Source organism: Chenopodium quinoa, unplaced genomic scaffold, assembly GCF_001683475.1.
Source record: "Chenopodium quinoa cultivar QQ74 unplaced genomic scaffold, ASM168347v1, whole genome shotgun sequence".
Classification (NCBI taxonomy): Eukaryota; Viridiplantae; Streptophyta; class Magnoliopsida; order Caryophyllales; family Amaranthaceae; genus Chenopodium; species Chenopodium quinoa.
This window is the reverse complement of record NW_018743122.1, coordinates 157,320-229,408: the sequence shown is the minus strand read 5'-3', so window position 1 is coordinate 229,408 and position 72,089 is coordinate 157,320.

The following is a 72,089-nucleotide window of genomic DNA, read 5'->3' as shown; positions in this document are numbered from 1 at the left end:
TGTTGAACACCTACATGATCCTAAGCAATGAGAAATTCAATGACATGTTAACTTACCATAAGGGGTTGGAGACTCAAATTTCTCAATTGTCTAGTGTGTTTAAGGAATTTACAAATCTTTCTTCTTTGACTTCACCAAGCTTAGATCCTAAGAACCCTATAAATGCGATTATGACTAGGAGTGGTAGGGTCCTTGAGAGTGAGGTTTCTAAGAAGCGTGATGCTAAAGAGAGTCCTAGAAAGAGTCAAATTGAGAATGAGGGAGATGAGAACCCTTTGGTTGAGGAAGTCAATAAGGAACAAGTTGAGAAGGTGAAAGAGGGAGAAAAAGAAGTCTACAAGCCTAAGCTCCCTTACCCCCAAAATTTTAAGAGGCACAAATTAGACGAGCAATTCGGGAAATATATAAAGATTCTTATACAACTACATCTGACTCTTCCTTTCACCGATGTGATAGAACAAATGCCAAATTATGTAAAGTTCCTAAAGGAGATCTTAACTGGAAAGAGGACATGTGATGTGACGAAAACGGTTAACTTGACCGAGAATTGTAGTGCAATCATAATGAACAAAATCCCACCCAAGTTGAAGGATTCCGGAAAATTTTCTACCCCTTGTGCTATTTATAAAATGCTAATTTATAATCCCTTGTGTGACTTAGGATCTAGTTTTAGCATTATGCCATACCCAGTTTATCAAAGACTAGAGAAGGAAGAACTTTTACCTACAAACATTACCTTAAAATTAGCCAATAGATCAATTAGGATTCCAATGGGCAATGTAGAGGATGTTCCCTTAAGGGTAGGAAAGTTCATCATTCCGGTAGATTTTGTGTTCCTTGAAGTAGATGAGGATTCTACAATTCCTATTATTCTTGGTAGACCATTTCTTGCTACTTCGGGCGCTTTGATTGATGTCAAAAGTACTAAGATTTCAGTTAAAATTTGAGATGAGGGAGTTGAATTTGATTTGAATGAAAGTATAAAATATCCTTCTTCATCTCTTTAGATTTACATGAGAGTTGAAAATTTAGACAATCTTGTACATTTAATGCATGAGCACTTGAAAACAACTAATGATCCTCTTGAGTGCGTTTTGTTAAACAAGGAAAAGATAGGTGCTCCGAGCAAGGAAATGACTTTGTATGAGAATTTGTTAGATTGGAGTGTTGAAGGAAGTGATGAGCAAATATGCATGAAAATCTCAAGCTAAGAGGCTTTGCAAGAGGCTTCTACCAAGGAAGGTAAAGGTGTTCCCATGGTAGAGCTCAAACCTCTACAATCACACCTTAGGTATGAGTTCTTAGGCCCAAATTCTACTTACCCCGTGATTGTTAGTACATCTTTGAGTGAAAGCCAAGCTCAAGCGTTATGCGGTGTTTTGAGAAGGCAGCAAGGTACTTTGGGTTATACCATTGATGACCTCAAGGGTATAAGCCCCTCTTTATGTACACACCACATAACCCTTGAGGAGCGTGCTCTTCCATCTATTAAACGATAACGGAAATCACATCCTGAAATGGGGGAGGTAGTGAAGAAAGAGATTACTAAGCTTTTAGATGTGAGAATCATGTTCCCCATCTCAAGCTCTGGGTGGGTCTCACTCATTCATGTCAATCTAAAGAAGGGAGGCATGACAGTCGTCAAGAATGAAAAAGGTGAGCTTAATCCGACGAGGACGGTCACCGGTTGGGGAATGTGTATAGACAATAGACGTCTAAACACATCCACCATGAAAGATCACTTCCCCCTTCCTTTCATTGATCAAATGCTTGAAAGACTAACGAGGCACAAGTACTATTGTTTCCTTGATTGTTACTCGGGATTTTTCAAATTCGTATTCATCCCGATGATCAAGAGAAAACTACTTTTACTTGTCCCTATGGTACCTTTTCTTATAGGAGAATGCCATTCGGCCTTTGCAATGCTCCTGCCACTTTTCAACGGTGTATGATGAGTATCTTTGGAGACATATTGGAGGAGAAGATGGAGGTGTATATGGATGACTTTTCCGTAGGTAGAGTTTCATTAGAGGAGTGCCTTGAAAATCTTGAAAATGCTTGTCAAGGTGTGAGAAAGTGAACTTGGTGTTGAATTGGGAAAAATGTCATTTTACGGTTGAAGAAGGCATAGTCCTTGGGCACAAAATTTCTCACAAGGGCATAGAGGTGGAGAAGGACAAGATTGAGGTTATTGAAAAGTTGCCACCTCCGGTTAATGTGAAGGGTGTGAGATCATTTTTAGGCCATGCCGGGTTCTATAGAAGATTCATCAAGGATTTTTCTTTCATTGCAAGGCCTCTCAATGATCTTCTTCAAAAGGATTTGGAGTTTGTGTTTGATGATAAGTGTTTGGAAGCTTTCAACAAATTGAAGAAAGCTTTGATTTCTACTCCCGTTGTCCAAGCCCCTAGATGGGATTTACCCTTTGAGTTGATGTGCGATGCAAGTGACACGGCCATTGGAGGTGTTTTAGGTCAAAGAGTTGATAAAAAGCTTCATGTCATTTATTATATGTAAAAAACTCTTAATGGCGCTCGACGAAATTACACTACAACGAAGAAAGAGTTCTTGGCTATTGTTAATTCCTTTGAAAAATTTTGTTGTTATTTGTTAGGATCCAAAATAATTGTGTTCACCGATCATGCAGCCCTAAAATATCTTTTTGGGAAGAAGGAATCAAAGCCAAGGCTAATTCGTTGGGTGTAGAGCTTCAAACTTTTGACCTTGAGATTAGATATAAGAAAGGAGCGGAGAATGTTGTAGCGGATCATATATCTAGACCTGAGGATTTTCAAGTTCAAGATGATGGGTCTCCCATTGAAGATAGAATGTTAGATGATTCTTGGTATGCTATAGATGTGAAGGAACTCTCATGGTTTGCCGATTTGGTGACTTATCTTATTTGTGGGGAGTTTCCTCCTTCATTTTCCAAGAATCGAAGAAAAATGCTCAAGAGGGAGGCTAGGCATTATGTATGGGATGAACTAATTTTGTATAAAAGGGGTGTTGATGGGTTATTGAGGTGATGTGTTCCAAATGAGGAGCTACCTAGTGTATTGAAGATGTGCCACTGGGATACGAGTGGTGGTCACATGGGTGTCTCAAAAACGGCTTCAAAGGTGCTCTAAAAAGAATTATGGTGGCCAAATCTCTTTAAGAATGTTTGGGAGATTGTCAAGAGTTGTGACCGATGCCAAAGGATAGGAGACATTCAAAGAGGAACGAGATGCCCCAACAACCTGTACTAGAGTTGGAAATTTTTGATGTATGGGGAATAGACTTCATGGGTCATTTTCCTACTTCATATGGGAATCAATATATTCTTGTTGCCGTTGATTATGTGTCAAAGTGGGTGGAAGCTATTGCTTCACCAACAAACGATCATAAGTTAGCAATGAAGATGTTTAAGAAGATAATTTTCCCACGATTTGGCATTCCAAAGGTGGTTATTAGTGATAATGGATCTCATTTTGTGCATAGCGCTTTCCGCAAGATGTTATAGAAGCATGGAGTTAATCAACATTTCGGACTCCCCTATCACCCTCAAACTAATGGGCAAATCGAGGTGTCTAACCGTCAAATTAAATTTATTCTTGAGAAGATGGTTGCAAGAAATAGGAAGGATTGGTTGGATATGCTAGATGATGCTTTGTGGGCGTATAGAACGGCCTTCAAGACTCCTATTGGCACTACTCCCTATCGCTTGGTTTATGGAAAGTCTTATCATCTTCCGATCGAACTTGAGCATCGTACTCATTGGGATATTATGAAAATTAATTTCAACTTGGCAAGTGCGGGTGAGCAACATTGGCTTGATCTCCATGAGTTAGAAGAACTTCGATTAGATGCATATGATTGTGCAAGCATGTATAAGACTCTCACCAAGGAAATGCATGATAAGCTTATTAAGAAGAAGGAGTTCAATGTTGGTGATAAGGTGCTCCTTTACAATTCTAGGATGAGATTATTTCCCGAGAAGCTAATGTCTCGTTAGAGTGGTGCTTTTGTTGTTCAAGAAGTTTTTCCTAATGGTGTTGTTGAAATATCTCCTTTGGATTTCTCAAGAACTTTCAAAGTCAATGGTCATAGGCTCAAGCGTTACTATGATGGAGTTTTTGTGGGAGTCGTTCATGATATGACTCTATATGATCGACCTTGAAGGGTGGAGAACGTCAAGCTAATGACGTTAAACAAGCGGTTTTCGGGAGGCAACCCGAATTTTTTAACCATTTTCTCTATTTTCCTTGATTTTTGTTTTTCTTTTGATGTTTCTATTCTTTATTGATTTTCTTTCTTGATTGTGTTTTAGGTGGTTTTGATTATATTTCTTACAATTTTGGTTGGTAGCTATTTTGAAGAGGAAGTGTTCGAGTTTATGAATTGGAAGCATGTGTTAGAATTGAAGATTGGTGGGTTCAAATGGTGTGTTCATGAAAATCTAGTAGCGAACCCATAATCATGGATTTTAGGGACTGCCTACTACAATGTTCATCAGGATCATCCCCCTTGTACTCACCGATGTGCGCACAAAAGGAGATTCAGAAGATCACATACCTAAAAGGGCGCGGGCGCGCGGCCTGATGGCACGGCCGCACCCCCTTGCTGATCGTCCCTTACATGCACCGACCTTCTTTCTTTTTCTCTTTCTTCCTCTCATTTTATTTTCTTTTGGTTTTTGTTGAAGCATCATCACCATCTTCATCATTATTTTACTACTGCAATTTCACCAATTCTCACTTCATCTAGTTGACTATTACTGTAAGTCCCCATTTTAACACTTTCATTGTGGTTTTATCTTTCCTAAAGTTGGGATTTTTGGGTACTCTTTGGATTAGGGTTTTGAAATTTGGATTGTTTGTGTGTGATAGTGCTATTTGTTCCACTTCTTTGTGATTTCTCATCAGTTCAAGGTATGATTTCTTCATTTTTATTAATTCTTATGATAAATTTTCTATCTTGGTTGTCCATGAGTTCTTAAATTGATTTGGTACTAGCCTTATTATTGTATCCATTTTGCTTACTACCTACCTCATTTGTTGTGTTAATGATGAATTTTGGATGATTGTATGAACTTGTGATTGAAAATTTTGTTTGAACATACTATTATTTTTGCACCAACAATGTTGTATTTGTTGTTTGATTATGATGACTTGGAAGTGTTGATGTGCATAGTTGATTTTAGATGATAGTTTGGAGTGTTGTTGCTCATGATGCATAATTGTGGTTCATGATTCTTACTAACTAGTGCATTTTTCAATTGAATGTGTAGATGGCTCTTCTCCGTCGAGCTAAAAGGGCAAGATGCTCAAATGATAGGGAGGTGGTTCTTCCTCCTCCCAACATCACGGAGACTTTTGGAATTGAGTTCACTAAAGAAGAGCATTGGGACAATTTTGCCAAGCATTCATCTCGGAAACTTTTGTCTACTAGATTCTATGATTCATTGGCAACTACTTTGTTTGGTATTGGTTATGATGTGCAATTTTTGGCCCGAAATTTGGGGCTAGAAGACTTCTTAAGCCTAAATGATCATACCTACACTCGGATAACTTTTGAATTCCTCTCTACACTCGGATAACTTTTGAATTCCTCTCTTAAGTATCTATGCCTTGATAAATGAACGATTTCTGGAGCGCAATACTAAAGACAACTTGTACATTTGGAAAGTTACAAAGATAACGGATTGGTGCCCCATCCCTCATCCCGAGGCTATGAGACCTAACAAATGGCCGATCGATCAAGCCCTCAAGAGAGCTCTGTTGCCTAATCTCCGCCATAATCCCTATCTCCCTCTTGCTTCCTCTTCATCCCGGAGAGGTACATCTTCCCGGGAAGGTACATCATTGATTCCTCCCCCTTCTTCTTCTATTTCTACTAGTGACTTGTCTATTTTGCATGCAAAGATCGATTCCATTGCAAATGTTTTAAATTGTTCACCTTTGGGGAATGACTTTATTTTAGGCTATGATTATCATGCTAGGAAAGTTTATGATATGCATTTCATGAGGGGGGATATCGAGCCTTATGTTAACTACCCGTACCTCCCGGTCCAACAAGGACCCGTGCCTCAATGGGAGCCATTTAATGAGTCCATTGGCCCTAGGTTGGGCTATCCCTATTAGGAGGGGCCCAATGTACCTCCCCATGCAATTAAGGTCACCTCCCCGACCTTCTACGATTATAAGAGGTCGGGAGGATGCAATTTTGCATATGATCCGGCTAACCCTAACCCTTTTCCCGAACCTGAGACTTTTGGCCGATGGGGGCTATCGGGCAAGCCGGTTCTTAATGATTGGTCCAACTATTTTTCTAGGGATAGAGCCAAGAGGGCAAGAAGGTTGTAGGGTAAGGGCCCTATGCATATGGATGATGTCGTTAGCCAGGTTTCTTCTGATGTTGGTGAGGGGAGTACTCATTTTATCCCTTACCACAGTGCCGAGTGATGCCATTTTAGCTACACTCCCTTTTATGCTTGTTTGCTTTTCTTTTGTTTCATTTCCATCTTGTAGCTTGGTTTTAGCTTGGGGGTTAGCTCATTTTAAGATTGGGGGAATATTCTTATGTCTGATTTGCTTCTTTTGCTTCCCCCTTGCTTTTACGGTTCACTATGGCTTTGTCTTAAACTTGGTGTCTTTCTCTGCTGATGATTTATGATGATGTATGTTCCTTGCGATTGTTTTCTGCTGATGTTGCATGATAATGTTCTCTGTCTGATGATTTCTGATGATGATGATATGCTGTCGGTCTAGTTCTTTACATATGTTTTCATGATGATTGATTGTTTCTTGATTGGATGATATTTCTCTCTGCTATATGATTCTCTCTCTCTGCTTCTCTGATCATTTCTTCCAACTCTAATACTGTTTGATTTTGTTTGGAAGTTACTAACATTTTCCTTTTTGTATATAGCTTTATTTTTTCTCTCTTGGTATGTTATCCTTGCTTTTGCTTTTGGAACATCCTAACGGTTTGCGTTTCCTTTCTTCTATACTCATTAGCATTACTTGGAGTACCTGGTGAGATCTTTCTTTTTCTTTTCTACCTTTATCTTTCTTGATTCCATAGAATAGGTTTAGATTAGGATGAGTTGATTGTTCGAGGATGGTTGCCTTGTAACACCTAGCGTGTTTTGGGTCATTGGCGTTGTTGCCGAATGACCGCTTGTTTGATGATTGGGTATTACTTGAGATTTCTCTCATTCTTGTTTTACTCTCTAAATTTCCTTTTCTTTCTTTGATAAAAAAATATTAAAAAAATAATAAAATAAATAAATAATATATATATATAATATTAATAATAATAATGCATTTTTTGAGGCTATATTTTTCTTTTTTCTCGTTTAGCTCTTATCTTTGGACATTCAAAAATTCGGAATATTTCCTTTGAATGTGTGCTTTCCTATGTTTTATTGGTGTGCATTCCTTGAGAATATTCACGGTTGACTCTAGGATAGGGTATGCTAAGGTAGCGGTTTAGACCTTTTGGGGCCTTGAAGCTGGATTCTTTTGGTTTGTGGTAAGACAGAGTTGCTTCCTTTGGTGGATTTGACAACTTTCGTAAGTTTTTGCTAGAACCGTGTGAGGATTCTTCTTTTTCAAGCCTTCATCATATTTTGATTGTGCAGCGTGGATCCTTAACCTATGCATACCTAATCTTGAATCTTGACTCATAATTCTCAAACACGAGACAAAACCAACTAGGAAGGACAAAGGCAACTTTTCGGGGTGGTAATTTTTCATTTCTAGGATTTTCTTCTTTCTTTTTAGTTCATTGGGTTTACATTTGCCTTCTTGCTAACCATTTAAGTCTTTCCCTTTCTTTTTAAGCCACATCTTTAGAACTTTAAGCCTTTCGTTTCTTTGTGTACCATTTTTGGTTTTTGTGAAGCAAATGGTCATGTTTTTGGAGCTTGTGGTATATATTGGTCCTATTTGTAACCAAGCTTGTCTTTTGTATATATTGTAAATAATGGCAAATGAATAATGAAAAAAAGGGCCGTCCAAAATTAAAAGAGACAAGGACATTATAAATGCAAAATTGAAAAAGTCGTCCAAAGTTAAAAGAGGCAGGACATTTGCTTTGAATATATGAAAAAAATAATAAAAAAAAAGAATGGTGAAAAATGTGAAAATTCAAAATTATTTTGATGTGATTCTTTTCCCCTTTTCAAGCATTGAGGAAATTGCTTCCTTTAAGCTTGGGGGAGAAGCGGTTACGCTTTTTTGTATATATGCTAGTGGATATAGCTTTGAATAATTTAAGATTGGGGGTATTAGTTTGTTTTTGTTTGGTGACTTCTTGATTTTGGTGTCGAGATTTGGCCAATCTTTGCTTCATAATCTAGGTGTACCACCAAATTATAAATTTTAGGCCTACCCCTAACCTTTTTCCCTTACGTTACAACCTTTGAGAAAGTCCTTTCGACCTAGTGGTTGAGTCACATACCGAGGGAGGGCATTATGAGTTAAAGCGTAAGGAGAAGGGATGCAAGGTCATGATTTCGAGAACCCTAAAACTTTATTCTTTTCCGGTTCCTTCGAGGAACCATATAGTTGCTTACTAAGGGAAGATTTAAAGCCATTTGGAGAACATGGTTAGTTTGGTTGGGATGAAAGTGGATTGCGCCTCATAAGTTCTCTTCGCTTAGCATACCTTATGTTTCAATCAACCGTGGATATCTTGAAGCATGCATACCCTATCATATAGAAATATATATGTTCATTCACTTGCATTTAATCGTTTGTGTAGATCCTTATCAAGAGTTATTTGTTTGAATTTTTTATTTACCTTCTTTTCTTTTAATGATTTTGCCTCGTTTTATTTCAAAGGGTTATGGGTTAAGCTCTTAGGAAACCTTTACGAGACCTCACTCGTGCTCATAGGCAACTTTGGGGTTTAAAGTCTTGTTGTAGCTAAAAACAATCGTGATTCCTACGATAGTGAGTCTTAGTGTATATTCCCATCTCATGTCTTTCTTTTTCTTTTTGAATAAGTCTTTCATCCTTATTCTTTCTTGCTTTATTTTGCTCGAGGACGACCAAAAGTTTAGCTTGGGGAACGACACTCATTTGTTCTCTTTTAGGATGATTTTAGATTGCTTTTATAGCTCTTTTCTATCCTTTTTCTTTAGTTTTGCTCTTTATTTCTTTAGTTTGCTATTTACTTAGTTTTTTCATGCATTTCTTAGTTTTTCTTGTCTTTTTCCCGTTTCTTTTTTTTTTGTTTTCTATCATTTTTCAAGTTAAAGTCATTATCTAAGGATTCTCGAGGCCCCTTCCCAAGTTTGGCATTGATTAGGATGCCTAATGTTCTCCATTTGAAGCTCAAGCATAGAGAAGTGCAAGTTCCTTAAGACCTTATTAGGCCGTGCATTCAAGCCGTGCGGGCACAAATTCTCGTGTTGAGCCCACAATCATGGAGTTTTGAAACTGCCATGTCCCGTGTTTATTAAGAGTATTGAGTGGAACGCACGAGTAGCATTGAAATGATGCTGAAGCGGGGTTCCCTGCTCCCAGACGCAGGCACGCGAGACTACGGTGCGGCCGCGCGGCCAGGTGGCACGGTCGCGCCTCTTTAGATCTCTGTTCTGTACCAAGTTTTGCGTGGCCGTTCTCCCCCTTGTAGTTGGTCGCGCCTTTACTGGTCTATTTTTGATGATCTAACTAATTTCTCTTTGTTAATTTTACTATATTTAGATTTTCCCTCTATTCTTAGAGGGAGAAAGTTCTTTTTAAAATTAGAATAGAAATTGGGTTAGATTTCGCAGAGAGAGAAACTCTAGTTTGTACAGAGAAGTTCTTGATTGATGATTGAAGATTGAAGATTGATGATTCTAAGTGTTTTCTCAATTGATTTGAAGCACGTTTGTAAGGATTTCTTTTAATTTAATGCAATCTTTAGTTTTTTTTTTAATTGTTCAAGTTGATTGATTTTTGATTTATTTTATCTTGATTAATATGATGATGATGAATTTGTTGTTTAGCTCAGTTTTGGTATTGATTTCCATGAATTGTGAGTAGTTTTCTTGCTAGGGGAATCATGAAGCATATATGAATAATGGATTTATGCTAATTGGGGGAAATTGATGGAGTTGATGTTGTGATTAAATTGGTTGATTGATCATGTGCACGTGTGTGTTTAATTTAGGAGTGATCAACCTAGTTACTCGCACTAGATTGCATTGTAAGTTCACATTGATACGGACAATTGATTTGTGGCTTGCATTTGTCGATTGAGTTGGTTTGTGAAATTGCTAGCTAGAGTTACTCGTAGTTGAAGCAATTTTGACCTCTAGGAGATTAGCCTACCATAATCTCTTGATTGCATAATTGATTTTCCCCCGCAACACTCGACTTAGTCATTTCCAATCCTAATTAGTTGAATTCATTGCAAGTATATGTGGATCCTAAACCCTAGTGTTTGATATATTTGATTTCATTTCGATTGCTTGATTGATTTAGAATATACACACCTTACTTTACTACTTCAAAATAGCTTAACTTTAGCATTAGCATTCACCTCCCATTCCAAGTTGTTCAACCCTCGACTTACTCCTATGCTAGTTATAAGGGTGTGTTGAGTGATTACAAATTTTGTTTGGCCGAGAGAAGATTAGTCCAATGATCTAGTCTCAACCCTTGATCAATGATCAAGCCACTTGAACCTATAAACATTTTTTATATGCTAAATATGAGTTGTTTTATTGAAAAAATCTTATAATATAGCAAAAAACAAAAAAACAAAATGGGCAAGTCAAAAGATCATTTAAGCCATTTTAGCCTAATTATGACCTTATAACCTTGTATATGCATGAAAATGTGTATGATTCAGCACATTGAACCTATAAACATGTTTGATATGATAAATATGAGTTGTTTGAATAATAAAATTTTAGAATATAACAAAAACAAAGAAAATGGGTAAGTTAGAAGATTATTTAAGCCATTTTAGCCTAGTTATGACCCTATAACCTTGTGTATGCATGAAAATGTGTATGATTAAACCATTTGAACGTATCAAAATATTTAATATGCTAATTATGAGTTGTTTGATTGATAAAATCTTAGAATATAGTAAGAATAAACAAAATGGGTAAGTTAGAAGGTCATTAAAGCCATTTTAGCCTAATTATGACCCTATAGCCCTGTATATGCATGAATATCTGTATGATTATGCCATTTAAACCTATAAACATTTATAATATGCTAAATAGAGTTGTTTGAATGATAAAATCTTAGAATATAACAAAAAAAAGGTAAGTTAGAAGGTCATTTAAGCTATTTTAGCCTAATTATGACCCTATAGCCTTGTATATGCATGAAAATGTGTATGATTAAGCAATTTGAACCTATAAACATGTTTGATATGCTAAATATGAGTTTTTTGAAAATTAAAATTTTAAAATATAACAAAAACAAAGAAAACGGGCTTTTATGTGATTCTTTTCCCCTTTTCAAGCATTGAGGAAATTGCTTCCTTTAAGCTTGGGGACGAAGCGGTTACACTTTTTTATATATATGCTAGTGGAAATAGCTTTGAATAATTTAAGCTTGGGGTATTAGTTTGTTTTTGTTTGGTGACTTCTTGGTTTTAGTGTCGAGATTTGGCCAAGCTTTTCTTCATAACCTAGGTATACCACCAAATTCTAAATTTTAGGCCTACCCCTAACCTTTTGCCCTTACTTACAACCTTTGGGAAAGTCCTTTCGACCTAGTGCTTGAGTCACATATCGAGAGAGGGAATTACGAGTTAAAGCCTAAGGAGAAGGGATGCAAGGTCATGATTTCGAGAACCCCCAAACTTTATTCTTTTATGGTTCCTTCGAGGAACCGTATAAACGCTTACTAGGGTAATATTTAAAGCTATTGGGTGAATGTGGTTAGATTGGTTGGGATGAAAGTGGATTGCGCCTCAATAGCTCTCTTCACTTAGCATACCTTATGTTTCAATCAACCGTGGATATCTTGAAGCATGCATACCCTATCATATTGAAATGTGTTCATTCACTTGAATTTAACCATTTATGTAAATTCTTATCAAGAGCTATTTGTTTGAATTTTTTATTTACCTTCTTTCCTTTTAATGATTTTGCCTCGTTTTATTTCAAAGAGTTATAGGTTAAGCTCTTAGGAAACCTTTACGAGACCTCACTCGTCCTCATTGGCAACTTTGGGGTTTAAAGGGCTTGTTGTAGCTAAAAACATTCGTTATTCTGACGATAGTGAGTCTTAGTGTATATTCCCGTCTCATGTCTATCTTTTTAATTTTGAATAAGTCTTTCATCCTTATTCTTTCTTGCTTTGTTTTGCTCGAGGACGACCAAAAGTTTAGCTTGGCGGAGTTTGATGAGTGCCATTTATGGCACTCATTTGTTCTCTTTTAGGATGATTTTAGATTGCTTTTATAGCTCTTTTCTATCCTTTTTCTTTAGTTTTGCTCTTTATTTCTTTAGTTTGCTTTTTACATAGTTTTTTCATGCATTTCTTAGTTTTTCTTGTCTTTTTCCCTTTTATTTGTTTGTTTTCTTTCATTTTTCAGGTTAAAGTCATTATCTAAAGATTCCCGAGGCCCCTTCCCAAGTTTGGCATTAATTAGAATGCCTTATGTTCTCCATTTGATGCTCAAGCATGGAGAAGTCCAAGTTCCTTAAGACCTTAGGCCGTGCGTTCAAGTCGTGTGGGTATGAATTCTCGTGTTGAACCCACAATAATGGAGTTTTGAAACTGTCATGTCCCGTGTTTATCAAGAGCATTAAGTGAAACGCACGAGGAGGATTGAAATAATGGTGAAACGGGGTGCCCTGCTCCTAAGCGCGAGCGCGCAGCCTGGTGGCGCGGGCGCGCCTCTCTAGGTCTCTGTTCCGTATTAAGTTTTGCATGGTCGCGCTCCCCCTTGTAGTTGGCCGCGCCTTTACTTGTCTATTTTTGATGATCTAACTAATTTCTCTTTGTAAATTTACTACATTTAGATTTTCCCTCTATACTTAGAGGGAGAGAGTTCTTTTTAAAATTAGAATAGAATCGGGTTAGATTTTGCAGAGAGAGAAATTAAACTCTAGATTGTACAGAGAAGTTCTTGATTGATGATTGAAGATTGATGATTCTAAGTGTTTTCTCCATTGATTTGAAGCATGTTTGTAAGGGTTTCTTTTAATTTTATGCAATCTTTAGTTTTTTTTTTTTCAATTACTTTGTTAATTGTTCAAGTTGATTTATTTTTGTTTTATTTTATCTTGAAAAATATGATGATGATGATGAATTCGTTGTTTAGCTTAGTTTTGATATTGATTTCCATGAATTGTGAGTAGTTTTCTTGCTAGGGGAATGGTGAAGCATATATGAGTAATGGATTTATGCTAATTGGGGGAAATTGATGGAGTTGATGTTGTGATTAAATTAGTTGATTGATCATGTGCATGTGTGTGTGTATACACCCATTTATGTCTCCCCAAAACCAAACCCATTGATGAGTACCTTTCATGTCGAATCATAATCGAATGAAGTGAAAATGTGAAAAGTTTAGTGTTGTGGATAGTTTTAATTTCTTTTCTATTCTCTCTATTTTTGAAAACCTATTTTAAGAAAACAGCTAATCTAGTTTGTATGGTCCATGGCAAGGGTCCAATAATGGTGTAGTCGGATGGGGTTGAAAAGAGCTTTCCAACGATATATTATAAGCCAATTCCGATGAATAATGAGGAAGTTATGACCAAATTACTAAACTGGGCCCGGTTTGAGCCTTATATGCGGCCCAATGATCTTAAGGAGGGCATAATATGGATTTATCATTCCTAATGCAATTAGGAATGGTTTTAGTCTTCTAGATTCTTCTAGTAAGTTCTTTTCATTCCTAATTCAATTAGCATTGATAAATTGACTTTTGTTGACTTTTTAGAGTTTTAATCAGAATAAAAGAGTGTTTTTGAGGAAAATACGATTCTATCCTCTTGTACGGTTAAATTTTATCTGAATTTAGAAAACGCGTAAAAAAATTAATTAGCGCCTAACTTCAGTCATTAGCGCCAGGAGCAAAGCCTGGCGCCTGGTGATAGCGTTAGCGCCTGGCACTAATGTTAGCGTCTGGCGCTAACTTCGTTTTTTCATGTTGAAACTCTGATTTGTTTTTCTATCTTTTGGCTGATTTTTCTTTATAAATAGCCACCTAAAATTTTCGTTTTCAATCACCAATAATCATCTACAATCATCAATTCTCATCTACAATCACCAATTCTCTAATTCTCTTCTCTCTCGAAGCTAAAGCTTTCTTTCTCTCTCCTTTCTAAACCAACCTTTATACAAAATTCCGCATTCACGAGACCTAGAAATACCTAGCATTGTTCGAAGTTGCCTTCGCCCTATACGTGAAAGGTTTTAATTTCTAAGGGTTTGGTCTTAAATCTCTCTTTCAATTATTTAATTTAATTGTTTGTTTATTATTTTCCTTGAAGTTACTAACGTGTGTATTTTAACGGTTTTTTATTGATATTATGATGTAGAAATCATGCTTAGGTTGTTATTATGATTCCTAGCGTCATGTTAGGGTGTTTTGATATTTCTAGTATCATGTTTAGGGTAACAACTAAAAAATGCTAATATCAAGTATGGTTAAAAGTATGATGCCTTTTATTTTCTTCCTAATATTTATAATTGTTAGTATCATGTTAGGGTTATTAATATTATGCTTTAACATGATTATTTTAATAATGATTATTATTATGATGATTATTATTTTTATTATTGTATTGCTTGATATTTTATTGTTATTGCTTGATCACAACTTTTATGCATGTTTAATGGGAATTTGTACTTGTAATCACTCTTAATAAGATAACTAATAATCTTGTTTAGGGTTAATTTGATTATAATTCAAGTGATTGCCAATAATAGTTTATTTGTGAATTAATATTCAACCAACATAGATAAGCAGGTTTAGGGTTAATCTTATTGATTGCAAGTTAGTCAGAAAGCGCACATGAATACGATCAAAATAAAGTAGAGGCCTATTATTAGGGCAGGTTCAATTTCTTTTAGGTTAGATTTGTACCTTCATCCTCGAAATACCAGTCATGGTTCTAGACCTTTTGGAGTTAACGATCTCTTGGATCGCTAAGGGGTGTAACCTTCACCTCGTGAACGGTTTACCAGTTCATAAAACTTGTTGGCGACTCTTTTGCTCTATCTTCTCTCCCTTTGGACGCCACCATACTTTAGTGTATGATCACAGTGGGGTTCAAGTTAGGGATAATGCTTGAAATATTCCCTACAGTTTTTTTGCGACTCCACTGGGGAGGATTTCTATTTTAATTCCTGACATTTATTTCGGCAATGATTTAGAATGAGTGGATGAGACTCGAAAAGTTCTAAGCATTTCATGTGCGTAACTTTCATTAATATTATTGTCATATGCATAAAAAAGATCTCATCGGAAAGACCATCCGTAATGAGTTAAAACATAGGATTTTTACACGTAGGAAATTTGAGGAATATCTTTCACAACTAGGATCGAAATAATGTTGCGCGAAACTGGAAAATTTTATCGAGCACATAAAGCTGCTGAGGCATGTAGGAACTAGCGTTAGCGAACAAAGACTAGCGCCAGCATTTTGACGTTAGCGCTAGGCGACTGCTTCTGTCGCCAGGCGCTAAATCCAAAAGATGGAGCTGGACTCTGTTTGCTGGCACCAAGTTCTTCCAATACCGAGCCAGAAATATGAGCTCTAATTTTGACCAGTTTTTAGCACTGTTTGCTCGATCCTACTTCCTGATTGAGTTTTTCTCACTTTTCTGAAACCTATATGCGTTCTACATATGGACATAACCCCCTGGGAATTCATGCTCCATCTACCTAATTGAACGCTCTAAGAAACAAAGGGTACATCCGAGAATGTTGAATTCCCCAAACCATGGAAGCGAGTTTTTGTTTAAACACGCGGTGTCCCATCCAGTCGTGCCAACCCTTCACGGTTAGGATTTCGCGCGGTGCATCCGGACAATTAACCATGGTTAGGTTGGAAACTCATTGCGTCATATTGTGCCTACTTGACTAATTGTGCATTATTGGTTGTGTATACTCTATGTGTTTTTTCCCAACCGTTTGTTTGACTTGTGCTAAGATTAAATAAATTTATTAATGACTAAAAGAACTTTTTATAATTAATTTATTAATTAATTAATTAATTTGAGTAAATAAAGTTTAATAATTTAATCAGAGTTGACTTAGTACGACTTTAGGCATACCCTGTAGAGTACTAATACCGAAAGCAGTTTCAGATCGACGTTCCAGCAATGGCGCCAAAATTTTAACTGTAGCTCCACTCTGTGGAGTCCAGCGCCTGGCGACAATCCTGTCGTCTAGCGTTACACTGCAAAGTGAGGCGCCAGTCCTGTCGTTTTGACGACAGTTCAGTTTATTGCTCGAGTCATTACCTTATGTCTATTGAGCAGTTTTCATGTCAATTCAATTGATTTTTACTGGTAATAATACCTCTTTAAGTCATTAATCGAGTCTAAGCACTAAGTCCCATGGTCTTACACAAGAGTCAAAGCATGTCACTTACACTCACCATATAAAGCACGCACTAATGTACACTTTGACCATGTCTAAGGGAGTCTTGTATGCGCGTATTTTTCGTCAATTTTTTAGGGGGGTAAGTCGGATAGTAATCCTCCAAATAAATCAACTTGTTTGAACCCTATACTTAACTCCCAAAAATATATACCTTATTTTTGCCAAAAATATGCACCTATTTTTTCTTTTTCTCTTTTAAACCGTAAAGTCAAGGTCAATTTGAGTCAAGTAATTAAAACAAAAATGGTTTAATTTACAGCACGTGGTCAAGAAAGGAAGGGCGTTTGATCAAAGACAACCTTTTTATCCAAGTCCAAATTTTCGACAAATCCGTTGCTCGTAAGGGAAAGCTAAGACAATAATGGCAACTCAAGATGAAGTCAATGAGCTCAGGAACCAACTGATTACTGTAACTGAGGCGTTAAAGGTTCTAACCCTCAAGATTGATGATCCTGTGAAACAACAACAGATGGACCTCATGCAAGAGAGTCTGAGAAAACTGTCTAGTGACTATAAGTTTCAAGGAATTAGCTCACAAGGGGTCTCGGTGGACAAGGATCTTCTTCCGCAGAAGTTCAATGCCAACGACATCCCGAAACTCAAAGAAACTGACAACCCTTACTTTCATTTAAGAGCCTTCGAAACGATAATGAGTATTAAGGGTATTGATAAAAAAGTGTTTCCCTCCTTGTTCTCACTATCTCTTGAAATCGTTTGCCAACAATGGTTGTTTTCTCTTGAGAAAGAAAGAACCTCTACTTGGGAGTCCATAGTAAATGCTTTCATTGATATATACAAGTGCAATATTCAAGTTGAGACTGACTATAGGGAAATTGAAATCCTCAAGCAGAAAGAAAATGAAGGTTTCACCTCTTTCTTCAACAAATGAAGAGAAACCTCAGCTAAGATGATCAAGGTGCCAAGTGAAATAGAGTCCGTAAGGTTATTCATCAAAAAACTTCAAGAAAAGTACTCCAAGCATCTCAAATACCAGAATAATATCCATACCTTCAAGGCCGTCTACGACATTGGAATTAATATTGAAGACGACCTGGCTAAGCTGAAAGCTGCTAACAATAATTCCAACAGTGGATGGAAAGGGAAGAAGAACGACAATCCTTCTTCTTCCAAAACCACCCACTCGAACAATGTTGGCACCTTTAACTTAAGTGAAGTCCTTGCTATGAATAATCAAGGACAAAAGAAACCATTTAAGAGGAAATTTACTCCTATCGGTATGAGTTATGACACCACATTTGACCGATTAAACGCAAAATGTCTTATAACTCCTATTGGACCATTTAGGGACCCACCAGTCGAGAAGGAGACGGCTAATTGGAACCCAAATGCACATTGCAAGTGTCACCAAGGTAGGGGCCATCTTATCGAGAATTGTTGGAAGCTTAAGGAACCTATCCACGACTTAATCGACAATAACAAGCTACCATTGCCTCGTGCCAGTAAGAAGCCAAGTATTGATAATGCGCCTCTCGCTCACTCCTTGGCCATCTCTGATAAGGAAAACGAGGTTGATCCCTCATCTCTCATCAAACCTGTCGAAGAAATCCATGCTATCGAAGAAGAGGAGGAGATCTTTTTCAATGCCATGGATAACCTTCCAGATTTAGCAAGTAAAGAGGACATACAATTGCTTACATTATCCATGTTAGAGGGATCAAACTTGCTAGATAAAGCTCTCGAAGTTGCAAAGAAACTTTAGAAAAAGTGTGACGAGGTTCCACCCTCGAAAAATAAACCCAGGAGAGAGTTTAAATCCATGGGAATGACCTATGATGCTATCTTTGATCGTCTCTATGATCAAGGATTAATCGAACCTATTGGCCCCCACTGAGGATCCAACACCAGAAAAGCGACCTTCAAGATGGGATTCCAAGTCCTACAGCAAGTACCATTGATGGAACGGTCATACAACAAATGAATGTTACAGATTACAAAACCTCATTCAAGATCTCATGGAAGCGAATAAGATCCCATTGCCTCTAGCTAGCGAGGAAACGAAGAAACAATTTTCTTTGCAAGTAATCGATAAACCCAAGAAGAGTAATAGACTCTATACTCCAATTGGGATTCCATATGCTCAAATGTTCAAAATGCTCTCCGAGAATGGCGAGGGAAAACCTCTTGAACCGAGACCATTTGAATCGTTAAAAAGCACAGACAGATTTTATTGTCAATATCATCAATCAGGGGGTCACACTATTGAAAACTATTTTAAATTTAAGGATTTAATTCAGAAAATGATTGATGACAAAAAACTAGTCCAAGTTCCATAAGAAGAAGACGTAAATATTAATGGAGTTTGGGACAGCGATGAAGAAGACGTTTACTTGAAATACATGGTAGGACCTCCACCTTCGGTGTCATATGCCATTGATGAATTCTAGGTAGAAGAAGATTCATCAATAGACGTCCTCACAAGATCCAGGAGAATGCAACCTCTTGTTTCGACACAACCTATGCCAACCACGCAGCAAGTTCCTATACCTATCATAGAAGACAATGACATTGTCAAACAGTTCAAGAAAACCAAGGTTGAAATGAACGTATGCAAACTTCTGGCAACATCTCGAGAGCATAGATTGGCAGTAATGAATGCCTTGGATAAGATACGGATAGATTCTGACACCACTCCTGAGGGGTTGGCTAACTTCCTTACAAGTAATCTCCCTAGTCCTATCAACTTGATCACCTTCTCCGACAAAGACTTACCTCCGGAAGGTGACAAGCATTACAAGGCATTAAAACCTCACATTGGTTTACAAGAGAATGAACGTCCCTATGACTCTTGTAGACAATAGATCGGCAATTAATGTCGGTCAACATAGAATTGTGAGAATGCTAGGCGTAAGGGATGAAGACCTAACCCCGTCCAAGCAAGGAATAAGAGCTTATGATAACACTCGTCGTCAAGCTCTTGGTAAAATTACTATGAATATAACGGCGGGAGCAATAGAATACGCTACTACATTACAAGTAGTAGACATTAAGGCTTCGTTCAATCTATTGTTGGGACGCCCTTGGCTTCATGACCTAAAGGCTGTCCCTTCATCTCTCCACCAACAGGTAAAGGCCATAGTTGGAGGAATTCCCATTACAATCGATGCTTCACCCATGAGGATTAAAGCTATAGAGAATCCAATAATTAATGTGGAGCACAATGAAGATTTGTGGGGCTTTAATGAAGAGGTCTCCTTAATAGAGGAGGATGAAAGGACCCCTCTCTTCCACGACCCCTACTCCAATATGGTAGTGAACGCTATTCTGGAGAAGCAAGGACATTTTCCTAGGATGACCCTAGGAAAAAAGAAAAGAATAGCAAAACCGCTGGAATCACCTGGCCTCCCTAAATTAGACACTTTCGGACTTGGTTTCGAACCAACTCGAGAAGATCTCAAGCGAGCCCAAGAAAAGTCAAAATCACGTAGGGACGCTCGCATCCAAAAGAAAGCAATCCCAATGGATCAGTATCCTATTACCCTCAATGGACAATTCATAAAAGAAGGAGAGAATTATCCATGCTACGAATTTCCCGAACTGTTTGTCGTAAATGGCATAAGACAACCGGAATTCGAGATTTTCCTAGATTGCTACTTCATAGACGGAATCCCAGCTCCTGTCCACAAGGAGAAAGCACCCCCATGCTTTGACTTTAATGTCATGGGATTACTATTTGGGCGAGAAAAAGATGAGCCAACATACAAAGAGGATAACTCCTCGCTCATCCAAACAGTCCTACAAAGCGAAAACTTTGATCCCTCAAAGCTCATCACTCCAGCGGAAGGATCATTACAAGGGTGGCGCAAGACCGTCAAGATGACTACTCCAAGAGGAAGGAAAATCTCCATCACAACAGGGCAAGGACCGATGTTCGAAGAGTCGTTCTGAGTCAGAGTCAGAGTCTCTCCCTATAGAGTCATCTAAGTCTTTAGTTGTAGCACCCCCTCCTTCTATCTCTTCCCCTAGGATAGTTAGAGATCGAGTCCCTGTGGACTTATCCCTCTTTGATGTAATGATCTCAGAATTTAATAATATGTCTTCTTCTCCTTACTCTTTGTGTTCTTCTTTAACCCAAGATGACGAGCATTGCTTAACTAACAATGAAAATGACAAAGAACTTATTAAAGCAATGGAAACACTTGAAAAGAAAACACCGATAATTGAGGAAACTGAGACGGTTAATATCTCAAATGATTCAACCAATAAAAGAGAATTTAAAATTGGGTTAACACCTACCGAACAAGAAAGAACCGATTTAATTAACTTGCTTAAAGAATTCATCGATGTATTCACTTGGTCATATGAAGATATGCAACACATTAATAGAGAAATAGCTCAACACACCATACCGCTAATTCCAAGAATGAAACTTGTAAAACAAAAGTTACGTCGAATGAAACCCGACGTAGCTCTTAAAATAAAAGAAGAAGTTCAAAAACAAATAACTGCAGGTTTTATCAAGGTATCCAAATACCCTGAATAGGTCGCCAACGTCGTCCCAGTTCTGAAAAAAGATGGAAGGGTAAGAATGTGTGTTGACTATCGAGATCTAAATAAGGCAAGTCCAAAGGACGACTTCCCTTTAACACAAATCGATGTTCTAGGGGATAACACAGCAAATCATGCACTTCTCTCATCCATTGATGGATACGCGGTCTATAATCAGATTCTCATGGTGGAAGAAGATATGAAAAAAAACAACCTTCATAACAACATGGGGTACTTACTGCTACACGGTAATGCCATTCTGGTTGAAAAACGCGGGTGCTACTTACCAACGAGCAACGATTGCCTTGTCCATGACATGATGCATAAAGAAGTTGAAGTATATGTGCATGATATGATTGTGAAATCAAAAGATCGCCCAGGCCATCAAATAGCCTTGAGAAAATTCTTCAAAAGGCTGAGAAAATACAACATGAGGCTGAATCCATCTAAGTGCGCTTTTGGAGTCCAAGAGGAAGGAAAAGCTCTAGAGGAATATAAATAGACCCAAACAAGATCAAGGAAATCATGTCAATGCCACCGCCCAAAACCGAGTAGCAAATTCGAGGATTTATTGGCCGGTTGCAATACATAAGCAGGTTCATATCAAAATTGACAACAATACGTGAACCAATCTTCAAAAAGCTTAAAAAGAATGTACCAGTAATATGGGATGACGAGTGTCAAAAAGCCTTTGAAAAGATTAAAGCCTATCTCGCAAATACTCCCGTATTAGCACCAGCAGTTCCGGTAATGCCTCTTAGGTTGTACTCAACAGTCACCAAAGAGACAATGGGAGCCATATTAGCATAAGAAGTAGAAGGCAAAGAAAATGCGATCTACTATCTAAGCAAAAAGATGCTCGAGTATGAAGCACGCTATACACCACTTGAGAAATTGTGCCTCGCTTTGGTGTGGGCCACAACCAAGTTAAGACATTACATGCTCGTGCATACAGTCTTTGTAGTTTCCCAATTAGATCCACTAAAGTATTTATTCGAGAAATCTACACTCAATGGGCGTATATCAAGATGGATAGTCAACTTTGCCCAGTTCGATGTAAGGTTCATGCCACAAAAAGCTATCAAAGGATCTGTGGTTTCGGATTTTCTAGTAGACTTTCCAATAGAAGACTCGACGCCAATACACGATAATGAATTTCCAGACGAAGACCTAATGGTCACCGAGGACGATACTTGGACCTTATACTTCGACGGAGCCTCAAACCAAAAGGGATGTGGCGTTAGAGTATTACTAGTATCACCCAAAGAAGAGCATGTTCCAATCTCCATAAAGCTTGATTTCGACGTTACCAACAACGCTGCTGAATATGAAGCATTCGTGGTAGGCCTCGAATCAGCTTTGGCATTGGGAGTGAAAAAATTACGAATATTTGGAGACTCTTCATTGATCATCAATCAAATCTCTAAAAGATGGAAAGTAAGGAGTGAAAGCTTAGCCCCTTACCAAACTTATCTGGAAACCCTCACTAATCATTTAGAAAAGGTGTAATACACATATCTACCTAGAGAAGAAAATCAATTTGCTGATGCCTTGGCAAGACTAGCCTCAATGGTTAGGATTCCTACGGAAAATCAAGCAAATGCCTCTAACTATAGAAAAAAGGCATAAGCCGGCTTATATTCAAGCTATAGAAGATGATGAAGTGATCCAAGAAGAAGAAGAAGAAGAACCGTGGTATACTGATATACTCAACTTTGTCACCAAAGGAGAATACCCTCCCCATGCTGAAAAAAGAGCAAAACAAGCATTAAGACTCTTGTCTTCCCAATACGTACTCATAGATAACCAGTTACACAAAAGTGTACCTAAGGGTCGAGCTCTCTTATGCGTAGGAAAAAAGGATACTCAAAGAGCAATGAGGATAGTCCATGAAGGAATTTGTGGAACTCACGTAAATGGCAAAATGCTAGTCCAAAAGATAATGCGAGAAGGGTACTATTGGACTACAATGAATAGGGATTGCAATCAATACGTAAAAAGATGCTCTAAGTACCAAATATACGATAATTTACAACATGTTCCTCCATCTTTACTCTACACCTACACTTCGCCATGGCCATTCTCTACATGGGGAATTGACATCATCGGCAAAATCACTCCCCAAGGAACAGGAGGTCAAGAATACATTTTAGTGGCAATTGATTACTTCACAAAGTGGGTCGAAGCACAATCATACGCTAAACTCACTAAAAAACATGTAGCACTCTTTATCAAAAGAAATATTATTTGTCGATATGGAGTCCCACATGAAATGATAAGTGATAATGTAACTCATTTTCAAGCCGAGTGTGAAGAATTGTTACAAAAATATGGTATTCAACATCATCTTCTTCTCCTTATAGACCTCAGGCAAATGGAGCATTCGAAGCAGCTAATAAAAATTTAAAGACTATCATCGAGAAAATGACGGAATATTACAAGGATTGGCCTGACAAACTCCACTTTGCACGTCAACAGGAAATACGCCATTTTCTTTAGTTTATGGAATGGATGTCGCACAACCTGTAGAGCTAGAGATTCCATCTCTACGCATCGCATTAGAAAGAAAAATCGATGAAGTTGAATGGACTAGGGCGAGATATGAGGAGCTAATCCTACTTGATGAAAAATGATTAGAAGCTTTACATCATACTCAATGTTATCAAACTCGTATGGCTAGACATTTCAATAAGAAGGTCAAGACAAAAAAATCAAAGTAAGAGATTTGGTGTTAAAAGCATTAAGGAAGAATGTTTTAGATCCAAGGGGAAAATTCAGACCTAATTTGTCTGGACCCTACATTGTCAAAACGATCTTGTCAGGAGGTGCAGTAAAATAAACTGACATGGATGGCAATGAGTTCTTGAACATGACAAATCTTGACCAAATTAAAAAATACTACCCATAATCACTTGAGTAGGACACTCAAGAGAGCTATGTTTGGCCTGATTCCTTAAGAAAGGATACGTAGGCAACCCTTTACGGGTTTGGCCACTTTATTTTTTTTTTAAACCCCGCATCCCAGACTTAATAAAAAATTCAACAGAAGATCGAAGAAACGTCGGCGTCATTGAAAAAATTCTGGCGCCAGACGACAACCCCTGTCGCCTGACGCTAGACTGCCGCAGCTGGCGCCAGTCGCAAAATTGCGGAGCCAATTTGCTGTACAGTATCTGGGAATATTTCGGTGTTTTCCGGAAAATTTTCGACTTCCGTACTCGGAAAAATTTCTGGAAAATTAAATTTTCGGTTTTCATTGCTTTAATAAATTAAATTTAAAGGAGATAATTTAATTTAAAAAGCTGGAATTTCATTTATAAATTAAACTAACAATTACATTATTGATGGAATTTAAATAAAGCTTAAATAAATTAAATTTGAATTTAAAACTAAGTCTAATAATTGAAAGTAAAGCAATGGTTTTAATCTTTTTTCTCTTCTTTGCCCTCTTCCAATTTTATCTGCGTCTTCTTCCTCATCGATAACTTTAGCTAGTAGGCATCCTTTAGAAGACCTACATTCAATTTTAGAGTAAATAGTCTCCCCTTTAGCTAGGACCCCATGTTTCTTTTCTACCCAAGCCTTCTTCTCTGTAGTGTCAGCTTTCTTTTTTCCTTTATCCTTCGCAGAGCTTTTCTTCTTAGGCATTTTAGGTGTTTTGAACTCAACTCTTTCACCCAAGCGTTCCTTAACAGGAATCACTTTATCACCTAGATGACTCTTCACATCAGTTTTACTCAGATTTTTCTTCAAGTCCTTTGAAGGTTTTTCAGAAACCACTTCTTCACATCATTGGGCAAGGAAGGAGGAACCTTTTGGGTAATCACTTCCTATAAAGGTCTAGCGCTCCAATAAGTATCAAATTTGTCTACTTCTTGAGAGACAAGAAATTCATAGGGACGACGAAGATACCCAGAAGGAATTGTTTAAAGTAGGTCGTACTGTCTTTTTACCCTACAGGGATAATAAAAAGTCATTCGGGACAAGATTGGAAGACGACAGAAAGGTTGCTTGTTGACACCAACCATATTTTTTATTTTCCACCAAGGGATGACCCATTTGATGGCAAAATTGCAAGACCCGAAAATCTTCTTCCATTCGTGGCGCCCCATCTTAGAGAAGCATTTCTTCCTTTTCACAAAGCAGTTTGGAGTGTACTTCTCAATATTGTCTGGAGGACTAATTAATTCTAGTCTTTCCATTAGCCACGTCTGTAAAGAAATTCAATGCAAATAAATTAATATTACTATACAAAAATATGTTTTTGATTTCTGTAATTAAAAATATTATTTTTCTACCTATAGTGAAATTGGAGAGCCCCGAAAAGGCGCTTTTGGATTCTTCTTTAATTCGTCAAGACTAAGCATAGTCTCTCCAACTATTAATGGCATTGGATTTCTCCCAGATTCAATCTGCTCCAAAACAGTTGATATAATCGCTTGACCCTCATTAGTTTTACCACTAGTGAGAAGATATTGATTAAGCATGCAAAAAAGAATAGCCGTCCTCTATAAACATGAAAGGACTCAGAATAAGGTCTATCAAAATAATGGCGAGCAAATTCTTTCAAATTAACTATGCTACCATCTATTATTTTCGTTAGATCTTTGTCTTTTAAATTAAAGAAGCGATCAAAATCCTTATAATAATATTCATTTACTCTAGGGATTACTACAAGATCTAATGCAAGGAAACCTAAGATAGCACCGAATTCTTCCAGCAAAGGGTTAATTTCATCATACCCTAATCTATAACAATGTGTGTCCACATCCCAATATTCTAGGGCGGTATGAATAAAGTCTACGTCAAGATCTACCCCTTTGACACCATAAATACCCCCCCATATGAAAAACAATTAACTCTTTTCTCTCCTTGGCAGTAAGAGACTGACACCATTCATGAGTGAAGTTGGTAAAACTTTTAGAGACTAGAGACATGATTATTATTTTTTCAAAAGCTAAGAATATATTTATTCTGCTTAAATTATGAAGAAAATGGGCTGGGCAAGGGGCTATTTATACACAAAATCGGCGCAGTTTTAATCCAGAAAGGATTCGGAGTCAGCGCTCAGTAGCGCCAGACGCCAAACATTGGCGCCTGATGCCAGAGCCTGGCGCCAGACGCTAATTTTAGCGCCTGGCGCTAAACAAAAAGGCGTGGCGCTAGGTGGCGCTAACGTGTCTTATTATACGAGCTTTCCAAAAACTGCGTTTTTTAGCCTGATTCGAGTCTGACCAATGACTTTACGATCTTTTATTCCTTTTTTATACCTTTTTTCTAAATTAATATAACTATTATATTAATTTTTTTTTGTTCTATTTAGACTTAAGTTTATGTTTTTATAAATCCAATTTTTACTTTTTTTTTCATTTTTTCTTTTTGGGGGAGAAAGTCGGATACCCTCCATCAATAATAAAAATGACAGAATTTTTGCGCAAAGTTAATTTTCACAATTCTTTGCACACACAAACATGCACATAAAAAAATGAAAAAATGATAAATAATAAATAAATATTAATAAACTCATAGTAGCATGTATATACAAGCATGTCTAAATAAAGAGTCCAAATAAAGGCAAAGTTCTATACAATGTCAAAATAAATAAAAAAAAGCACAGGAATTAACTACGGCGCCGGGGGACGTACACCCATCATCTCATAAAACTGCACCGTACGAGGAGTAACCTCTCCACTAGCTCCAGCTCCGGTCTCCTCGGGAGGTGGAAAACTCAGCACAGGACCCGTCCACCCAAGATCAGCCTGAGGCTAAGGCTGCGGAGGCTGCTGCGATGAAGAGCCGACCTCGTACATCCCACCACCTCTAAGAGCTAAGGTATCCTCTCCCTGGCCTATCGGCGCAGCATGTGCACCCTCAGATGAAGAGCCTTATCCCTCCACCGCCTCGGTGCGGCCAACCTCAGAACGACCACCCCGACCGCAAGAACCAGTACCGCGACGTCTCGAGCTAGACCTCGCCGGCTCCTCCCTACGCACCTCAAGTCTCGTACGGGTACGAGAAGGAATGGGCTGACCCTGCAAAAGAAGCTAAAATCAGTAACAAGCAAAATAGAAGCAGTAATGTAAAAATAAGAAAGGAAACTACCTCCTGAACGGCGTCGTCACGACGACATGTAGCCACGTTCCTCATTCGAACGAGCTGGCTCCAAAAGGCATCTATGCACCCTGCCATCGCCGTGACCACCTCGCGCGAGAACTATCAAGAAAATAAAGTTAGTAATGATGCATAACATATATGGACAAAATTTGCCAATAATTAAGCTTACCCGAGTTTGGTAGCGAGGAATCGACCGCTCCACGAAGAGCTCACCCTTAGGAGCTGGAGGAACCATCTCCTCAATCAGCCCGTATGTCCCCTGATAATAAATGGACATACGAGGTGGCACGAACTCAGTAGGATCAGCTTGACAAAAGCAAATCAAAGTCAATAAAATGTTACTTGGGGGCTACTTAACGAAAGGTAAAAAGTGAAAATCATAGCACCACCTCCTCAACCAGTACAGAGACCGGAGGTAACAACGGCAGTAGCTCCTCCTCATAGCACCGCCCAGGGATTGTATAAGATCACCAAGGAGTACCAGCTCTCTCTTACATGCTCACCAACCTTGCGGCGTTGAACATGTGACGCGGTGGAGGAGTAGGAAAGACAAAGGTGTCTGAGGAATGCTGAATAGCAACCCTCTCTTCAAGATACGCGATCGCTCCATATGTCCCCAAGAAATAGGGACGCTCAGCAGTATACTGCGCGGCTAGCCCAGGGACAACCAAGCCGACCAACGGCCGGTACAGCACGTTAGGCTCCTTCCAAGAACGCCTATTAGATAAGAAACTATCGAAGGTAATGCAAATTATCCAAATATGTAAAGAACCATACCGAGATGATCCATTCTCGGACGTAAGAAGTAGACATCCCAGCACGGCGGCTTCCCCAGGAAGCACTCACTGGAAACCTGCGCGGAGACGGTCTCGTCGGCCAACCGAGGGAAAGTACTCGTAGAACCAGATCTACAAAAGGAAAAAATTATTTGTAAGTGCTAATCAAAGCTTAGAGCTAAACTTTAATGAAAGATAAAGTATACCTCTACAACCCTCCAAAAGCCGGATAGAGCGCATTCCCCGTGAAGGACCGGTGTCGACACGAGTCTCGTAACGCTCGGATGAAGTCAGCATAGGCCAAGCTGGCCCAGTCATAAGTCCCGATCAAGTGTAGTTCAAGAACTGTAGGCAGGTAGTAAAGTAGTACTCTACTACCCTTGTTAGGGGAGAACGTCCCTGACAGCAAGATAAGTACAAAGATGCGCACCCGCAGCTCTCGGGTGGTCGCATCATCATCAAAAGCCACTGCTAGAGTCCAACGGTGAATCCCCTTCGCACTGAACTAGGTCGACTCTACCTCAGCACGAACCCGAATAGCAATCGGACCCAACAGCTCCTTGAGCTCGGGAGAAAACACGTTGATCTCGTTGTCAGACAGCAGCGTAACAGAGCTAAACTTCAGTCCCATATTGAGACTGAAGTCGGTCGGGGTGACAATCATCTCACCCCAAGGAAAGTGGAAAGTGTTTGTGGTGTCCGAAAAGAACTACACTAGAGCACGAACCACATGGTGACCCCCGCTAGAGGCAATCATGGCCTTTGAGGTCTCGTAAAGCGCAGCCAGTCCGCAAGACTCCCAGAGAAGTCTCGCCTCTCCGTCATTGTCGATGTACATCTTGTACAGGTCTCCCAAAGTATCGCAACCTGAACCATGGCAGCGAATCCTAGGTACCAACCGTGATCCCCCGTCGCACCCTCTCAGAAATGTGGTGAATGGGAGAGAAGTACAGAGTCCGCTCATCCCACTCAGGGAGTCAGCCTAGAGAAGTGGACGGGTCGGTGTCGTCTTCTACGGGTTCGTGCTCCCGTCGAACGTCTCGAGACCGTGAACCCGAACCTCGCTGTCTAGCCATGCTACATTGTGCAAAATTATCATAAATTAAGGTTCTATAGTATCTAAGGTTCTCCTAGCCACATGATACTATGTTCGCAAAAAATCGAGTACGTAGTACTAAAACAGTGCATAAATTCAAATTGAGCATATACGACATTTTTCAAGAATTTAAACAATTTCTTGCAATACTATAGCAATTATTGTGACAAATTGGACAAGAATTGCTAGCAAAAACGTCAAGAACAAGCCACATTGTCTTCCCGACCTTAAAAGATCCAACAATGGTGATTCGTTAGTTTCTTCACCAAATTGAGTCAAACAAGTCTCAAATTAATCCCAAGGAAATATATAAACATAATCAAGCAATTTTCTGCCATAAAATTTGATAAACAAAGAGAATTAAGAAATTTAAGTTTCGAATTTTTAAGAAATTCGTGAACAAACATGTGCGAAATTGATTAAAACTAGGGTGAGTTTGAAGAAAACTTACATGGATCGGGAAAATGGATGGAATAAGATTTGATTTTCAACAAATTTGAGCAAATTCGGTTGAGAAACGAGCAAGAACGAGCCAATTGAAGTTCTGAGCGAATTCTCGAGCAAAGGACGAGCAGCAGCAGCGGAAATGAAGAAGAGAAGGGTATTTATGGAAAACTCGACTCTAGCGCCAAGCGACAGGCCTTGGCGCTAGTCGATAAGGGTTAGCGCTTGGCGCAAGTGCCAGCGTCTGGCGCTACAGCCGAATATGCGGCGCTAGCATGATATCAGCGGCGACAGATTGTCCATCCACTTAGTGCGGTTGTTCCAACCTCTTGGAATATATTTTTGGTTCCTTGGTACGCCAATTAGCCCCTCTAAGCAATTTGACATGATTTTAGTAATCGGAAAAGTGATCGACCTGATGAATGATCGTCTGACTTAACTTAAAGCACCTAAGCATTGGTTCATCGCAAGGCACCGACATACGGGTTCAAAATTCAGCAAAAGGCACCGACATACAGGTTCAAAATTCGGCAAAAGGCACCGAGATACAGGTTTAAAAGCAGTAAAAGCGCTGATGAGTGGCATTTATGCCACTCTTTTACCCTTTTTCTCTAAGGATTCTCCCCTCATTTGCACTTGTTTGGCCCTTTTTCTAAGCATTTTTACTTAGTTTTGCTTCCTCTTTTCTTTTCTCCATTATCTTCCATTTTCTTAGTCTTCTCGCTTTGTTTTTATTGTGATTTCCATGCTTAAGCTTTGTAGGAACCATTGGGGTTTTCAAGAGGAGGAAGCTAAGCTCAAGGGAAGCTGAAGGAAGTTGAAGGAAGCAAGATTCAGAAGAGGTTCGGTCGCACCTCCTGAAGGTGTGGCCGAACCAGGGTGTGGCTGAACCAGGGTGTGGCCAAACCTGCTCAGTGGTTCGGCCGAACGTCGAGGCAGGGACAAGAAGCAATTTGGAAATTTTGCAGGAGTGGTCGAACCATAGAAGTTCGACCAGACCGGGATCAGGGAGGTTCGACCGAACCTACCCATGGTTCGGCCGAAACTACCCTGTAGTCCGGCCGAACCTTCCCATTGTTCGGTCGAACCTCTCCTTTTTTCAGCTGGCTTTGTACGGACTATATGAGTCCCATCTTAGAAGTTTTGAAGTAATTTTGGATTAACATAGTTTTAATTTGGAGTACATTAGCCTAATCTAGAGAGAGAAAATAGATTGTTATTCAAGCTTCCTTTATTGTATTCAACTTTTCTCAAGTTTTAATCTTCCTTCAATCAAGCAAGAATCCAAGTTTTAATCTTTCATTAATCCCTTCTTTAGTAATCTCTTCTCCTTTCCTTTAGTATTATTTATTTATTTTATTTTTACTCATTCTTGTCAATCTTATTAGCTTATCTAGTTGCTATTGATTTCATTGATTTTAATCATGTTTTGTTTTGAGTTTCTTGAGTTTATTTCTAGTTTTGATATTATGTTTAATCATTTAAACTAGGCCATATATTGATGAAAGACATGATTTTTATTAGCTTGGGAGTATTGTTGCACTCTATTTGATGTTTTGTAGTTTAAATGCATGAAAGTGATTTGAACTAGACTAGGATCACCTCTATTTTAATGATTTCATGATAATGCGTTATTAAACTGGAGTTTTTATGGATTGTGCTTCTTTATTCTCTTGATTTGATTGTAACTAATAGGATGCATGAGAATGATCCTTACTAGTGTAGACCTCTTTCATCGATTTGCCTAGACTATTGCAAGAGAATGAATTGTTTAGGTAGAATCTTGTGTTCTTTGGCATATGTTTCATGATAATCACCATTATTCTCCTCTTTCTAATCATATTGGACACCCCCGTAACCTTAGCGTCATTTTCTATTGATTTTAATCATCATTTTCTTGCTTACTTGTAGTTTTAGTGTTCTACTCAACAAAACCAACAAAACAATCCCCTTTTCACTCTTGCATTAATGATATTTGATGTTGAATTAGAGTGCTTCCCTAGTGGTTCGACCCTTTACTTGCCACTAACTAGTTTAGTGTAGGTTTAGGTATTATAAATGATTAATTTGGTTAGGGTAGTAGCTTAACGACCTATCTATCCGCTATCAAATTTTGGCGTCGTTGCCGGGGAAGCGGCTTGTTTAACATCTATTATTGCTTTTGTTAGAGTCATTTTTCTTTCTTTTCTTTTTGTTTTATCATCCTTGTCATTGATAATTGTTTTCTTAGCTTTGGTGAATGCTTAGGAGGTCTCAAGGAGAACCCTCACATCAAATTGACCACGAAATCAACTGAACCTTGAGACAAGTCCGTAGGCTTTATCAAGACGAGAGAAGAGGTTTTGGTGATATAGTTGATAATGATAGTGATACTTACTCTTCAATTCACCACGCGAATCAATGGCGGGACAAGAGAATGATGTTTTTTTTCGTGAGTTCGGAAATCCGGAGGATTATGAGCTCACAGGAGGGATTTTGCTACCCGTCACGGAAACCAACTTCTCAATCCATCCACAATATACTCAAATGGTCCAATCAGAGCAATTTTCCGGAAGTGCAAGTGAGGACCCTATTGAACATTTGGACCGATACCTTGAATTGTGCGCAATGATTCAAACCAATGAAGTGAGTCAAGACTACATTCGTATGCACCTTTTCCGTTAATCTCTCACCGGACGAGCAAAGAAATGGCTAAAGCAAAAGCCTAACACTCTCACAACATGGAGGGAGGTGATAAAGGCGTTCTTGAAGCGCTTTATCTCCGAAGAGAAGACCGCCGAAATGAGAAGGAAAATTGCATCATTTGAGCAAGAGGCCGATGAAAGTCTTGGTGAAGCATGGGAGATATTCAAAGAGTTGGTGCAAGCATGTCCCCAACATGAGTACAATCAAGGGTTGCTCATGCGGTTTTTCTACGACGGATTGGAGCCCATGTCAAGAGCCAATTTGGATGCGGGGGCGGGTGGTCAATTAATCAAGATCCCTCAAAATCAAGTTGAAGCCACATTAGAAGAGGTAGAAAAGAATTACTCTTGGGGGGGCCGAAGAAGAAACGCTCCGAAGAGAGGTGGTATTTACGAATTGGAGAAAGTTGATCAATTACAACATCAAATTGATCAACTAAGAAAAGGGCTTTCCAAACTGAACACGAGTGTGAATGCAAGTTCAAGTGGTGGAGTAAGCTCTTTTCAAGTTAACTCTTTCTCTTGTCAAAATTGTGGAGGAACGAACCATGATACATCCTATTGTGGAGGTTTAAGTCCCGAACATGTAGCGATATACAACACAAGGCAAGAGGGATTTAGTGGAAGCGGCGGTGGAGTAGCTTGGAGACAACTACCACCCGGGTTTGTACCTCAACCTCAAAAATGGAACCAACAAGCTCAACCTTCCTATAACTCCAACCCTCAATATCAAAATCCGACTCCATCTCAACCCCAAAACCCAAGAGGAAGATATCCAAGGAACAACCAATACAACAATCAAATCCAAGCACCTCAAAGAAATCATCAAGAACAAGCACCTCAAGCGGAGCTAACTCAAACTCAACTCCTCCAAGCCATGCATGCGCAAATGTAATTTTTTGGGTAATAAATGCAAGAGATAAGAGCTCACAACAAGATGGTTGAATCACAATTAGCTCAATTGGCTGAGAGAACTCCTTTCAATTAACCATCAACTCTACCCGGACAACCACAACCTAACCCATCTCACAATCCAAAGCCCGATACATGCAAGGCGATCACATTGAGGTTGGGAACTTCCTATGAAGGGCCAAATGAAGGGGATAGTGAGGAAAAGAAGGGAGGAGAGGAGAGTGTGAATAAAAACAAAGGAGGTGAGAAAGAAAAGGGTGATGAGATAGAAGGAGGTTCAGAGAAGAAGAAGCTTGACAATGAGAAGACAACTTCAATTCCTAGAGAGGCTAGGAATATTGATGGACCGGTTCCTTTTGCCGGTCGGCTTGCGGAGAGGAAGTTGAATGACAAGTTCACAAAATTTCTTAGTGTCATGAAGAATTTGCATATCAACCTCCCTTTTCTTGAAGTTGTGACACAAATGCAATCTTACTCCAAGTTCCTCAAGGATATTCTCACCAACAAGAGGAAGCTCAATGATGAGCTTATCACCCTTCCACATCAAGTGAGTGCTCTTGTCCAACATAAGATGCCCAAGAAAGAAAAAGAACCGGGAAGTTTCACTTTGCCGGTGAAAATTTGGAACATGGAAGCTAGGGGCGCCTTAGCCGATCTTGGAGCAAGTGTTAGTTTAATTCCTCTATCCATTGCTAAAAAACACCATATTAAGATTAACCCTACAAGGAAGAAAATTCAATTGGCCGATCGATCGGTGAAATTACCTTGTGGAGATCTTGAGGAGTTACAATTCAAGTGGGACACATCTACGTGCCTTATGACATTGTAGTGATGGATATGGAGGAAGATGTTAACACTCCTTTGATTTTGGGACGTGAAGCTCTTAAAACTTTGGGGGCGGACATCAATTGCAAGAACAACACCATCACATGTGAAGTGGCCGATGAAAAGATTGTCTTTGAATTTTCTAAGTTGCTCAAGACCCCCATGGTTGAAAAATGCTATAGAGTTGATGTTGTGATAGAAGAGCTAGATCGTTTGGGGAGGGTCGTGATGAGGCCTCAAGATCCAATGATAGAAGCCCTTACATGCAAAGAAGAGTTCCACTCTCAAGAGGCTAAAGAATTTGTCATGGCAATGGAGGAATCCTCAAAGGAGGAAGTTGAACAACAAGTTGAGATCGAGCTTGAGTCCAAGAAGGAGAAATTGGAGGAGAGTTATAAGCCTCCTCCCAAGGTAGAACTCAAGCCCCTTCCCCCTTCTTTGAAATATGCTTTTCTTGATAAGGAGGGAAAATACCCTATTATTGTCAATGCTACCCTAGATGGTGTTAATTTGTAAAAACTTCTTGATGTTTTAAGAAAATATAGGGATATGATAGGGTATAGCATTGATGATATCAAAGGTATTAGCCCTTCTTTATGCATGCATCGTATTCATCTTGAAGATGATCATTCCACCTCTATTGAACCTCAAAGAAGGTTGAACCCCAACCTTCAAGAGGTTGTGAAGAAAGAAATTTTGAAACTACGTGAGGCAGGCATCATCTATGCTATCTCCGATAGCAAATGGGTTAGTCCGGTTCATGTAGTTCCAAAGAAGGGTGAGATGACCATAATCAAGGATGAAAAGGAGAGGAAATCTCCACCCGGACGGTGACCGGGTGGAGAATGTGCATTGATTATAGGAGATTGAACAAAAACACCAAGAAAGATCATTTTCCTCTCCCTTTCATGGACCAAATGCTTGAAAGGCTTTCTAACCATGCTTTCTTTTGTTTCTTGGATGGGTATTCCGGATTTTTCCAAATCCCTATCCATCCAAGTGTTCAAGAGAAAACTACTTTCACATGTCCATATGGGACATTTACAACCGAAGAAGGCCATTCGGATTATGCAATTCTCCCTCTACTTTTCAAAGATGCATGACTTCCATTTTCTCTAAGATACTTGTAAAAGAAATTGAGGTTTTCATGGATGATTTTAGTGTTGGTGGCTCGTCTTTTGACACTTGTCTTTTTCACCTGAAAAAAGTTTTGAAAAGGTGCCAAGAGACGATTTTGGTTTTAAATTGGGAAAAGTGCCATTTTATGGTTGAGGAGGGCATTGTCCTCGGCCATAAGGTTTCAAAAAATGACATTGAGGTTGATCCGGCCAAGGTTTCGGTGATTGAAAAGTTGCCCCCTCCTACTTCCATCACGGGGGTACGGGCTTTTCTTGGGCATGCCGGTTTTTATAGGAGGTTTTTCAAAGATTTTTCTTCAATCGCCAAACCTTTAACCGAATTGCTAAAAAAAGAGGTTGTTTTTTACTTCAATGAGGCTTTCCTTGAGGCGTTTCGTAAGCTCAAGGAAGCTCTCTTTTCTTCTCCCGTTGTGCAAGCTCCGGATTGGAGTTTGCCTTTTGAGCTAATCTGTGATGCTAGTGACTTTGCAGTAGGTGTCGTTCTTAGTCAAAAGAAACAAGTAAAATCATGTGTCATCTACTATGCAAGTAGGACTCTAGATGAGGCTCAAAATAAACGGAGAAAGAGATGTTAGCGGTAGTGTTTGCATTCGATAAGTTTCTGTCTTATCTCATATGCTCAAAAGTTATCGTGTACACGGATCACATCGCGGTGCAGTATATCATGACCAAGAAAGAAGCAAAGCCTCACTTGATCCATTGGGTTCTCTCTCTCTAAGACTTTCACATGGAAATGAGGGACAAAAAGGGAGCGGAGAACTATGTAGCGATCATTTGTCTAGGATACCATTTGAGAACATGGAGGATTTACCAATTAATGATGAGATAGGATTCGAGGCTCTCATGGCTTTGGTGTCAACTTCTACCCCTTGGTACGCGGATATAGCCAACTATCTTGTGTGTGGAGTCGTTCCCCCGGACTCTTCTCAACAAAAGAAGAAGTTTTTCAAGGAAGTGAGAACATGCTTTTGGAATGACCCATACCTATTCAAGCAATGTGGAGATGGCCTTTATCGGAAGTGTGTTCCAGATCACGAAATTCAAGGAGTTTTTGAGCATTGCCACTCACTATCATGTGGAGGGCATAGTGGTGTTGACAAAACAGTGGCAAAAATCTCTCAATCTTAATTGTGGTGGCCGACGATGCATAGAGACGCCCACCAATTCGTTGCGCAATGTGATAGATGTCAATGGAGCGGAGGCATTACCAAGAGGGACAAAATGCCCCAACAAAGTGTTTTAGAAGTTGAACCCTTCGATGTTTGGGGGGTGGATTTTATGGGGCCTTTCGTTTCTTCTTGTGGGAATCTATATATCTTGGTAGCGGTCGATTATGTGACGAAATGGATTGAAGCCATACCCTCACCAACCAATGATCACAAGGTTGTGCTTAAGCTTCAAAAGAAGATCACTTTTCCTAGGTTTGGAGTTCCGAGGGTGCTAATTAGTGATGGAGGCTCCCATTTCGCCAAAAAACAATTTGAAGCTCTTCTCAAGAGGTACGGTGTTCATCACAAGTTGGATTACCTTACCACCCTCAAACTCAAGGACAAGTGGAGGTCTCGAATCATGAAATCAAAAATCTTCTTGAAAGTATGGTGAAAAAATCAAGGAAAGATTGGTCTCTCAAACTAGATGACACACTATGGGCTCTTAGGACGGCGTACAAGACTCCAATCGGCACAACCCCCTAGAGGTTGGTCTATGGAAAGGCTTGTCACTTGCCGATTGAGTTAGAATACAAGGCTTGGTGGGCCATCAAAGAGCTCAATATGGATTTATCGTTGGCCGATGAGAAGAGATTGCTTAAGATCAATGAACTTGAAGAGCTTAGAGATGATGCTTATGAGAGCACAAGGTTATATAAGGAGAAGACCAAAAAGTGGCATGACCAACATATTCGAAACAAGAACTTTAAGGTTGGAGACAAGGATTTGCTTTTCAAATCAAGGCTTCGTTAGTTTCCAGGTAAACTCAAATCAAATTGGTCAGGTCCTTTTGCGATATCAAAGACTACTCCTTATGGCTCCTTTGAGTTAGATGCGGATGGTAATAAGTTTATGGTTAATGGTCATCATTTAAAGCATTACTTTTTCAAGGAAGAAGTTGGTATCATCGAATGTATAATGCTTGATCCTTTAGATCCCAAGCCTCCCACTTGAAGAATTTTCCTCATGGTCAAGCTAGTGACCTCATAAAGAAGCGCTTCTCGGGAGGCAACCCGAGTCTCTAACCCTTTTCTTTTCCCTCCTTTCTTGATGCTTTGTTATTTTCCTATCTACAATGTTGGATTGTTGGATTTTTGAATTTTGATTGTGTTGGAATTTTTGGTATGCTTTGCCTTAGCATGATGGTATGGTGTTTAGTGTGTTTTGAAGAGGGGTGTTTGTGCATATTGTGTTGCAAAATCGCATTGTTTGAAAAAGCCAGGTGGTTCGATCAAACTCCCTGAAGGTTCGGTCGAAACTTTTAAAAGGTTTGGCCGAACCTTCTTGAGTTCGGTCGCACCTCCTCTGCAACCTCAAGTTGAAAACTTTCTGCCAGAATTGCAAAAAATAAGATTCTAGAGTAGGTTCGACCGAACCTTGGAGAGGTTCGACCGAACCTTAGTTCGCCCAAACAAAGATGTGTTCGATCGCACCTGCTCTGGAATCACAACTTAAAAACTTTCTGCCATTTTTGTAAAATTCAAGTTAGAGAGAAGGTTCGACCGAACTTACCCATGATTCGGCCGAACCTTTATCGATTTTTTAAAAAACAAAACGGGGGCTGCTCTTCTTCTCCATTTCATTTCATTCGACCCCCCTCTCTCTCTATTCTCCTCCTTCTCACTCTAACCTCCATTGCAACCCCCTCCTACTACCTCAAAACTTTATCAAAATCACTCCAATCTTCTCTTTTTCTCACTTATTTTCTATCCTTTTCTCCATTTATACAATCTCCACCAAAAAAACCCATCTTTTCATTTCCCCCAATTTCTAGGGTTTAAGTGTTTTGGTGTTTTTGGGTTTCTACTTACTTACAATCAATTGTGGTATGTTTTTCTTAACTTTTGCAAGTTCATGTCTTCAATTTCTCATAGTTATACCATTTTTTGCATGTTTAAATATGAATTGTGGTATTCTTGAAATTGTTAGTAATAAATTGCTTAATTCTTATGGTTCTTTTGATTTACATGTTGCAAATGATTGGTAATTGATAGCAGAACATGTTGTTATCATGATTATGCATGTATACCTTGGTTTTATTTGATCTCAATGTCTTTTCTTAAAAATGTTGATTTCATGCTAGGGTGTTCATGCTACTATTTGATGATTGAGGAATTTATGAATGGGATGTTGTTGGAGAATGATTCTTGTTGTTTTTTGGTTTGATTTTGATGGTTTGGTGAATGATTATCACGTAATTAGGAGACATCATGCCAAAATTCACCTAGACTTTATTAGGACTTTTATATGAATGTCATAGGATTTCTTGCCCTTGCCTTGGTTTAAATGTGTCCATTTATGCCTTGAATTGTATTATTGTCATCCTTTATATCTATTTCACAACTCAGGGCAACTACTTTCACGCATACACTTTTACCGTGGCTAGCTTCTTATGACATCTCTTATCAAATTTTCCTAATATTAGCTCTTGGTAATTTTGTAGAATCATGGTTTTCGGCAAGAGCAAGTCATAGAGGAAGAGAGTGGGTGAATCTTCTTTAACGAGTTTCCCGCCTCCTCCCGGCATAAATTATCATAGCATAATTGCTCCGAATGAGCATTTTTGGGACGTCTACAAAGCCCTCATCAATCGTCCCATCCGGTCAACACGGTTCTTTTGTCCTACCACTTTGCCAAAAGCTCGGTATCTTGGATGAGGTAGTTCGGTTAGCACAGAATTTTGGATGGGGCGACTTCATCTATCTTCACGCTCACACCTATGAGCGAGTGACTTTGGAATTCTTTGCCTCTCTCCGCAAGGAAGTTATTGAGCTGGAATTTAATGATGAGGAGCCTCAGCTTGTGATACATTTTCGCATGTTCAATGAGGATCACTCCCTCACTGAGAATGATCTAAACAAAATTTTCCATTGGCATGCGACCGGGCTAGATCATCCATGCGAGATGACATCCACTCATCGCATCCCCTACAACGAGCAAGAATGGTGGAGGAGCATATCACCCAGGGATAGTTTTCGGACCAACACATCTAAGGTTAACAACATCATCCACATAGCCTTGAGATATTTTTCTCGGCTCCTCCAATATGCCGTGTTCTTCAAAGAAAACCTCGGTTCAATGGTTAAGGATGAGGTAGCTTGTCTATTCTTGGCCGACAACCCTCAGCACCTCAAGTTCCAATTCTCTTCCACCTTCATCCAAAGGCTTTTGGATACTAGGGACAACCGTCTTGGTGACGACATTTTTATGGGGGGCATGATCACTATCATTTCCCTCTCCTTGAAAGATGGAGCATACAAGGAGCAAATAGAAATGCTCCCCTTTGTGCACCAAACCCGAGATGAAGTCATTGACGAGTTCCCTCCCTATTCTCTCTCCCTTAGTGCTCTCCGTCACAATCGCTTCATCAACTACTCAACAAGAAAGCACAAATTCATCCTCTTAGTGGACAAAGAGGTTGAATGGTGTGTCCTTCCGGACCCATCCTTCACTACGGTGGACCACTCCTCTCCTCTCAAATGGAAGATCCCATGGCAGCACATCCCCGATGAATTAAGAAGAACAAGAGCCTGGGGTGCAATTCCTCATCCTCCACCGGTCCACCGCCAGGAGCAAACCGTTCCCCCCTTAGCGGGGGAGGTGAGGGATCTTCCTCTTCCTCCTTTCCTCCTTTTGATATGAATGCCCTCCGTAGAACCCTCGAGGATATCCGACGGGATAACCAAGCTTCCATTGAACAATGGGGGTACTACGGGAGGATGAATTATGATAACCTTGTACAAGCGGGAATCCAAGCGCCCTATGTTAACTACCCCTACCACCCCCCTCAACAGGGTTCGGTTCCACATTGGGACCCCTATGACCCCAATAACCCTACCCCCAACGTCTACCCCTATTGGGAAGGTCCCATTGACCCTTCTCAACGCATTTGCACCCTACCTTATGATCCCTATCGCCCGGGTGCGTGTGATCCGGCTTATGATCCGGCTCGCACATCCACCCCAAACCCTTTTGATGGTGGTTGGGGTGACCAGGGGTGGCCTTATGAGCACTTTAACCAACCCTTCAACCCATTTGTGGACATTCCCGGGTTCGATTTTGAGAACCCCCTTCAACCTAGAGGGCAAGGAGACAGGACCCCATGATGGGGGTTCCCTTCCTTCCCCCCGGAACTTCTAACTTTTATATTTTGCTCAGGACGTGCAAAAGACTAGTGTGGGAGAGGATGTTCCTTTTGGGTTGGTTGAAGTGTACATAGGAGGGGAGGGTAGTGTGGTAGGGTAGTTGCTTGTAAATGAGGAGGACTATTGAGGATTGTGGCCTTGTTGTAGTTGATGATGTTGTGATGATGTGGATGATGTTGATGATGTTGTGATGGTGATGTGATGATGTGATGATGATGATGATGTGATGGTGATGACGGTAATGTTTTGATGATGTTTTTATGATAATTTTTGCTGATTTTTGCTGATTTGTGATGATTCTTGAGCTTTGTGTAGGCGATGATGCTCCCAAGAAAAAATCCAAAATTCCCGACAATCCAAATTCCCTTAATCCAAACTTTGTATATATCTTTTTATTTATTTTTCTTTTTATCTATAACTTTAGTCTTTTTCTTTGGATACTAACTTTTTTCTCTTTTTCTTGTTTTGTCATAGTTTCTTTCTTGAAGCTTGAAAGCGGAAACGAAGGAAGTTAAGGAGCAACATAAGCTCCCTTGGTGAGATTGTATGAATTACCTTGTCTTCCATTTCAAGCGGCATTTGGTGAGACCGTTCCTCTCTTTTTTTTGCTCTTTCTTTGAGTGTTTAGTCTAGGTTAGCTTAGGAAGAAGTTGAAAGGTTCGAGGATGTTTGCTTTTGGTTCTATGAAACCTGGGACCGTTGATGTTTTTATCGAACGATCACTTGTATGACGATTGGGATTTAATTGAATTATATGCGTCGGATGTGAACCTTTTTTATTTCTTCCTCTTTCTTTTGTTTTGTTTTCCCCTTTTTGTGTTACAAGCATAATATGACAATTTGAAATGATTTTTGATGTGTAATTTGCTCACTCTTTTGGATTAGTTTACCTCGATGTGTCTTTGAATGCTTATCTTCCTAGTTGATGAGGGTTTGCAAGGTTTGAGAATGATTTGGGTTGAGTTAGACACATTGTAAGCTAAGGTAGCCCGGTTTAGAACTTTTGAGGGCGTTTGAACCCCTAGTTCACGGGAAAGTGGTAAGATGGTGTTGCTTTCTATGGTGGATAGGATTCCCTTGGTTAGTATTTGCTATATTTCTCATCCCGTGTGAGCGTCATTTGTTCTAGCCTTCATCATTCTTGTGAGCGGCATTTAAGATCCTTAACTATGCATGTCTTAATCTTTGTGTTGGCGTATAGCTCCCAAGATCGTGACCATATAACTCTAGAGGAGGAAGAAGGCATTTCTTCTCATTTTTCTTTGTTTTCTTTGTGTTTTGTTACAAATTTGGTTTTCATTTTTACATTCATCCTCTTGCTTACCAATTTGAGCCTTATTTCCCCTTACTTGACTTAGCCATATTACAAACCTATCGGCCTATGTTCTACCAACCCTTGTAGTTAGTGAAGCATTGGCTTGTGAGGTTCGAGTTTGATAATGTTGAAATTGAGCAAGAAGGTTGTGTAATTTGGTTCAAATAATGTTTTGAAAGCTTATTCATGAAAAGAGTACGCAAATAGGTTTGGCAAGAAAGTTGAACTCATGAAAAACGAAAAACAAAAAAAAATGAAAAATGAAAAAAAATTTGAAGTAATGTGGTGTGGTTTGTTTTGAAAGGTTGTAAGTTTGAGAATAGGTTCAATTCTTAGGATGTTCTTGTGAGATGGCCACTCTTACACTTTACTTAGGAACTGCCACCAAAATTTTCAAATTGTTTCCCAACCATAACCCCTAGCCATGACATTACAACCCTACTTAAGACCCTTGGATTCTAGAAGGGCGTGGTCAAAGAACGGTGGAGGGAGATAGATTTCAACCTTATGGAGAGAGTATGCATAGTTGAGATGTCGGGATGACCCTATGACTCCACATAAAATTTTCTTTTTCCGGTTCCCTCGAGGAACCATGCATGAGGAGCTAGCTAGGGGATGAATTGAAGCTAGTGGAGAGAACGCGGACCGTCTTGGTTGGGGCTAGGGCAGAGAATGAAATCATTAGTTCTCTATGCTTAGCTTAGGTTTATCTTTTTCAACCTTGAGCATCTTGGAACGTATTTTCCCTCTTTGAATTGAGAAAGATAAGTATTCTTTGGTGCATTTATTTGCAAATGAGTCCAAATTGAGCATTTCATTACCTTGAGGCTTGATTGGTTTTGCTAAAACCTTGTCATGTTATGTTTGTTGTGTTTGTCTTTTTGTTCCAATTTTCCTTGCTTGAGGACAAGCAAGAGGTAAGTGTGAGGGATTTCGATGAGTGGCATTTATGCCTCTCTTTTATCTTTTTTCTCTAAGGATTCTCCCCTCATTTGCACTTGTTTGGCCCTTTTTCTAAGTATTTTTACTTAGTTTTGCTTCCTCTATTCATTTCTCCTTTATCTTCCCTTTTCTTAGTCTTCTCGCTTTGTTTTTATTGTGATTTCCATGCTTATGCTTTGTAGGAACCATCGGGGTTTTCAAGAGGAGGAAGCTAAGCTCAAGGGAAGCTGAAGGAAGCAAGATTCAGAAGAGGTTCGGCCGAACCTCCTAAAGGTGTTGCCGAACCAGGGTGTGGCCGAACCTGCTCAGTGGTTTGGCCGAACGTCGAGGCAGGGACAAGAATCAATTTGGCAATTTTGCAGGAGTGGTCGAACCACATAAGTTTGACCAGACTAGGATCAGAGAGGTTCGACCGAACCTACCCATGGTTCGGCCGAACCTACCCTGTAGTCCGGCCGAACCTTCCCATGGTCCGGTCGGACCACTCCTTTTTTCAGCTAGCTCTATACGGACTATATAAGTCCCATCTTAGAACGTTTTAAAATAATTTTAGATTAACTTAGTTTTAATTTGGATAAAATAGATTGTTATTCAAGCTTCCTTTAATGTATTCAACTTTGCTCAAGTTTTAATCTTCCTTAAATCAAGCAAGAATCCAAGTTTTAATCTTTCATTAATCCCTTCTTTAGTAATCTCTTCTCTTTTCCTTTAGTATTATTTATTTATTGTATTGTTACTTATTCTTGTCAATCTTATTAGCTTATCTAGTTGTTATTGATTTCATTGATTTTAATCATGTTTTGTTTTGAGTTTCTTGAGTTTATTTCTAGTTTTTATATTATGTTTAATCTCCCTTCTCTAGGCTAAACTTTTAGCTAGGGGAAGGGGTTGAAAGATATGATTTGTTATTGGATGAATGATGATGGTTGGATTGAATTATGCCATATATTGATGAAAGACATGATTTTTATTAGCTTGAAGTATTGTTGCACTCTATTTGATGTTTTCTAGTTTAAATGCATGAAAGTGATTTGAACTAGACTAGGATCACCTCTATTTTAATGATTGCATGAGAATGAGTTATTAAAATGGAGTTTTTATGGATTGTGCTTCTTTATTCTCTTGATTTGATTGTAACTAATAGGATGCATGAGAATGATCCTTACTAGTGTAGACCTCTTTCATTGATTTGCCTAGACTATTGCATGAGAATGAATTGTTTAGGTAGAATCTCGTGTTCTTTGGCATATGTTTCATGATAATCACCATTATTCTCCTCTTTCTAATCATATTGGACACCCCCGTATCCCTAGCGTCATTTTCTATTAATTTTAATCATCATTTTCTTGCTTACTTGTAGTTTTAGTGTTCTACTCAACAAAACCAACAAAAACAATCCCCTTTTCACTCTTGCATTAGTGATATTTGATGTTGAATTAGCGTGCTTCCCTAGTGGTTCGACCCTTTACTTGCCCCTAACTAGTTTAGTGTCGATTTAGGTATTATAAATGATTAATTTGGTTAGAGTAGTAGCTTAACGACCTATCTATCCGCGATCAAGCGCCGATGTACTGGCATAGCGGAAGAAAAGTTCAAGCGAGCTTTTCAAGATCGACAAGCGTAGGTCTTCGGTAATTTTCCTTGGAATATTATCGCAACTAATGAGGATAGGTTCAAGCGAGGATATCTTCGGCAGCGTTCCCTAGCTTGCAGAGAGTTGTCACAAACAACTAGAGGTGATTTCAAGCGAAGTTGTCTTCGATCGTGTTCCCTGGCTTGCGAAAGATGGTCACAAAGTGCTAGAAGGTCGTTTCAAGCAAAGAAATCATCGATGGGGTTCTCTAGCTTGCAGAAGTCTATCATAGCGGAATTGGAGGCAGTTACAAGCGTAGCAGTCTTCAGGCGGCATTCTATAGCTTGTAGGAGGTCGTCAAAAATAAAGAAATACAGCAATGCGGCAGTAAATCGGTTACCCTTCAGAGAAGTATGCTCGACGGTGCAAGATACGCATTTCTTAACTCTCTTATCTGTTTTAACTAACGCTAGTTTGCAGGTATCGACGTTACAAGAGTGATTTAAGATCGCCGAACGTTCTGAATCATTCTCCGTCCTTATCGATACTTTGACTTTTGTTTTCAAAGCTTGCGTTTCTCCAAACTTAGTCAAAGTAGGGGCTTCTGTAGACACCCATTTGTGTCTCCCTAAAACCAAACCCAGTGATAAATACCTTTCATGTTGAATCATAATCGAATGAAGTGAAAGTGTGGAAAGTTTAGTGTTGCGGATAGTTTTAATTTCTTTTCTTTTCTCTTTATTTTTGAAAACGTATTTTAAGAAAACAGCCAATACAGTTTGGTTTGTCCATGGAAAGGGTCCAATAATTGTGTAGTTGGATGGGGCTTGAAAAGAGCTTTCCAACGATATATTATAAGCCCAATTCCGAGGAATAATTAGGAAGTTATGGCCAAATTACTAAACTGGGCCCGGTTTGAGCCTTATATGCGTTCCAATGATCTAAAGAGGGCCTAATATGGATTTATCATTCCTAATGCAATTAGGAATGATTTTAGTCTTCTAGATTCTTTTAGAAGGTTTTTTTCATTCCTAATTCAATTAGCATTGATAAATTGACTTTTGTTGACTTTTTAGAGTTTTAACCAAAATAAAAGAGTGTTTTTGAGGAAAATACGATTTATCCTCCTGTACGGTTAAATTTTATCTGAATTTAGATAACGCGTAAAAAAAATTGATTAGCGCCTGTAGACACCTAAAAATGTCTCCCCAAAACCAAACCCGATGATGAACAACCTTTCACCGCCACTATTGGTCGGGTTCAGTATTTAATCCCGAGAGTGCTTAAAAAATTGTATTTGATTAAATTCGTATTTTTAAATATTCCATGGATTAGTTTTGATGTTTGGTAAAAGCATAGTTTTAATTTCAGCCCAAACTTATTATTTAATTTAAGCCCAAACCTTTTTTATTTTATTGTTTTATTATTTATTTTTGGCCCAAACCTTTTATTTATTTTATTTACTTATATTCTTATTTTAGCCCAAATAATAATAAATCAGAAAAAGGCCCGAAATTATCAATCGGCACTTAAAATGCTTAACGAAATTAGGGTTAAAAATGAATTTAGACGGAAAAACGAACTGAAAATTCTCGCGCCACGAAAGTTATCCACTGTGTCACGGGAAACTATCTCGTCTGACGGTGGGATTTCCCGTGACACGGGAAACCTGCTGTGACACGGGAATTTCCTTGTCCTTTCCGCGTAAACCCTTAACGCGTTTTCTTCGCCGTTTAGTAAATATTTCCCGCGTGACACAAAATTTACACCGTGTCACGGGAATGTTTCCCGTCTGACGGTGGGATTTCCGGTATCACAGTACAGTTTGCCGTGTCACAGGATACCTTTTTAGGGTTTTTATCATTTTAGGGTTCCGTGTGTTCCCTCGGCACATTTTCTCTATAAATACCCCCTCATTTCTGATGTACGGGGCATCAATTAATTCTCTGTTTTTCTCTCTTCTATGCTCTAGCTTAAACACTAGCCTACCCTTCTTATTTAAAAATTCCTTCTTCAACTACTCCAAGGAGTCCATACTTTACTCGTGGTTCTATCCTTAAGCCAAGGCGTGATAGGTTGAACTGTTTGAGGGTTTGGCCCCAAATCAACTCTACTTAATTTAATTTAATTTAATTATTGTTTTATTATTATTTCCTTGAAGTTACTAACTCGTTTATTATTTTGTAGTTGTAAACAAAAAGAATCAAAGTAAGAATTATGTTCCTTTTATTTCTATTATTTTTCTAACGATTTTATATTGTTAGAATTATTGTTAAATTGCTTCCAATATTAATGTTTATTCTATTATATTTATTGATCACCATATTGCATGTTTAAAGGGAATATGTAATTGAAAATCACGCCTAATAAGATAATTTGGACAACCGGTTTAGGTTCCTTTTTAATCTTGTTATTTAATTCAAGTGATCACAATATTTTAGAATTATATGTTGCATTGATATTCAACCAATTTAGCATAATAATAGTTTGGAGCAAATTTAATTTTTGTTTGTATGCCTTTGAGATCGCGGGAACCAATACGGGTGAATGTGACTCCATGACTCACTTAGTACCATCAATCCCGATCCTCCTTTTGTGGTTCCGAACCATATGGAGTTAGTAATCTCATGGATTATGAATGGGGTGTAACCTTCACGGGTAAATCGTTGTTGCCTTCGTTGTCCCTTATCGTGGTTTCCTATTTATGATCTGTGAACGGTTTACAAGTTCCTTAAAAACTTGTTGGCGGCTCCCTACTTTTCTTGTCCCTAATAGTATATGTCATTTCCCACTTCCTATGAGTTCCAAGCATATTCACCACATTAACGTAGCGCACTTCGAGCGACGCCTACAATTTGGCGACTCCACTGGGGAGGATTCTTTGTTATTTATCGATTTAAGCGATCGATATTTAATTAAGATGAGTGGATCAGACTTGAAAGATTCTTGAAAAATATTCCTGTGATTAATTTGGCATTTTTGCATATGCATAGTCGTTTTAAAGTCGCATTTAGGTCTGTCCCGTAGGAAAAATTGAACAACTTGATTGCGTACGAAGGAAAATAGGGCACCAGTCAGATTTTCTGACTGCCGTGCCACGGAAAAATCTGTTGTGTCACGGTAAATTGCACCGTCTAACGTGTGTTGTACCGTGGCACGGAATCTTTGACGTGTCACGGCAGTCCTAAAATCAGTTCGGTGGCTTATTTTCTCTTCTCACAATCAACTTCCTTCGATTTTTCTGAAAAAACGTGTATGTTCTACATGCGTCTTAGCCCCGGGGGATTTAAGCTCTATCAACACAAAAACCCTCATGGAAATAAGGGTTCATCCGAGTTATTAAATCCACCCAAACCATGCAATCGAGTTCGATTTCATCACAAACTCGCGGAGCCGCCCGTTGGCATACACCCTCAAGGGAGGCTGCCTTGCTAACGCGTCCAAACTCTTAACCATGGTACCCTTTTGACACCCAAAGCTTGACCAATAGTTGAACATAGATCTGGACTCTAGGTTTTGAACTTTTTTTACATCATCGTGACTAAGTGCTACATGGTATGTTCGGTGCTAACCTTCATGTGTTTACTCTTTTTTGTTTAACCCATGACCGAGGGTTTTTATTTCCACATAGTAATTAGTACGGACCTAAAATCGACTAAAATCTGGAAAAATCACAAAACAGACCTAGAACTGCGCACCGTGTCACGACAAGTTCTGACGCGCCATGGTGAATAGTGTCGTGACACGGCGCTTCTAGCGCCTAAAGGTAGGCTGCACCGTGTCAAGACAGTTAGCACCGTGACACGGTGCCCAGGAAAAATGTCCCGTCAGTCTTTTTTCAATTTTTGTGCGTACGTATGTGGTTTATATGTCCAGTTCGGTGTCATATCTAGTTGTACGGTCAAAACACCTCACTTAATCACTCACATATCATGTTCACACACTTTTTTTTTTCTTTAGTCATACATCACTTTTTGACCGTATTTTAGGGTAGTCTTTTTTGTGTCTTTTTTTGTCGGAGTAAGTCGGATAGTATCCTCACATAATTTTTTTTTTAAATAAATAAATACATAGAATTTCAAAATTATAGATTTTTAAAATTCAATTTTTTATTTTATATTTTTTTTATTTTTTATCTTGATGGGTTAAGGTTAAGTTTGGTCATTAAAGGTGTGTTTGTTTCGGTGTCAAAGCACTTGGTCAAGAAGCATGGGTAGATTGTTACGGTTCGAGTCAATAACTCAATAACCTCTTATACCAATGAGGCGTACAAGGAAACCACAACAATCATCTCCACAAGATCCATCTCCAGTCTACTTTCAACCAATGGCTACGAAGGAAGATATCGAGAACATCAAAAAGACAATTGAAATGTTGTTTAACATGATGCAAACACTCACCACTAGAGTCAACACGGTAGAGCAAGACAATCAAAACAATGTCACTGTCGGTGCAATGGACAAGATTAAGGAACATATGAGTAAGATTTATGAAGAATTCACTTATGTGGAACAAGCTGTCACCTCTTCGTCCATAAGGGACAAGCTTCTTGAGAAGTTTTCCACTACTGACATTCCCAAATTCAAGCTTACTGATTATCCGCTTTTCCATTTGAAGGCTTTTTCTGCAACCATGGCTTTTAAGGGAGTATATGTTACACTCTTCCCTATAGTGTTCCCTCTTTCCTTGGAGCATGCCTGTCAACAGTGGTTCTACTCTTTGGAATCCAAACATGTCGCGACCTAGGAGGATGTTGCTGAAAGCTTCATGAATCGTTACAAATGTAACATTCAGGCCAAGACTTCTGAACGTGAACTCTCCATTCTCAAACAGAAAGAGAATGAAAGCTTCACCACTTACTTAAGCAGGTTGGGGGAAACAACCGCGCTCTTGGTGGATCCCCCCAAGGAAAAAGAGATGGTTCGCTTGTTCATTGCCAATATGACTCATAAGTACAAGCAACACTTGAAGTTTCTGCCTCTGAGTACCTTTGAATCTGTATGCGATATTGGAATCAATATCGAGGACGAACTAATGAAGACTGCTGGCAGCAACAATATTAACAGCACTTGGAAAAACAAGAAGAACGACACTCCTTCTTCTTTGTCTTCCAAGCCCAATAATGCTACCAACAATATCAATATCAATGATGTGATGGCCCTTAATGCTCCTCCTCAACAATTCCAAAGGTAGAGGAGGGTTTACACGCCTTTAGGAATGACTTATGATGCTGCTTTTGACTGTTTGCATGGTCAAGGACTGATTATATCAATTGGACCATTTCCAGAACCACGACTAGAGAATAGGACCGCTAGCTATGATCCCAATGCTTATTGCAAGTTTCATTAAGGCAAGGGTCATAATATTGAGAAGTGTTGGAGGTCGAAGGATGTGATCCAAGTCCTAATTGATGCTAATCAACTTCCTGTCCCTCCAGGGGAAAAAAGCATAACATTCAAACAGGTCCTCTTTCCGATGCTTTGGCTATCATCGGAGATGAAGTCTCCTTTGATCCGTCAATACTCATTCAACCTGTGAATGAACTTCTGCCGGAAGTTGTATTTGTCTCGAGTTCTGAAGAAGTGAATGGAATTTGGGATAGTGATGATGAAGACGTCTATCTTAAGGATATAGCCTGTTCATCTCTTGGCACAAGTGAAGATGTTTGGGGAGACCTTGAGGTCAAGGTTCTCACCAGAAGTGGACGGTTGTAACAACCTAGTCCACCTCCACCTCCACCGCAATCACATCCGATAGTTGATCCCATCAACCCTGTGAACAACGATGTGGTCAAACAATTGCAAAAGACCAAGGTGGAGATGAATGTATGGAAGCTTTTGGCCACCTCCCACGAGCATCGAAAGGCTGTGATGAATGCTCTGGTGAAAGTAGGAGTTGATGATGATATAACTCCTCAAGGACTGGTCAACTTTCTCACTACTAAATTGCAAAGTACTAGCAATCTGATTTCGTTTTCTGACAAGGATCTGCCCTTGGAAGGGGATCAACATAATAAGGCCTTACACCTCACTGTGGTGTGCAGGAAGATGAATGTTCTTATGAGCCTGGTTGATAATGGCTCTGCAATCAATGTATGCCCACTCCGCACTGCAAAGAAGTTGGGCATAAAGAATGAAGAACATACTCCCTCTACTCAAGGGATTCACACTTATGATAATACTCGCCGTCAAGTCGTGGGTACTATCACACTAAACATATCTATTGGGGCCATTGAACGTCGCACCAAGTTTCTGGTAGTAGACATTAAGTCATCTTTCAATCTGTTGTTAGGACGCCCTTGGCTTCATGAGCTAAAGGCGATCCCATCATCGTTGCACCACAAAGTGAAAGCCATAGATGGAGGGGTTCCAATTACCATTGATGCCTCTCCCATGCGCATTCAAGTTATCGACACTCCTATCGTCCATGTCTAACATGACGAAGAAGATGAAGATCTTTGGGGGTTTTCACTCGATGATGTTCTCATGATCGAAGAAGAAGAGAAGTGCCATCTCGACTTTGATCCCTATTCAAACACCAATATTAATGCCATTTTGAAAAAGCAAGGGCATTTCCCTGGAATGACCCTCGGACTCAAAAAGAAAATGGCTGAGCTTTGGGGCCATCCTGGTGCACTCAAGAAAGATAATTTTAGCTTGGGATTCAATGCAACAAAAGAAGATGTGAAACAAGCCCTCTTGAAAATGAAGGCTCGCAATAACGCTCGAATCATGAAGACGGAAATGGCCATGGATCCATATCCATTAACCCTCAATGGCCAGTACATCAAAGAAGGGGAGGACTTCCCATGCTATGAATTCCTTGAGCCATTTGTCCACGATGGGAAGCGTGAACCAGGATTCGAGATGTTCCTCGATTGTGACTTTGTTGATGAAGATGAAGTGCTCTTCACAACTGAGAAACCAGCTAGCCCAAACTCCGATGATCTAGGCATTAACCTGCTTTTTGGAATGGAGAAGAATGAGTCTAAGCCCGTCTGCAATGATAATTCCGAGCTCGTTCAAGCTGTTATAGCAAACAAGGATTTTGACCCCTCCGAGTTAATCGTCCAAGCTGACAATATTTCAAAGGGATGGCTCAAGACATTGAGGATCACTACGCAAAGCGGAGAGAAGTTGGAAATAACCGCTGGCGAAGGTCCTATGTTTGATGAGTCTGAGTCGTCTGGGTCCAAGTCCGAGTCCGAGTATGAGTCTAAGTTTGTAGACGAGTCCTTTGGGTCTGAGGCCGACCCTCTTTCTGCTATACAGTCCAATCCTGAGTCTCTTGTTGAGTCTTCTCTTTCCGCCGAGGTCGCAGCTGACCTTGCCCTTTTTGATGTATTAACCGATGAATTCAATAAAATAGTACCTTTGCTTACGATGCGTGTCATTCCCCTAGCCCTGATCAATATTGCTTTGCTAATGATAAATATGACAAAAAAATAATAAAAGCAATGGAAGAACACGAAAATAAAACGGCAGTTATCGAAGATACAGAAACAGTTAATATTTCCAATGATACGACTATTAAAGAAGTAAAAATTGGATTAACACTAAGTCAAGATGAACGCAAAGAGCTAATTAACTTGCTTAGTGAATTTGTTGATTTATTTGCTTGGTCATACCAAGATATGCCAGGAATTTACAGGGATATAGCTCAGCATACGATACCACTCATTCCAGGTATGAAGCCGGTCAAACAAAAGTTGCGCCGTATGAAACCGGATGTGGCTCTCAAAATTAAAGAAGAAATCAGAAAGCAGTTGGCCGCAGGTTTCATCAAAGTATCCAAGTATCTAGAATGGATAGCAAATGTGGTTCCAGTTCCAAAGAAGGATGGAAGGGTCAGATTGTGTGTTGATTACAGGGACCTCAATAAAGAAAGCCCGAAAGATGGGTTCCCTCTACCTCACATTGACATTCTGTTCGATAACAAAGCAAACCATGCACTCCTATCGTTCATGGACGGCTACGCCGGATATAATCAAGTATTGATGGCTGAAGAAGTTATGGAGAAAACCACATTCATCACACAATGGGGTACATATTGCTACACGATATTGCCATTTGGGTTGAAAAACGCGGGTGGCACCTACCAACGAGCAGCTACAATGTTGTTACATGATATGATGCACAAAGAGGTGGAGGTCTATGTCGATGATATGATCGTTAAGCCTAAAGATCGCCCAGGCCACATTATTGCACTTCGCAAGTTCTTTGAAAGACTCCGCAAGTACAACATGAGATTAAATCCAGCAAAGTGTGCATTCGGAGTCACGTCAGGAAAATTACTTGGATATGTGATCAGTTCCCGAGGGATTGAAATAGATCCCACAAAAGTCAAAGCGATCATGGCCATGCCACCGCCAAAGAATGAGAAAGAAATTCGAGGTTTCATTGGAAGGTTGCAATATATAAGTAGGTTCATATCGAAACTAACGGCAATATGTGAACCTATATTCAAGAAGCTTAAGAAAAATCTCCCAGTCACATGGGATGACGATTACCAAAAAGCTTTCGACAAAATCAAAGAGTACCTGGCTAACCCACCCATGCTAGGACCAGCAATACCTGATTTTCCTCTTCGACTATACGTTATGGTCACAAGAGAAACGATGGGGGCAATGCTAGCACAAGAAATTGAAAGCAAGGAGAATGCAAATTACTACTTGAGCAAGAAGCTTCAAGTATACGAGACACGATACACACCACTTGAAAAGTTATGTCTCGCACTTGTGTGGGTTGTGCAGAAACTAAGACATTACATGCTCACTCATACAGGGCATGTCGTGTCAAAGATGGATCCTCTCAAATACTTGTTCGAAAAAGCAACACTCAATGGCAGATTATCAAGGTGGATAGTCAATATTGCTCAGTTCGACTTGAAATTTGTACCACAAAAAGCCATCAAAGGTTCTGCGGTTTCTGACTTCTTAGCAGACTTTCCGCTAGAAGAAGTTGAGAAAGAAGAAGATGAGTACGACTTCCCTGACGAAGATTTACTCATGACCGAAGATGATAGCTGGACACTCTATTTCGATGGAGCTTTAAACCAAAAAGGTTGTGGTGTAGGAGTCTTGCTTGTATCACCCAATGAAGAGCATATCCCCATTTCCATGAAGCTTGACTTTGATGTCACCAACAATGCCGCAGAATATGAAGCATGTATTTTGGGGTTAGAAACAGCTGTCGCCTTCGGAATTAAGAAGCTCAGAATCTATGATGATTGTTCACTAATCATTAACCAAATCTCCAAGAGATGGAAGGTGAGAAGTGAAAGTCTCGCTACGTATCAAGCTCATTTAGAAACTCTCATGGAGCAACTAGATGAAGTGGAATATACATATTTTCCGAGAGAAGAAAACCAGTTCGCCGACGCACTAGCTAAATTAGCATCAATGGTGAGAATTCCAATGGATACAATCAGAATATCGTTGACCATAGAAAGAAGATATGAACCGGCTTATGTTCACGCACATGATGATGAACTGGAATCGCAAGAAGAAGATGAAGAGCCATGGTATACATATATCCTTAATTACGTGACAAGAGCAGAATACCCTCCCAATACTGATAAAAGGACACGCTGTGCTTTGAGGCTCCTGGCCTCACAGTATGTGCTCAACAGGGGAGAACTCCACAAGAGGACTGCAATGGGGAGAAATCTCTTATGCATAGCCAAGAAAGAAGCACAAAGAACCATGGAAAACCTTCATGCCGGTATATGTGGAACGCACATGAATGCAAAGATGTTAGTCCAAAAGATTCAACGACAAGGTTATTATTGGACTACTATGGAGAGAGATTGTCACGGATACGTCAAGAAATGTATGAAGTGTCAAGTCTACGCAAATTTACAGCACGTTCTACCTTCGCTTCTCTACACATATACTTCTCCATGGCCTTTCTCCACTTGGGGTATCGACATCATTGGAAAGATAACGCCACCAGGAAAAGGGGGGCATCAGTTTATCCTCGTAGCAATCGACTATTTCACCAAATGGGTCGAAGCTGCCTCATATGCTAAGCTAACGGCAAAACATGTAGCTCAATTCATTGAGAAAAATACCATATGCCGCTATGGGGTACTTCATGAGATGATCAGTGATAATGGAACGCATTTCCAAACCGAATGCGCGGAATTATTATAGAAATATCATAACAAACATCACAGATCATCACCTTACAGACCACAAACAAATGGTGCGGTCGAATCGGCCAACAAAAATGTGAAAACTATCATCGAAAAGATAACAGAAAATTACAAGAATTGACCAAGTAAGCTACATTTCGCCCTTTGGGGTTATCGAACCTCTGTTCGTACATCAACGGGGGCTACCCCTTTCTCTTTGGTCTATGGAGTTGCAGTTGTACAACCAATAGAGCTCAAAATCCCTTCTCTCCGAATCGCGTTGGAAAGCCAACTAGATGAAGTCGACTGGGTTAGTGCAAGATATGATGAACTAGTCTTACTTGATGAAAAACGCTTGGCAGCTTTGCATCATGTGCAAACCTACCAACAGCGTATGGCGCGACATTTCAATAAAAAAGTCAAGACTAGGAACATCAAAGAAGGAGACCTAGTGCTTAAAGCACTCCGCAAAAATGTGTTGGATCAAGAGGAAAATTCAGACCAAATTGGTTAGGTCCGTACATTGTTAAATCCATCTTGTCTGGCGGAGCGGCACAATTGGTAGACATGGACGGTAACGGTTCCACAATTTAACCAACTTGGATCAACTCAAGAAATTCTATGCCTAGTTGCATGGGTTCATGACCCAATAGATCTACGTTAGGCCTGATTCCTTTTTAAGGATACGTAGGCAACCCCTCAAGGGGGCACGGCCACTTTAAAAAAATAATAATAAAATCCTTCCTCCGTCGATCAGGTACAACACACAAGACAGCTAAACGAAGCCAAAATCAAGAAAATCATACATTGCGCTAGTTCAGCATCCACTGTGCCACGGAAGACCCCAGTTCCAGACGGTAAAGGGAAAAGTTGCCGCGTCACGGGACAATTCACCGTGTCACGGCACAGTCAACCGTGGCACGGTGAAATTGCAATTAAAAAAAAAAAGAGTTTGCCGCGCCACGGGAATTTGTACCGTGTCACGACAAATTATCACCGTGGCGCGGTGGACCTAAAGAGAAAAAAAACAAATTGCCGTGACGCGGGAATTTCCAACGTGTCACGATATATTTTTACCGTGGCACGGTGGAATTTCAGCTTTTCCGTTTTTTTTTAGTGACGTAGTCTTTACCAATTCAGTTATTTGTTCGATGTTTTTTATTTTCATTCTTCCATTGCGTCCGACTCCTTGACTCGGATATTAAAGAAAAAAATTCATTGTAATTTTTTTAGGCGAAAATAAATATGTTATTAGTATTGAAAAAAAATGTGACTACAATATAAATCATAAAAGCAAAGCAATACTGATCTAATCCCTCTTCACTTTAGAAACCTCATTCTCTTTTTCAACTAGGTCGGCCTTCACCATTAATGTGTCTTTTGTAGCCCGAACCGTCACACCCCTAGTCGAACTTTCACCCCTTTCACCTTTCTTAAAATTATTTGGTTGTTTTTCTTAATAAACCATCTTCTCCTTACCCTTCCCTTTCACATAATTCTTCCTTTTCGGCATTATAGGAGTCTTAAACTCAATCTCTTGTGTTCTTGGACCTAGACGATCTTTAGGAGGCGCTTTCTTATTTCCTAGACGGCTCTTCACATCATATTTGTGTGATCCAACTCGTTCCCTCCTACTTCTAGGATTCAACCATGCCTTGTATGCAAAAGATAAGGGAGGAGGAGCTTGGTTACTTGCAAAAACGGTCCATAAAGGTCTTCCAATCCAATAAGTCTCGTATTTGTGAACGTTACTTTCATGCAACGATACTTCACGAGGACTATCGTTATAACGTGGAACTACTTGTTCAAGTCCATACTGCCGCATCAGTCGAGAAGGACAATAAAAATTCAGTCTTGAGATACTAGGAACACGGCAATACGGAGTATCATTCGTACCAACCATCTTAGTAAGCCTCCACCAAGGCACCACCCAACGAATGTAAAATTCTCTCTTTGCAAAGAAATTTTTCCAGTCTTCATACGACATGTTCACAGAGTAATTCTTCTTCCTGCAGACTAGATCGTTAGGGCCATATTTTTCAATATCGTTGGGGGCTTCAAATAGCTCTAAACGCTCCATCAACCAAATATGTGAAAAAAAAAATTAGTCGAAAAAAAAACAAAAAAATAAAAAAAAAATTGCAGATTCCACCGTGACACGGCAGAGTTCACCGTGTCACGGCAGAGAGCCACCGTGACACGGTGCCCGTTTTGTGTCACGGGGGCTACTCGGAGCGTATTTTTACCTGCAGCAGTACTAGAGAGCCCAACCTGATGGCTTTCCGGTCAGCTTTTGCTTCGTCAAGGCCACGAAATGTTTCTCCAAGGTACGTAGGCATAGGAGACCACCCAGATTCAATATGTTCAAGCACATACGCTAGACAAGCATGTCCTACCCTACCGTTTGCAAATAAATACTTGCTAAACATGCAAAAAATATATTCCCTTCTACGGTATACATGATAAGACTTAGAGACAGGGCGATTGAAATATAAATTTGCAAGTTTTTCTAAGTCTACCTCATTACCACACACACAATTCTATTTAAATCTGGATCTATTAGATTCAGATCGCGTTCAAAGTCTTGGTAATAATACTCACGTAAGGTAGGCATGGCAATAAGATTTCTAGCAGGAAATCCAAAGATGGCACCGAATTCCTCCGGCAAAGGACAGATTTCATCGTAATCAAATTTAAACAATGTGTTTCTGGACTCCAATAGTCTAATACTGCCCTAAGAAAATCATGTTCAATCGCTACATGCCTCAGGGCTAGTAAACCCCTAACATGAAACAATTCCAACTCTCTCTTGTCAGCATTGGTCAAAGAATAAGACCAGTCGCGCATTGTATTGTCAAAATTCTGAGACATTATTATTGAAATATGAAATTTTAATTATTTTATGTTTCGTAATTATGCATATCACGAATATACTGGTCCTATTTTATAGCAAAAGCGCTCGGAACTACTCTGAAATTATCTTTGTATACGCATAAACCACACCGTTGTAGAATACGCGCACCGTGACACGGGAAGTCCCACCGTGTCACGGGAATTTGTGCCGCGACACGGCAGATCTTGCCGTGACACGGTACATAGTGTCGTGTCGCGGCGCCCACGCGTTTTCTTTTTTTATCTTTTCCTGTATCTATCCGGGTTTTTTTTAGTATTTTGTCTTCACCGTTTATTTTTCTATTTTTCGAGAGTTTCATTCCTAATAAAATTCTCAACTTTTTTTTATATTTTTATTTTTTTTTATTTTTATCATTTTTTTTATTTATTTATTTATTAATTTTTATTATTCATCGTTATTATTAATCATTTTATTTCTATTTTTATTTTATTTTTCTTTGAGGAAGTTATAAACCTCGTCCCATTTCCAAACATATTTATTTTGGGAGTAGTTGTAAAACTTATTCAGATTTTTCTTTTCTTTTTATTTCTTTTTCTTTAGGGGAAGGTCGATACCCTCCACTTACTCCACTTACGTTTTTTGTCGCGTCATTAATAAATACACAACCACGCACAATGAGTCTCAAGCACACACTAACACACACTAATAAATACATAAACTATGAGTAATACAATGAGTCTCAAGCACACACTAACACACACTAATAAATACATAAACTGTGAATAATGTACAAAATGAGTCATAATAAATAAGCAACGTCAAGTGTCATCACAATATGTACAAATAAAGACCCTCGGTCAAAAATCTATAGAACTAGAAGAGTTAGGATCAGTGTCATCCCCAGCCTGTGAATATGGGAACGGTGAGCCAAAGAGTCCCGCCATCATCCGAGTACGAGTAGTAGTGTCCCTACTAGTTCCTTTAACTCCAGCAGCAGTTAAACTTAAAGCAGGACCCGTCCAACTGGAAAACGGTGTAGACTGACTTAAAGAAATGGGAATCGTAGGTGGAGGCATCGTCCCATACACTGGAACTGAAAACAAGCCCGACACTGGTGGAGGAATCCCAGACGACGGAGCTGAAAATAAGCTGGGATCCACGGGAGTCAAAACTGACCTAAACTCAGGCTGTGAAGGTTGTGAAAACGACTGTCACTGCATCTGACCCTGACCCTGAAAGCGCTTGGAAGATTGAGGCTGCTACCACTGAGCCTCCTGAAACGGCAGAGAAATCTGAGGATCCCGCGGAGACTGAGAATGCCGAAGAACCTCAGGAGATCGTCTACCACGACTACGCTCCCCCTCGTCCGAGCCTCTATGCCTCGAGCGTGAGCGGGACCTCCGTTGCTCCTGAAAGATACAAAATCAAAAGACGTAAACAATGTAAAATAAAACAAATGGTAGAAATGGGAAAAAATGAGCGTACCTGAAGAACATCGCCAAAACTGCTCTAACAGCTCGCACCACGCCGAAGCTTGATGATGCAGTACTTCAGAGCGTTAACCAGCTTCATGAATCCCATCATCACCGGGCGGGTAGGCTGAGAACCAAACAGATAAAATTATGTAACAAGCGGTGTAAAAAGGGATGAATAATGCATTAAAAACTTACCGGCTCAAAAACCTCAGGCAGAGACTCCTGCGCCTGTCTAAAACCCTCTTATGCGTCAGCAATATGGTCCTCGGTAATACCAATCGTCCTTGGGTAGCGGACAGATTGAGGCGGAATCTCAATCCTCCCCACGGGGCGAACAACCGTCTGAAAATACGATCGAATAATCAAGTTATTCGACTATTGAAATAGAGACTAGCGGCAAAACTCCTCAAAAGAAATCATACCTCAAGAAGGCGGGGTGGAGGAGCCAGAGAGGGAAGCAAGTCCTGCGCATAATCACCCTCCATGCGCACAAGCTCCTGCCAAGGAAAAGTTTAGCGTTCTCCCCTTTTTATCAACTCCCTAAGCAAGCGCGAGTCCAGCATCGACTCTGGTTGAGATAAGGGCACCACAAAGCGATCACCACTGTGCTGACGAACGACACGCTCCCCCAGATACCAAACAAAGTGTCCGTTACCAACCAAAACAGTGCGGTACGGTGAAAGCTGGAAGGCCTCGGGAAGATTAGTCATCCCAGCCCAAGGACGATACTGGACATCAATAGCAACCTGAAAACCATAAAAAGTTGGCATGAAGCACCGGAAAAAACGTCAAGAGAGAAAATAATAAGCTACAAAACTAATTCTTACGCCAACAGAAGAGGTGCCTCGGCGTAGCAGCCCTCGCAGCGCAGAGACAGACTCCACCTGTGACTCTCCTCGGTCACGCCAGCTGGCCCCGACAGGGAAGTCATGAACCGCTCCATGACGCCGTCGAGGAGCCAATCCTGGGAAGTACTCGTAGAACCATAGCTGCAATGAAAAGTAATCTTTGAGCACATGAATCGAACAAATTAAAATGAAACAAGAAGAGGAAAGGATCGTCACCTCTACGACTATCTATAAACCGTAGACAGTGAGAGGGGACTCGTCGTTCAGCTGCCTACAGCCATGACGTAACGACAAGAGAAGGTCGGCATATCCGAGGCTGGCCCAGCTGAAGGATCCTATCTCATTGATCTTGACTAAAGAAGGAAGGTAGCAAAGGAGTGCACGTGAACTCCTATCAGGAGAAAGATTCATGGAAATGAGAATCAAAATGAAGATCCGCACTCGCTGCGCAGCTGATGTCTCCTCCATGTCAAAACCACGAGCTAGCACCGAAGCCAGCTCTGATCGCCCGCTCCTAGGACCACTTCGAGACACTAGCTGGGTCCTGATATGATAAACGATCGGACCTAACAAATCGGCTGCCTCAGCCACTCCCCAAGAAAGATTAGACATCTGTGCTACGACCCGTTCAGTGAAGCGTAGACCGCTAATCATGCTAAAGTCTAGAGGGGTCACATTCATCTCCCCCCAAGCAAAGTGAAAGGTGTTGGTAGTATCCCAAAAATACTCCAACAATGCGCGAACGACTGTCGCACCACAACCCCGGGGGCTGCGAAACCCTACAACCGCCAAATAAAAGTCCACTAAGCCAGCTGATTCCCATAAGGTGTTCGTAGCAGGATCCCTCGTGATAATCCGGTGAAGTCGAGGAATCAAATCTCCGGCTCCAGAACCGTGGTGGCAAAGTGTGCCGTCAACTATGCCGGCAAGTGGGCGATGAGAAACGTGGCTCTAACGACAGAAAACCAACTGGTCGTTGGTCCACGGGGGTGGAACCCACCAACCTTTACTCGTAGAGCCCCGAGGCTCAGACTCTAAGGCGTCGTCATCCATACCCTCGGGAATCGTGGGAGTGTCCTCCCGAAAAGTCTGACGCCGGCCATGAGTGGAAAGAACGCGATCCCGTCTTCTTGGCATGCTATTATAAAAATAAAAATCTAAATGCTTAGCATCATTTCCTGAGACATTTAGTTATTTATATCGAGTTGCATTTTAATTAAAAATCTAAATGCTTAGCATCGCTTCCTAAGTTATAAAGTTATTTATTGCATTATACGCTAAATTTTTACCTCAAGGCTAAAAATTGGCAAAATAATGGAATTATTTATAGTACTTAGTTTCTACATGACGAACTAATACTATGTTCTCCTAATTGCATGATACTATGTTCTCCATGACAATGTAGTACATACACAACACAAAACATGTCTCAAAATTGCACAAAAACAATAGATCAACGCATCATAGAATATTTTGCAAGATCTACAACCAACATGTCATCATTTCAAGTGCAAAAGAACAACATGAACAACAAGGAACACCATTTACCACAAGTAGTACCAAAAACATGATTTGCTCAATTCTTCACCAAATCATGCAATTTTGGTCTCAAATCGCTCACAAACACACATACACACATATGCAAGTAAATTCATGGCAATAATTTCAGTATAAACCTCAAAATCAAAAAATCCCCAAATTGATTTTTAAGGGTTTTTTTACATGAAATTATTTGAAGCGAATTCGAGACAAAAATCAAAGGGAACTTACATGGATCCTTGAGGAGAATCGAAAATGAGGAAAGTAGCAAAAAAACTAGAGCAAAATTGATGAAGATTTGAGCTCCAAAAGCTCGAAAAACCGTGAAGACCACAGTACATCCGCCGTGACACGGACAGCAGCAGCCGAGACATGGTAACAGCAACCCGTGTCACGGTGAGCCTAGGACGTGACGGAGCTCTGCAACCTCAGGTGACGGCGACAGCAGCGAGATTTCAGTGAAAAAAAATATAAATAAAAAAAAAACCTGCAGAACCGCCGTGACACGGGACGGAGATCCGTCTAACGGGAAACAGACCGTGCGCTGGTGAGTCGTCAACGTTGCACGGGAATCTGAGCAGTTAAGGTGAAAAAATGGAGATGAGAAGTAAGAGTAGGACAAGAAATAGAAATGGTGAGTGAACAAAAATGAGCCATGTCTGATATTTAAAGCCAAAAATAACCGTTGCACGACCCCGTTACCGTTCCACATTTCCCGTTATTAAGTAACGGTGTTCAGGCGCGTGGAACGAAGCGCCTGGAATTTTTTGTGCAAAAAAAATTCTCGTGACACGGGAGTCACTCCCTTTTAACGGCAATCTAAAACAATGTCCCGGGATTTATCCACGCAAATTGCACGGGAGTTCAGGCTTTTTTCCTGCACGTCCCTTGGAGCGGTGAGCGAATATTCCTGGCTTTTTGACTAAAATTGCGCAATTTTCCGCGCAAATTGGACAGTTAATTTTTCAGTAAAATTGGACAGTTGAAGGGTATCAAAATTACTATTTTGCCCATAGGAAGCGTCAAAATCAATTTTTTCAATATTTTAAACACCTAATATGGTCGGATAATCGACTTGAAGGTGTGAATCATCTACGGCCCACGTTCGGGGATAAACGAACCATCATGCACTTGCAAATTTCAGCGATTACAGTAGTTGTCGGCTTTCCTCAAGCATGGAAAGCGTTATCGGTGGATTTTTCTTCAAGTATAGAAAACCGCCAAGTCGGATTTCCTCAAGCATGGAAAGCGTTATCGGTGGATTTTTCTTCAACCGCCAAGTCGGCTTTCTTCAAGCATGGAAAGCGTTATCGGTGGATTTTTCTTCAAGCATAGAAAACGCCAAATTCCTTTGTCGGCTTTCCTCAAGCATGGAAAGCATCATCGGTGGATTTCTTCAAGCATAGAATGACACCAAACTCATACATCAACTTTCCTCAGACATGGAAAGTATCATCCGGTAGGTTTCTTCAGGCTTAGAAAACTACCAAACTCCTTAGTCGGCTTTCCTCAGGCATGGAAAGCGTTTCAACGAACGTTATCCGGTGGATTCCTTCAAGCATAGGAAGCTGCCAAGCTCATTTGTCACCGATACACTGGTGCCAGATACGTATTCTATCCTTTTAATTTTTTATCTGTGGAATTAACATTTTTCTGCAGGTATCGGCGTGTACAGAGTGATTTAGGATCGCAGAGCGTCTTAAATCATTCTCCGTCCCTATCGACTACTTTGACTATCGTTTTCGAAATTGACGTTTCTACAAACTCAGTCAAAGTGGGGGCTTCTGTAGACACCTAAAAATGTCCCCCCAAAACCAAACCCGATGATGAACAACCTTTCACCGCCACTATTGGTCGGGTTTAGTATTTCATCCCGAGAGTGCTTAAAAAATTGTATTTGATTAAATTCATATTTTTAAATAGTCCATGGATTAGTCTTGATGTTTGGTAAAAGCATAGTTTTCATTTCACCCCAAACTTATTATTTAATTTTAGCCCAAACCTTTTTTATTTTATTGTTTTATTATTTATTTTTGGCCCAAACCTTTTATTAGTTTTATTTACTTATTTTCTTATTTTAGCCCAAATAATAATAAATTAGAAAAAGGCCCGAAATTATCAATCGGCACTTAAAATGCTGAACGAAATTAGGGTTAAAAATGAATTTAGACGGAAAAACGAACTGAAAATTCTCGCGCCACGAAAGTTGTCCACTGTGTCACGGGAAACTATCTCGTCTGACGGTGGGATTTCCCGTGACACGGGAAACCTGCTGTGACACGGGAATTTCCTTGTCCTTTCCGCGTAAACCCTTAACGCGTTTTCTTCGCCGTTTACTAAATATTTCCCGCGTCACACAAAATTTACACCGTGTCACGGGAATGTTTCCCGTCTGACGATGGGATTTCCAGTATCACAGTACAGTTTGCCGTGTCGCGGGATACTTTTTTAGGGTTTTTATCATTTTAGGGTTCCGTGTGTTCCCTCAGCACATTTTCTCTATAAATACCCCCTCATTTCTGATGTACGGGGCATCAATTAATTCTCTGTTTTCCTCTCTTCTATTCTCTAGCCTAAACACTAGCCTACCCTTCTTATTTAAAAATTCCTTCTTCAATACTCCAAGGAGTCCATACTTTACTCGTGGTTCTGTTCTTAAGCCAAGGCGTGATAGGTAGAACTGTTTGAGGGTTTGGCCCCAAATCAACTTTACTTAATTTAATTTAATTTAATTATTGTTTTATTATTATTTCCTTGAAGTTACTAACTCGTTTATTATTTTTTAGTTGTAAACAAACAGAGTCAAAGTAAGAATTATGTTCCTTTTATTTTTATTATTTTTCTAACGATTTTATATTGTTGGAATTATTGTTAAATTGCTTCCAATATTAATGTTAATTCTATTATATTTATTGATCACCATATTGCATGTTTAAAGGGAATATGTAATTGAAAATCACGCCTAATAAGATAATTTAGACAACCGGTTTAGATTCCTTTTTAATCTTGTTATTTAACTCAAGTGATCACAATATTTTAGAATTATATGTTGCATTAAATTCAACCAATTTAGCATAATAATAGTTTGGAGCAAATTGAATTTTTGTTTGTATGCCTTTGAGATCGCCGGAATCATTTTTCACCATAAGAATCGAGTAGAAGCCAATACGGGCGAATGTGACTCCATGACTCACTTCGTACCATCAGCCCTGATCCTCCTTTCGTGGTTCTGAACCATATTGAGTTAGTAATCTCATGGATTATGAATGGGGAGTAACCTTCACGGGTCAATCGTTGTTGCCTTCGTTGTCCCTTATCGTGGTTGCCTTTTTATGATCCGTGAACGGTTTACAAGTTCCTTAAAAACTTGTTGGTGGCTCCCTACTTTATTTTTCCCTAATCGCATTATGTCAGTTCCCACTTCCTATGAGTGCCAAGCATATTCACCACATGCTTAACGTAGGCGCACTTCGAGCGACGCCTATAGCGCCTAACGCCAGTCATTAGCGCCTGGCGCTAGCGTTAGCGCCTGGCACTAATATTAGCGAGTGGCTCTAACTTCGTTTTTTCACGTCAAAACTCTGATTTGTTTTTCTATCTACTTGGCTGATTTTTCTCTATAAATAGCCTCCTAAAATCTCCGTTTTCAATCACCAATAATCATCTACAATCATCAATTCTCATCTACAGTCACCAATTCTCTAATTCTCTTCTCTCTCAAAGCTAAAGCTTTCTTTCTCTCTCCTTTCTAAACCAACCATTATACAAAATTCCGCATTCACGAGACCTAGAAACACCTAGCATTGTTCGAAGTTGCCTTCTCACAAGATGTGAAAGGTTTTAATTTCTGAGGCTTTGGTCCCAAATCTCTCTTTCAATTATGTAATTTAATTGTTTGTTTATTATTTTCCTTGAAGTTACTAACGTGTGTATTTTGTTATTAGAAAGAGGTACGAGGCATTCAAGTAAGTTCTTTAATGGTTTTTTATTGATATTATGATGTAGAAATCGTGCTTAGGTTGTTATTATGATTCTTGGCGTCATGTTAGGGTGTTTTGATCTTTCTAGTATCATGTTTAGGGTAACAACTAAAAAATGCTAATATCAAGTATGATTAAAAGTATGATGCCTTTTATTTTCTTCCTAATATTTATGTTTGTTAGTATCATGTTAGGGCTATATATTTGATCTTTAATGTTTAGTGACATGCTATGTTTTGTTATTAATCTTGTTAGTATCATGTCTAGGATCTTGCTATTAATATTATGCTTTAACATGATTATTTTAATAATGATTATTATGATTATTATTTTTATTATTATGTTTGTTGATATTTTATTGTTATTGCTTGATCACACCTTTTATACATGTTTAAAGGGAATTTGTACTTGTAATCACTCTTAATAAGATAATTAATAATCCTGTTTGTGGTTAATTTGATTATAATTCAAGTGATCGCCAATAATAGTTTATTTGTGCATTAATATTAAACCAACATAGATAAGCAGGTTTAGGGTTAATCCTATTGATTTCATGTTAGTTAGAAAGCGCACATGAATACGATCAGAATATAGTAGAGGCCTATTATTAGGGCAGGTTTAATCTCTTTTAGGTTGGATTTGTACCTTCATCCCCGAACTACCAGTCATGGTTAAAGACCTATTGGAGTTAACGATCTCTTGGATTGTTAAGGGGTGTAACCTTCACCTCGTGAACGGTTTACAAGTTCCTAAAACTTGTTGGCGACTCTTTTGCTCTATCTTCTTTCCCTTTGGACGCCACCGTACTTTAGTGTATGATCACGGTGGGGTTCAAGCTAGGGATAATGCTTGAAATATTCCCTACAGTGTGTTTAATTTTGGAGTTATCAACCTAGTTACTCGCACTAGATTGCATTGTAAGTTCACATTGATACGGACAATTGATTTGTGGCTTGCATTTGTCGATTGAATTGGTTTGTGAAATTCCTAGTTAAAGTTACTCGTAGTTGGCGCTAGTTTGACCTCTAGGAGATTATCCTACCATAATCTCTTGATTGCAAAATTGATTTTCCCTCGCAACACTCGACTTAGTCATCTCCAATCCCAATTAGTTGAATTCATTGTAAGTATATGTGGATCCTAAACCCTAGTGTTTGATATATTTGATTTCATTTCGATTGCTTGATTGATTTAGAATATACACACCTTACTTCACTACTTCAAAATAGCTTAACTTTAGCATTATCATTCACTTCTCATTCCAGTTGTTTAACCCTCGACTTACTCCTATACTAGTTATAAGGATGTGTTGAGTGATTACAAATTTTGTTTGGCAGAGAAAAGATTAGTCCAATGATCTAGTCTCAACCCTTGATTAATGATCAAGCCATTTGACCTATAAACATGTTTAATATGCTAAATATGAGTTGTTTTATTGATAAAATCTTAAAATATAGCAAAAACAAACAAAATGGGTAAGTTAGAAGGTCATTTACGCCATTTTAGCCTAATTATGACCCTATAACCTTGTACATGCATGAAAATGTGTATGAGTCGGCACATTGAACCTATAAACATTTTTTATATGATAAATATGAGTTGTTTGATTAATAAAATTTTAGACTATAACAAAAACAAAGAAAATGGGTAAGTTAGAAGATTATTTAAGCCATTCTAGCCTAGTTATGACTCTATAACCTTGTATATGCATGAAAATGTGTATGATTAAACCATTTGTACCTATAAACATGTTTAATATGCTAAATATGAGCTGCTTGGTTGATAAAATCTTAGAATAAACAAAATGGGTATGTTAGAAGGTCATTTTAGCCATTTTAGCCTAATTATGACCCTATAGCCCTGTATATGCATGAAAATATGTATGATTAAGCCATTTGAACCTATAAACATTTTTAATATGCTAAATAGAGTTGTTTGAATGATAAAATCTTAGAATATAACAAAAACAAAGAAAAAGGTTAAGTTAGAAGGTCATTTAAGCTATTTTAGCCTAATTATGAACCTATAGCCTTGTATATTCATGAAAATGTGTATGATTAAGCCATTTGAACCTATAAACATGTTTGATATGCTAAATAAGAGTTTTTTGAATTATAAAATTTTAGAATATAACAAAAACAAAGAAAACGGGTTAGAAGATTATTTAAGCCATTTTAGCCTAGTTAAGACCCTATAGTCTTTTAAATGCATGAAGATGTGTATGATTCAGCCATTTGATTCTATAAAAATGACTAATATACTAAATATGAGTTTTTTGAATGATAAAATCTTATTGTATAGAAAAAATTAAAGAAAATGGGTAAGTTAGAAGGTCATGTAAGCCATTTTAGCCTAGTTAAAACCCTATAACCTTGTATATGCATGAAAATGTGTATTATTTAGCCATTTGAACCTATAACCATGTTTAATATACTAAATATGAGTTGTTTGATTGATAAAATCTTAGAATTTAAAAAAAACAAACAAAATGGGTAAGTTAGAAGGTCATTTAAGCCATTTTAGCCTAATTATGACCCCATAGCCTTGTATATGCATGAAAATGTGTATGATTAAGCCATTTGAACCTATAAACATGTTTTATATGATAAATATGAGTTGTTTGAATGATAATATCATAGAATATAGAATAAAACAGAGAAAATGGGTAAGGTAGAAGGTCATTTAAGCAATTTTAGCCTAGTTATGACCGTATAGCCTTGTATATGCATGAAAATGTCTATGATTAAGCCATTTGAACCTAAAAACATTTTTAATATGCTAATTATGAGTTTTTCTTTTTCAGGATGCCTACCAACAGAAGCTTGACGAGTCTTCCACTCAAGGGTCACAACCGGACCCTAACCAGGTATACTAGGAGGTCGTTGGTAGTAGGAAAAAGGGTGTAGTGAAGGGCCTAGGTTCAAGCACTAGTTTTTATTACATCCCTTCTTCTGTGAAAAGGCTCACAATCTTAAAATCCTTGTATAGATTCACAATTGGAAGAACGTGTGCAAGTCGAGACTGCCGACCAAATAGTGGAGGCAAAAGTGTTGAAATAGGCACAAATGGAGGCACAGTTTGCTACGCAATTACAGGAGGCATTGAAAAAGGAGTGAAAGGAGGCTGCAATTGAGAGTAAGCGAATGATGGAGACGACGTTGCAGAACTTGTTCTATAATTGTTTAGGTGGTCCTTCATTTCAGTTTCGTAGGGAAGATGACCTGGACATGAGTGGTGGTGAGGTCGGTTACCAGAATCTGGTGTCGTAGTTTATTTGTTCATAAAGCTCTTAGATTAGTATTGTTCATAAAGGCCTTAGTTTATTTTTGGGAAATATAGGCCTTAGGTTTTTTTTTTTTTTTTTTTTTTTTTTTTTTTTTTTTTTTTTGGGAATATAGGCCTTAGCGTTTTTTTGGCGGATATTTGCCATTCCGTTATTTTTTGGGGGAATATAGGCCTTAACTTAGTATTATATTGTTCATGTTGGCCTTATCTATTTTTTTTTAAAGAACATAGGCCATAACTTAGTATAATTCATATAGGCCTAACTTAATTTTTAAATTTAGCTTATAAAACTATTACTAACTAATTACTATTATAATTTACTTGAACATTGTTACTGTATGTATTATTCAAAGTTGGACTATTAATATGAATTATGCATTTTATTTTTAATTTTTATTAATTTTTAAATTAAGTAATATAATAACAGGTTATAGGTTTAGTTTCGGATGAGATCGTAATTGCAAACGGTAATATTCTGAAAATTGCACTATTTACATGAGATTTGCGACCGTTCTATTACAAATTTTGCGACTGTCTTGTTTGTCGCAATCATATCATATTTGCGACGTCCATTCATATCGCAATTTCTCATCAAATTGCGACGGTCAGCACCTGTTGAAAATGTCATAAATTGTGACCATTTGTTGCTGTCGCAATTTTATGAACAATTGCGACCGTTTTTCAACCTGTCGTAATTTGCAGAATTTGCGACCGTTTTTTTCCCTGTCGCAATTTGCAGAATTTAGCTATCTCCTTTAACCTATCTCAATAATTTGAATTTTGCGATCGTCTTAGCTGGTCGTAATTTCCGAAAATAGCGACCGCCTCACCTGTCGTAAATAACGAATTACGTCAACTTAAAAAAAGGTCGTTGAAAATAATAAAACGGTCGCAATCTGATATGCGACCGCCAAGTGGTCATAAAATATTTTTTTGCGACCAATAAAATAACGATTGGTGCGTTGCGACGGGTGACGGTCGCAATTACACTTTGTGACCGTTTTTCTTATGTTTTGCAAACGTTAGTGGCGGTCGCAAATCACTGGTTTTTTTGTAGTGATGGGTTGAAAAGAAGATTGGTGTAATGGCCAAGGGGGAAACTATCTCTACTAAAATTGTATGCAAATCATATAAGGGATCCCTATTAATGAAATAGATGGATGATGAAGAGGAAGCAGACAAGAATTGGAAAAGGTCTAGAATAGAGAAGGCCGACTAAAGAATTGCTTTAATTTCCTTCCAATTTTCTTTTTAGATAATTTTTTTTTCAAGTCAATTTTATTTTATGCTTTCTTTAATTCCATCAATAATGTAATAATTTTACATTATTTATTAATGCAATTTCCAGCTTTTAAGAAAAATACATTAACTTTTACATAAAAAAAAGTTATTTATTTTAGAGTAATGTAAAACTACTTAAAATAATTTCGAATAATTCGAGTACGAAAGTTGAATTTTTCCGAAATTCACCAAAACTTGCCCATATTTAAGAATTTGTTGCGAAGCTAGAACTACAATTTCATCGCGGCGCGACGCCCCTGCCGTGGCTCGATGATGTTGTCGCGGCGCGACAACCTTTGTTGTGGCGTGATGGCTTGAATTCTTGTGCGATGGTGATTTTGGTTAAGCATGTTGATGTGAACATGCAGTATTTACAAAATTTAAAGGGGTCGTTCCCAGTAAACGGTTGCCTATGTATCCTTTCCTTAGGATTCTGGCCAAACATAGCTATTTTGAGTATAAAACTCAAGCAATCATGGGTAGAATTTCTTATGTTGGTCAAGGTTTTTCATGTTCGAAAACTCAAAACCATCCATATCAATTGAATGGTTTTTCATGTTTGAAAAAAAATTACTCTTTTCTTATGTTTTGTAGCGCCTCCAGTTAGAATGGTTTTGATTATGTATGGTCAAGACCAATTAGGCCTAAATTTGCCCCTGGGTCTAGAACATATTTTTTCTTAATACCGTTAACACTAAGTCTCCTACTTTGATGTTTCTTATCTTGACCATCTTGTTAAAGTGTCTAGCCATTCGAGTTTGAAAGCATTGAGTATGATGTAGAGCTTTTAGTCGTTTTTCATCGAGTAGAAATTGTTTTGGGGTTTTTCGTGTCCTTTGGGAGAGTTACAGCTCAAGACTTGATTCACAAGGTCGCTTGTACTTGCAAAACAAACGGACCGCCGGATGGTCGGTGGTCCACCTCCGAAGATTAAGTTAGTAAAGTGTTCGGAACAAAAACGTGCTGAAATTAAGTTATCTACTCGGATTCTAAGCTCGGGTGCTGTCTGTTTCTTGAGAATGACAGCTCAGTAATAATTGCAATAATTAATGTAACGTGTCCCCATAAATAAGGGGAATGTCCCTATTTGTAGGGTCCTTGGGAATTGTGCCCTCCCTAGGGTTTGATGACCTAGGGATTAGGGCACGCCGTTTTGTGGCGCCTCAAATTTTGGGCCTTTGAAGGCCGCCATTTCAGAGGTGATATCTGAGTGACACGTGTCACACATCCTAAGAGGCCATTTGGGCGTCTCTTAGGGAGACACGTGTCGCTCTCTTATTGGTCCACTTGGGATCATCAAATACCCCAAATCAGGGCTGTATCTGCCTGACACGTGTCACCATCTAGAAGGTCCTAGGTGGCGCTCCTTCTAATGACATGTGTTAGGTTCCGATTGGGCCACTTGGCCGGATATAAAATACGCAAAACATTTTCCCCCCCACAGGGGTCACGTGCTTGGCACATGATGCTTGTGATAGGTGTCAGGATATGAATGGCCTAAAAGTTACTTTTTACTGTTCACATAGTTCTAAGGTTTTACCCTGAACATTTTACCCCCTTTGTAAATAGAGGGGTTTACCTCCCTTGCATTTACAGTTGCGTGAATCTTTGGGAGAATCTTTGAATTTGACTTGCAAAGACTTTGACTTCTTCTGCATCTGACAGGTGGCCCTCTTAGTTCGCCTACTCAATAGACGCACCACACTGACGCCTCTTGTTACCTTCTTCTTAGGTAACCGCCTAAACCCTTTTTACTTATTTTCTTTTCATTTTTTCTCTTTATCAAAAATGGTTTCCCAAACGCATTCGGCACGGCCTAGATTAGTGATTAGTCGGTCACCGGGGGCGGCTAAATCTAGAACCAGGAGTGCCGAATGCTCATTCGAGAACTTTCCTTTAAGTACATCTCCAAATCTGACAGTGTATGTGCCTCTGCAGGTTATGATGGCCAGAACAAAGCAAACGACAAGGAGATATAAGACGGATGGTTCTTGGTACCATTCGGACAGTGACACTGTCTTTTCTAATGGCTCCATTAGGGCGCCCATCTCTGAAATAAGTAGGGAACCCCCTATCACCTTCAGCATTCCCAATGATTCATTTTTGGAGGAGTGTGACAAAGAGTATGAGAATCCTGGGCCGAGTGGATCGGTGCCGAATGATGATCAGGGGGAGGACACAACTAGTTCCAGCCAGCGAGCCCCAGCTCGGAAGAGAGCTGTGATGATGACTCTGCGTCTTCATCTTCCAATTACGTCCCCCTTGAATTGGAGGTGGCACATTCAAACCTTCAAGCTGCCAGAGAGTCCCTCTCCATTGAGAAGGGAAAGGGATGGGAGGAGCCATCTTCTTCCAGGCGGCATGAAAGTGTGTGCCTTATTATCTGCACGTCCCAGAAGGCAGGTAGAAGATTATGAAGGATGATCTTCCCAAATTTCTTTCTACCCA